Raw genomic sequence first — 71155 nt, 5'->3', positions numbered from 1 at the left:
TCTTTCTGTATCAAAACAAAAGAAAAAAAAAGCAAAAAAGATCAATAGATCGATATTCAAATCTCTTTGCATTTTTTTGTCTTCCTTCTTCTTCCCAATTCCCAAAAAAACCAAACAAAAAAACCCACAATTCTCATCTTCTCAATTTCCCTGCAAGAATAGTGAGGACTCCAAGTGGTGGTGCCCAATCCCAATTCTTAATAGAGAAATTCTACTGTCAAAAGTTTTGCAAAGTAAGATTTCTTTCACTATATAATTATGTTTTTGAATTGCATGCTTAATCTTTTTTTTTTATTCTATTCTAATGAAAAATTGTTCTGTTTTAAATTCCAATTTTAAATACGTTTGGGTTCTGTGTTTTGGCTTACGTTGTGCCTTAGGGTTTTCATCCCTTCAATTATTACTATGAAATATGACAAATGAATTTCAAGACAGCCTTTCTGAATGGCAAAATAGATTTCAAAACAGCCTTTCTGAATGGCAATCTTGAAGAAAATATCTTTATGTCTTAGCTCGAAGGGTTTATAGCCAAAGGTCGGGAGCAAAAAGTTTGTAACCTAAATCGATCCACTTATGGGTTGAAACAAGCATCCAGATCTTGGAATATTAAGTTGATACTATGATCAAATATTTTGGCTTTGACCAAAGTGTTGATGAGCCTTATGCTTACAAGAAGATCATCAACGATAAAGTAGCTTTCTTAGTACTTTATGTGGACGATATCCTACTCATTGGGAATGATGTAGAATACCTTACTGATGTTAAAAAGTGGCTAGTAGCCAAATTTCAATTGAAAGATTTGGTAGAGGTACAATATGTTCTTGGGATCCAAATAATTAGGGATTGTAAGAACAAAACGCTGGCTATGTCTCAAGCAACTTATATTGACAAGATGTTGATTCGATATTCGATGCAAAACTCTAGGAAGGGTTTATTGCCTTTCAAGCATAGAATTCATTTGTCAAAGGAATAGTGTCCTAAGACACCTCAATAAGTTGAGGACATGAGACGCATTCCTTATGCCTCAGTTGTGTGCAGCTTAATGTATGTTAAACTCTGCACTAGGCCTGACATTTGTTATGTAGTGGGAATAGTCAGAAGGTACCAATCCAATCCAGGGTTAGACTACTGGACTGCGATTAAGAATATCCTCAATTATCTTAAGAAAACGAGGAACTATATGCTAGTATATAGAGCTAAGGATTTGATCCTTGCAGGATACACGGACTCTGATTTCTAAACTGATAAGGATTCTAGGAAATCCACGTCAAGATCAGTGATAACTTGTAGAAATACAAGTTATTTGTACCACTTCTTAGAATATGCGACAATAGATAGGAAGAAAATGCGCAAAGTTTTATAAAGATATCGCAAACACATCCACTGACTGCATTTCATAGGCAAAAGAATGTCAAAGTCTATATTTTGCAGGAAACAAGAATCATCGTATGCGATAATCCTTCAAAGAAAGATGCGAACAACGCATGTCTCGGGATTTTTGAAATCGTACAGCAGATACTCTGACGTACATCCTGATCGTTGACCATGATGCAGCGCTGACATTCTTACCCACCTCGACAAATGATAGCAACCAATCAGAGTGGGATTATCAAGGCAGAAAAGTGCATGGCTCTATAAATAGAGCCTCAGCACAGCAAAGTGACATATAGCGAGCAAGATCAGAAAACCTTACTTTTGCAAGGAACCTTCTATTCCAAAACTCTAAATCCCCATATAGAAGGCCACCGGAGAATTTACCTGAGAAGGAAGTTCACCAATCCACTCCACTAGTTGATGCTTAGTTTTATGAAGTATAAATGTGAATGATATGCGATGGTGAAATTGCATTGTGCACTCAAGTTTCCTCAGCAGAATCTAAGTATAAATTCCACTAAGTTTTCTGGTAAGTCCAGGGTCAAACACAAGGACTTGTGAAAACAGATTACATTGGTAATTTTTATGAAAGCCTTGCGGTAACCAAATAAATAATTGTTGATTTGTTATTAATTGCGTTAATGAAGAAAAATAAAAAATTGCGGCGGAGTTAGAAAGAGTTGGTAAACGGGAGATGCGATGAGTATGCGGTGAATGGGTTAAGAAGGATTTCGGCTAACACTTCTTAGAATGTGTTCATACTTTGCGATCATGCAACATGCATACAATAGTAAACCACCTCTCGATGCAAATGTTACGCCTTCTAAGACTAGAACGCATGTGATAAGTCTACAGAACCTACACATAAGCCTCTATTCTTATTTATGCAATGACATGATAACACACACACACAAATAAGGCGACCACATAATATCATTCCTATCTCTAGGATGCATGCGATGTAGATGGACAAACAAAGCTTATCTCTAAGTCCCTATCTCTTGTTTATGCAGTTCTAATCTTGCTTTTTCGAGTCCAGATTCTAACCTAGCTCTCTCGAGTAATTAGGTTCTTTCTTTAGACTCTCTCTCGAGTAACTCTAAAGGGTATTTTGCACAGCATAAAATAAGACAATCGCAAGCAATGAACTTCCTAGGTCATGTTAGCTTAGTTCTTCTCAACTCATTCGACTAGTTTGGCTACTCATGCATGCCAAAAGAGTGAACAGATGTAGAAATAGAACTTCCATTGTATAAATATAAAGATGAAGTACAAAATAACAATGCAAGTATAGAATAAAAGGGCCTGGTAGCAATCTCTTGCTGCCTAGGCTTTTACACTGTTTTCTACTCGTGCTCAAAAGATAATCTCGCTCTCGCGAGAGTCGGCCCACTCTCTGTTTCTTTGCCTCAAGGTTCTCTCTCGAGCTGCCCTGAGCAATCTCCGGCGTCACCACTCTTCTCTTGCTCTGCCTAAAATGAAAAGGAATACTATGGACAGAAGCGTGAACTTGGGGAACATGAACTCGTGAACCCTTTTTCTGAAGGCTGCCCTTGGTATTTATAGAACATCCATGGTGAAAGGCGGCTTCTCTCTCATGATTGTATAGATGGGATGGCTTTAATTCCTGACTGATGCGCCGAATATTTTTCACCGAAAAGCTAAATGTACTTGTGATCGTTATCGGTTGTCAACTTAATTCGGATTCAACTGTCATCAGCTTTCTGCCCCATCGTGATTAATTAGCCTTTAACCCAGATGCACCCACCATGTTGTACTGACCAAGTTGTGGCGATCTTTCTCGGGCGAATGTTTGCGAACACAATCATCGCAAAGCCTTGCGGTGAAGTTGCGACCGCAATACTATGAAATTGATGCTTGATGGACGCAAATTAACATATTTCATCAACGCAATCCAACATTGTTTAAGAACTTAGCACTATGATAATGTGTGTTTCTGCCCGTTATCACGCCCCCAAATTTAAACAAAACTTGTCCTTAAGCATAAGCTAAAGATTTCTTTAGGAAGTCAACCGCAATGTTCTTTTCCTAGATTTCTCAAGGATACTTCATTCAAATCCTATATACTAGAATTTCCTTAAGTCTTATTCAAGTATCTTCTTAAAATATTTCTAGTACCTAGGGACTGCAAGCTTACCCTTCAAAAAAACTTTACTAAATTCTGGAACATGATTTATTTCAAAAAGAAAATTTTCCACCGGGGTGTAAAATAATTTTATCCTTGCATAAATTTTTTTTTTCATTGATATTTTTTTCTGACCTTGCGCTGATCCAAGTGCCTTGCCTTCATTTTGGCTTGCCCCCACGGGTGTCATGTGGACATCCAACTACGAACAATGCACTTTTTCTCAGACTAAACTCATACCTATTTGGCAGTGAAGTTGCAGTCATTTATTTATACGTTGATCCTGGTGACTTACTTTCGTTTTGGCTTGCCTCCACGTGTGTCATGCAGACATCCAACTAAGAGTAAGTGCCTTTCACAACTCAACTCTTATCAACATGGGTTTCCCATTGCGTTGACAGTGGAGTTGTTATTTTCAAAAACAACATTTTTTTTTAAAATAGCAAAGACGAAAATAAATACCTCACCCCCAAATTTAAAATACGGCAATGTCCTCATTGCCAAAAGATTGAGATAAGTCATGCGATGTTCTTAGAAAGCTTCGTAAAGAGAGTTTGAAAGAAAGCTAGCAAACTCCTAACTTCTAGAAATATTTTATGAGGTGACTATCTTAAAGTTAAGTTAACTCTAGTATATACGAGAGAAATGGAAGCATATTTTTCATCATTGAAATCATACTTGGCAAAGAGATATCATGCGGCGATTTACTAAATTTATCTATGAAAGATGATTGCGGTAATCAAAGAGGATGCAGTGATAAGACTTTTAAAACTAAAATGCGATGTGATAGCGCAAATTTGAAATAAAGATAAGGAAGAATACGCCCCCAAATTTGCGTTGTCGCCCGCATTTGTGGATTGACGCATCCATCTTTGCGGCGATCTATCTTCTTTAGATTGTGGTGATGGAGTGAGATACGTTGCTTCTTCGCGTAACATCTCCACAATCTAGCACCTCGATCGTTGAAGAAAAACAGAGAGAGGGTCAAATTATTTTAAACAAAATAAAACTCGTTATCGCATTTTTTTTTTTGTTGAACTAGTGAAATAAGGATAGATAAAGACTGAAAAGATATAGTGAAAATTCCGAATAGTAGAGAAGAATTGAAGAATTGATGTTTCCCAAAACTTGTGTCCCTGCTGAATTGCGATCGTTTGATAACGTAGGAACCACTTACTTCCATCTTTATTCAAAGTTCTTTAGTTCCAGGGAGTCGACTTGGCGATGCCATCCTTCTCCATGATATGCCTTTACTCGCTGCCTATTAACTTTGAATATGTTGGTTTCGTCATCATTTGATAATTCCACCGCACCATGCTGGAATACTTGTCTAACTATGAACAGTCCGGACTAACGTAATTTTAGTTTTCCTGGGAAGAGTTGCAGACGTGAGTTAACAAGTAAGACCTTTTGCCCGACTTGGAGGTTCTTACCGCATATGCGTTTGTCATGCCAGCGCTTGGTGCGCTCTTTATAAATCTTCGCATTTTTATATGCGTTAATCCTCCATTCTTCTAGCTCGACCAGTTGCATTTTCTGCACTTCTCTTGCCTTTTTCAAATCAAAGTTCAGCTTCTTTACCGCCCACAGTGCCTTATATTCCAGCTTCAAAGGCAAATGACACGCTTTACCAAATACCAATGCATATGGGGATATACCTATGAGTGTTTTAAATGTGGTCCAGTATGTCCACAATGCATCGTCAAGCTTCGTTGCCCAATCTTTCCATGAAGGCTTTGCTACTTTCTCAAGTATCAGCTTAATTTCTCTATTGTACACCTCGGCCTGACCATTCATTTGCGAATGGTATGTGGTGGCACACTTTGTGGAGAATATTGTAATTGCGCAGCAGCTCCTGGATATTACGGTTGAAAAAGTGGGACCCTTCATCACTTATGATGCCATGGGGGGTGCCAAAACGAGTGAAAATATGTTTATTCAGGAACTAAGAGACTACCGTTGCATCACTTGTGGCGTATGCTATTGCCTCTACCCACGTGGAGACATAATCAACGACTAATAAAACGTAATGTTTACCATTCGAAGGAGGGAATGGTCCCATGAAATCAATCCCCCATACGTCGAATAATTCAAGCTCCAAGATAGTGTTCATTGGCATTGCATATTTCCATGAAATGTTACCTGTGCGTCGGCACCGATCACACTTCATTGCGTAGTCAGCCACATCCTTGAACAATGTAGGCCAAAAGAATCCACTCTACAAAACTTTGGATGTGGTGCGTTGCTTTCCAAAGTGCTCACCATATGGTGAGTCATGGCATTGCGATAATATGCGTTGTTGAGTAGCATTTGATACGCATAATCGAAAAGACTGGTTCGCACCTCTTTTATACAGATTCGGCTCATCCCAATAATAGTGTCTGCATTTATTTTTGAGCTTCTTCTGTTGGTGGTAGGTGTAATCTTCAGGAAATTGCTCACAAACCAAATAATTGACTATGTCTGCATACTAGGGCAATTCTTCTATATGGAACAGCTGCTCGTCCGGGAATACGGCACTCACCTCAGACTCATTGCGGTCAACCTCAAGATTTTCCAGTCTAGACAAGTGATCCGCAACTTGATTCTCTATCCCCTCCCGGTCAATTATTTCTATATCAAATTCTTGAAGGAGGAAAACCCATCTGATCAACCTTGGCTTTGCGTCCTTCTTTGTCATTAAGTATTTGATCGCCGAGTGATCAGTGTGGATGAGTACCTTTGTTCCCAACAGTTATGCCCAAAATTTTTCCAAAGCAAAAATTAACGCCAAAAGCTCTTTCTCTGTAGTGGTATAATTTGTCTGAGCAAGGTTTAATGTTTTACTCGCATATGCGATGAGATGCAAGATTGTTTCTCTTTTGCGCCAAAGCTGCCCCCATCGCATACCCGCTTGCATCGCACATTATTTCAAATGGAAGTGTCCAGTTCGGCGCAATCAATACGGGTGCGGTAATTAACGCATTCTTCAAAACTCAAAATGCGTCGAGGCAATTGTTGTCAAACTCAAATTTTCTGTCAGCCTTTAACAACGCACTCAATGGTCGTGCTATTTTAGAAAAGTCTTTGACAAATCGTCTGTAGAATTCAACATGCCCAAAGAAGCTTCGTACAGCCCTCACGCTAGTTGGAGGTGGAAGTTTTTCAATTGCTTCAATTTTTGCTTTGTCCACCTCCAACTCATCCCAGAAGACCTTATGTCCCAACACTATGCTCTCTTTCACCATGAAATGACATTTTTCCCAATTCAGTACCAGATTCGTCTCTTTGCATCTTTTCAGTATCTTCTCCAAATTAGCTAGACAAACTTCATAAGTGTCCCCATAAACAGAGAAGTCGTCCACAAAGATTTCCACAAAGTCCTCGAGATAATCTGAAAAGATGGCCATCATGCACTTTGGAACGTGTTTGGTGCATTGCAGAGGCCAAACGGCATGCGGCGAAAAGAAAATGTCCCATATGGGCAGGTGAATGTAGTCTTGTCTTGATCTTTTGGAGCTATCTTAATTTGGATGTATCCAAAAATAATTTTTTATTTTTTTTTTTTTTTTTTTTTTTTTTTTTTTTTATTTTTTTTTTTTTATTTAAAATTTTTTGTATCCGGCATAACCATCCAGAAAGCAGTAAAAATCATTTCTAGTTAGACGGTCTAGCATTTGATCAATGAATGGCAGAGGGAAATGATCTTTCTTTGTGCCCGCATCTAGCCATTTAATGATCTCCTTCTTGACAACCTCCTTCATCATAGGGTTGAGTCTGCATTGATGTTCAATTGTTGCTTTGTGGTCATCTTCAATACGAATGCGGTGCATGCAGTACGCAGGGTTAATTCCTCTAATGTCGGTGAGCATCCAGCTAATTGCTCGCACATGCTTTCTTAGAATACTCATCGACGTATTCTTCTAGTTCTTGTTGAGCGCAGAGGAAATGATAACTGGCAACTTCTCATTCTGCCCCAAAAATGCATACTTTAAATGGGTTGGTAGGGTCTTTAATTCAAATGTTGTTGGTTCTATTAGGGAAGGTTGCGTTGTTTTTCTTTGATCTATTGGCTCTACTTCTTGCTTTGCGATTATTTCTTCTTCCTTGCTTGTTTTTGTTATGATCGCATTGCAGGCAGCAATGGATGCGTTGGCATCCTCTTCTTCATTCTCTTCATAACACTTTTCTTCTTCAATTGAATTCTGGTCATCATCTGAATCATGCAGGTCTTCTTCATCCAAAAATTTCATGTCACGAATTATGTTAAACTCGAGCTTCTGTCCGTTGATACTCAAAGAGATTTCCCCTTTATGCACATTAATTTGAGCACGACCCATTGATAGAAAAGGTCGCCCCAGAATGATGGGCACATATTTGTTGGCCTCCTAGTCTAAAATGATGAAGTCAGCTGGCAGGATAAATTTGTCAATGGTTATCGGCACATTCTTCACCTTTCCCTTTGGATGCACCAGAGATCTATCGGCCAGTTGGAGAGTCACTGTTGTAGGCACAAGTTGCCCAACATTCAATTGTCTAAAGATTGACAGAGGCATCAAATTTATGTTGGCTCCCAAGTCACACAGAGCTTGCCCGATGTATAGTCCTTCTATGGAGCATGGTATAATAAAGCTCCCAGGATCGCTCATCTTCAGTGGAAATATAGATTTTGAACTTTGCGTTAACGCTACCGTGGCAAATTTTCTAGCTCCCCTCTTCTTAGTTACCATATCCTTCAGAAACTTGGCGTAGGTAGGTATTTCCTCAATCGCTTCACTGAAAGGAATATTAACATGTAATTGCTATAACATAGATAGGAAACGTTGGTACTGTACCTCTTTGTTCTTTTTCTTCCTTAGTTTCTGTGGCAAAGAGGGTAACTGAACTTTCACGGTTCCCGTTTCAGTTGGCTTCGAGGTTGATGCAACCTCTGGTTCTACTGCTTATTTTTCTATTTCTTCTTCTTGCATCATCGCAATCTTAGGTTTAGCCGCAATGGAAGTGGTTTGACTAAGCGCTTTCTTTTCTCCCTCCACAGTCTTCCCACTGCGCAATGTCACAACTTGACATTGCTCTTTACCTGATCCACCTGAGTTGCATGTAAGTCCAGTTGAACTCGGCAAAGCCCCTTGCGGTCTATTCTCTTCAGTTCACTCACAATCTAGCCTATCTGTAATTCGAGATTGCGGATGGATGTAGCCTGACTTTGAAGCACGGTCTCGTTTTTCTCTATGTATTACTTCAATAGGCTCTCCAAAAAAGAGGATTGTGGTGGTTGTGAGCTACTTGCTTGGTTGCTTGCTTGACCATTGTTGCGTGGGAAGAATCCTAGTGGCCCTTCCTTCTACGCCACGGGTTGGTAATTTTGTTACTGATTCTTCCAAGCAAAATTGGGGTGGTTTCTCCACTCGGGGTTATAGGTATTCGAAAAGGGATTATTTTTTACAAAGTATACAGATTGTGGATTTTGCGGGCAATCTTCCATCGCATGCCCATCACCGCAAGTTGCACACCTTGCGGTGCTTTGACTGATTGCGTTGATTTGCCCGTTTTGCGGTGTGGGGTTGCTGATCGAAATTCCTTGGATTAAATTCATCATGCAGTCATCTGGTTTTGTAGTGAAACAATAGCACCATTACTTGTGTCATTGTCTTTGAGTTTCAATCTTTGGTCACTCTCTCTCCAATCTTCATGGTTCTTGGAGATGCGATCCAAGATATTCTTCACCTCGTCATACGTTTTATCAAGCAGACCATAGCTGCTGCCGCATTGACAACGATCTGCGAAGTAGGATTCAAACCATGATAGAAAATATCAATTTGAAGGCAGTCTAGCAACCCATTGTGTGAACAGTCCCGGACCAACCTCTTAAACCTCGCCCAGGCATCGCTGAGCGATTCGTCTATGTCTTGTTCAAAATTTGTGACAAGTTTCCTTCGTCTGGCATTCTCAGTAGGTGTAAAATACCTCTTCATAAACTTTTCCACGACCTGTTCCCAAGAAGTGATCTCTCCCGACTCAAGAGAATATACCAATTTTCTAGCCTGATCACAAAGAGAAAATGGGAACAACGTTAGTCGAACTTCTTCGACAGAGATGTTCGGGAATACAAAAGTATTACAGATTTCAATAAAGCTTCAGAGGTGAGCATGTGAGTCCTCGCCACGCCTTTCTTCGAATTGACCTGCAGTCTGGATCATCTGCAGCATCACCGGTTTCATTTCAAATCGGCTTCTGTCTAGGGTAGGCCTCATGATTCCTAGGGAGAAATCATAGAGGTTTAGCGATGCATAGTCCCTAATAGGTCTATTGCGATCGTTTGCCAACAGAATTGGATTCGTCATAACATTGTTATCATTTTGTGCTCATTTTCAGGTTGCTCCGCCATCTCTTCTTTATCTGACTGTGGTTGCTGTTGGCGGTCTCTCAGTCTCCGTCTAAACATTCTCTCAATCTCTGGATCATAAATTTTCAGAGATTGAGAGCCTGCAAAGAAACAAGAAAAATTACCGTTAGCACTCTATTTTGCCAAAGTCCCCGGCAACGGCGCCAAAAACTTGATTCTTAGTTTTATGAAGTGGAAATATGGATGATATGCTATGGTGAAATTGCGTTGTGCACTTAAGTTTCCTCAGCGAAATCCAAGTGTAAATTCTACTAAGTTTTCTGGTTAGTCCTGGGTCAAACACAGGGACTTGTGAAAACAGATTGCGTTAGTAATTTTTATGAAAGCCTTGCGGTAACCAAATAAATAATTGTTGGTTTGTTGTTGATTGCGTTAATGAAGAAAAATAACAATTGTGGCGGAGTTAGAAAGAGTTGGTAAACGGGAGATGCGATGAGTATGCAGTGAATGGGTTGAGAAGGGTTTCGGCTAACATTTCCTAGAATGCGTTTACGCTTTGCGATCATGCAACATGCATATAATAGTAAACCAACTCTCGATGCGAATGCTACGGCTTCTAAGGCTAGAACGCATGCGATATATGCGATAAGTCTACAAGACCTACACATAAGCCTCTATTCTTATTTATGCGATGACAGGATAACACCACACAAATAAGGCGACCACATAATATCATTCCTATCTCTAGGATGCATGCGATGCAGATTGACAAACAGAGCCTATCTCTAAGTCCCTATCTATTGTTTATACAATTCTAATCTCTCTCTTTCGAGTCCAAAATCTAACTTAGCTCTCTCGAGTCATTAGGTTCTTTCTTTAGACTCTCTCTCGAGTAACTCTAAAGGGTATTTTGCACAGCATAAAATAAGACAATCGCAAGCAATGAACTTCCTAGGTCATGTTAGCTTAGTTCTTCTCAACCCATTCGACTAGTTTAGCTACTCATGTGTGCCAAGAGAGTGAACAGATGTAGAAATAGAACTTTCATTGTATAAATATAAAGATGAAGTACAAAATAACAATGCAAGTATAGAATAAAAGGGCCTGGTAGCAATCTCTTGTTGCCCAGGCTTTTACACTGTTTTCTACTCGTGCTCAAAAGATAATCTCGCTCTCGCGAGAGTCGGCCCGCTCTCTGCTTCTTTGCCTCAAGGTTCTCTCTCGAGTTGCCCTGAGCAATCTCCGACGTCACCACTCTTCTCTTGCTCTACCTTAAAATGAAAAGGAAAACTATAGACAGAGGCGTGAACTTGGGAACAAAAAAAAGCTGAACTCGTGAACCCCTTTTCTGAAGGCTACCCTTGATATTTATAGAACATCCATGGTGAAAGACGACTTCTCTCTCATGATTGTACAGATGAGACAGCTTTAATTCCTGACTGATGCGCCGAATATTTATCACCGAAAAGCTGAATGTACTAGTGATCGTTATCGGCTGTCAACTTAATTCAGATTCGACTGTCATCAGCTTTCTGTCACATCGCGATTAATTAGCCTTTTACCCAGATACACCCACCATGTTGCGCTGACCAAGTTGCGGAGATCTTTCTCGAGCAAATGTTTGCGAACACAATCATCGAAAAGCCCTGCGGTGAAGTTGCATTCATCCAAAGATTTCCTATTATCGCAATTCTTGCATTGCGTCAACGCATATTCTGCACAAAAATACAAAATCAACTGTTCTAATGCAATGAACACATGCGACCGCAATATTATGAAATTGATGCTTAATGGACGCAAATTAACATATTTCATCAACATAATCCAACATTATTTAAGAACTTAGCACTATGATAACGTGCATTTCTGCCCGTTATCACTAGTCACATCACGCCGGCAAGATTTCACCATCACTCCTTTTTTTCAAGAGATTGACATTAATCTCGCAACCATTCCATTCTCTTTGTATTATTGTTTTGTAGAACATCGTTAACTAAGATATTAGTTAAATTTGTATCTGAACAATTTATTAATTCAATATTATCATCATGTTCATCTCCATTTTTATCCATGTTCATCCATCTTTCAATTCCTTGCTCATGAGTCACTAAACGGCCATGGTATGGGGGAAGGTTAATCGAATGTCTTGATCCATGCCGTGAGATGTTATCGAGTTTGCTTAACACAAGCTTAAAAGCATACTCACCTACGAAAGCAGAGTTGAGTATGATAATCAACTTCTCCGAATAGAAAGGTGATAGAACTTGTTAAACAAAACAAGAAGTACTTCTAGAGATAGAAATAACCTTGTGTTCAACACTTCCCTTTTTCACATCATAGAGATATGACTAGTGTGGTAACCACCGAAAGGTGTGAGCTAATGGGGAGTAAGAACCATGATCGCATCTTCTATATGGATTAATGGTTTCCAAATAGTCTTCCCCCCAACCCATTCATCTTCATAGATTCTGTTAAAAAACTTGCCGCATTACTCGTCCATTCATTTACTAAGTTTTCTAAGACATCATCTAAACTCATTTTTATTATTGCATTACCAACATCAACAATCATTATTTTCGCATGATTCATCACTTTACAATACCATCACATCAAATCCTCGTGTTCGACCTTAGGTCATCCTAAGACACTCGTTGCTAGGTTATACTTGACTTATCAACGAGAAAACTTGTGATCAGCGCATGACTCTTGAAACTATTTGCACCCAACCATTATTGCATACTCTCATTAACTACAAGAATAACACATCCATTTACGACACAACAATCAACGTTCACCCTAAACAGGGGAGTTGTAATATGGCGTAGCATCAAGCAAGGATGTATTGCAGACTCAACATCAAGGATGAGTATGTAGCTACTTGTGAAGCAACAAATAAGGCAATTTGGCTAAGGAAGTTCCTAAGTGATTTGGAAGTTGTTCCAAACATGAACTTGTCGATCACCTTATACTGTTACAACAATGGGGTTGTGACCAACTCGAAAGAACCTTGTAGTCATAAATGAGGAAAGCACATTGAGAGGAAGTATCACCTGATATGAGAGATTGTGCAACAAGGAGATGTGATCGTCACAAAGATAGCTTCGGAGCACAACATTGCTAATCCATTTATGAAAGCTCTCTCGGTTAAAGTGCTCGATAGTCATCTATAGAATCTAAGTTTATGAGATATGTACATTGTGTAATCTAGGGCAAGTGGGAGATGTGTAATGAGTATGAAATGATAGAGTATGTAAACATGCAACGGAAGAAATCAAAATCAATAAGCATTCTAATTACACTGAATTTGGGTTTAAAAGCATGCATGAAGAAAGTTTTCAAAAGAGGGTTTCAAGTATATATTACCTTTGATGAAAACTCTTCCAATTATTGCTATTCTTGACGAATTTGCCCTTCAAATTGATAGTAGACCACCACAATGATCTTCTCTACTATCCTCTAACTTAGATTGTGTGGTGGAGACACAGAATTGAGCTCAATTTTGTGAGAGGAGTTTAAAGGGTTTAAGAGAAAGTGGAGAGTTTTTTAATTTCGTGAAATTCAATTTGCATCCATGCCTCAAGCTGAGAGATTGAACATTTTATGTGTTCAATTTATGCAAGCACTCAGCCTTAATACAATTTGACACTTCAAATTGCATTAAGACAATGGGCTTATATGTTTCAATTACTGGATTAATCCAACAAAAATTGGATTAATCCACTATGCCATTTTTTTTAATTTTCTTTTTTTAATTAATTTTAATTTCAGAAAAATCCAAATTAATAAAACTCAAATATGAATTTGAATTTTAAAAAATGAAAAATATTCAACTTAAATAATTAATTAAATAAATTTAAATAGTAATATAATATCAAATATTAAATAAATCAAACACCTAATTGATACATGAATTCTATTCATGTAATTCAATATTGAAATTGATATTTAAATATTCTAATCTCTTCGAGTTCGTTCAATTTAAAAAATTAAACGTCTTAATTATATCGAATATAATTAATCAAAATATAATTGAATTTGAACATTTCAAATTCAAAACCCTAATTTCGAATTTGTACATTTCAAATTTGCTTGATTCACTAATCCAATATTTAATTTAACGAGCTAGTAAAGGGATCTTATGGACCTACAGATTATAACCTCCAACCATGTGAAATTAATTGGCTAAATTCTTTAGACCAAATTAATCAATATTCGTTAACTACCGACACATACCACTATAGCTTGATAATTGCACTCTCCTTACTGTAGATATATTTCTGTCCACTTTAACCATAATCAGTAAGTTTATCCTTCACATGTCGTTCATATTTGCAGTTAGGTCAAAATTTCTGTTTTATCCTTGTAAATGCATATTGCTTCTTAAGCTTCCACTGATCATCTATTGAACAATTGGTTTATAGTCCAACTAATAAACCATGACCCTTTCAATTATGAGAGGGTGGGGCCCCGTTACTCAATAAAAAGAATCAATACTTAAGAGAACAACCTATCTATTAACCCTAAGTTGGGTAGGAGTGAATTTCATCTTGTTGAACTATGTCCCCAACTATCTATCCGGTCTTATCCCCGAAATGAGAGCCTTATTGAGCAATGTTGTTGAACTATTCTCACTTATACAGATCAAAGAATAATCCCGAATAAACAGAAGTTCATAGTTAACTCAGGATTAAGATCGAGTTACTCTATGCCATTGAATTTGAAATAGTCATTTTAACAGTAAACGATCGTTATAAAGAAAAAATAACTATTTCCAAGTCCGGTCTTATGCAAACATCCTTTACATAGGATGTCCCCCTCGCATGTCTCCACATGAATGATTTTGGGATCACATCATTAATAGTATACAAAGTGGGCCACATCCAATACTATCACCAGGACAAGGTACCCAATCTCATCCATATACTTATAGACCATTTTGGCTATATACTAAAATTTGGTCCACTTTTATGTCTCTACATAAAGTTAAAGTATTCATATTATAGCCACGGATTCATTTATTCGATTTTTATAATAGAATGCAATATCAGTAACAATTTATTGAATGAAATCCTCAATAATACTTTTATTGATAAATAGAATATGTTAACATTTACAAACTGCGAGTTTTAGGACATTCCTAACAAATGTCCTAGTTTATTGTATTTTGCTTTGTATTTGTAACATCTATGTTGTTTCGTGTAATGTACATCCCACTAACTAGACTTTTAGTTCAAGTGGGAGTTTGTTGGGTTATATACCCTAAAACACGTAGATAGTGAATGTAATTAAATGACCGTCATTAATAATTAGTTACTAATGTTTTTATCAATAAGTGTTATTGATGTTTTATTTAATTTTGTCTTATTAATCCTAAAATCCAATAAACTAACATCCTAGGCTGTCTTATAAGTCTTGAACTGTATGTAGAGATATATAGGGATCAATGTTCAAGATACAGCCTAAAGAGTCTATAGTATAGGGGTAAGGTTGGGTACTTTATCCTAGTAACACTATGGATATGATCCACTTTGTATTTGATACAAACGCAATGATCCGACGCGTTCGTGTAGTGGGGGTATCCTAGGCAATGAGTTTGCACAAGATCGGACCGCGAAATAGTAACCACTAAATGTAATTCCTTTGACTAGTTAAATTTCTATTTCAATAAAATGACCAAGGCAACTTAGTCTTACTCCTGAGTATATTATGAACTATTATTCACGAGGGATTTCCCTTTTATTTGTATGGGTGAGAGTGACCAATTTGTCGACTCAATATGCCTACCATTTTGGAATAAGACCGAGAAGGTAGCTGGGAACATAATCATACAAGATGAATTTCACTCATTCCCAAGTTTAGGGTAAGTAGATGAGTGTTCCCTTAAGTAGTGCCTCCGGGACCTGAACAAAGGGCCCACTGTCTCACTGACCCGAGAGGGTTTTTGTTTAATGGTTGAACCATAAACAATGGTTGAACCATAAACAGGTTGTTCATTGGAGGAGAGTTGGTACTTAAGGATGTATAGGTAACCCAGGGGTAAAACGGTAATTTGACCCAGCGGTGTTATGAAAACTCGTGACTCGCTGTTATTGGTCTATATCTGTAGACACAGAAACATATTTGTAGTGAGAAGAGTGCAGTTGTAGGTCCTTAATGGAGTGTATCCACAGTTAACGAATATTGATTAATTTGGTTAATGAGTTTAGTCAACTAATCTCACATCGTTGGAGCTTCTGATTGCAGGTCCATTAGATCCCCTTCCTAGCTTGTAAAGGGTATTGAGGTAATTTGTCATTAAATTGAATTTGAAATGTTCAAATTCATAATTGAGAATTTTTTAATATATGTTAATATATTTCAATATAAAGTTTAATTTTACCTTTTATTATTAATTTTGAATATGATTCAAAATTAATAAATGAGATAACAAAATATTTGAAAGGATTTCAAATATTACTTTAATATGAATAAGATTCATATTGAAAACTATAGGTTAAAAATAATGTGCATTGGATGTGCATTAAAACTATAGGTTAAATGAGAGAAATATATTTGTATATGATTCAAATGAGAAATTTAAATTAAATATGTGATATATAATTGGATGATTAATTAATTATTTAATTAAATTGAATTTTGAATTTAATTAAATTGAGTAAATCAAAACTATAGGTTAAAATTAATGTACATTAGAAGCACATTAACGGTTATATGAGGGAGAACCATTTAAATATGATTTAAATGGTTGTTGGATTTTATTAATTTAATTTAATAAATAGTTTTATTTAATTTTAATTAAATAAAATGCAACTCCCATGGAGTTACCATCTCTTCATTTTCATCTCTCTGGATCAATATCAAAAGAAAAGAAAAAATAGTGAAGATCAATTTGATCGATGAGAAAATTTTATGTTTTTTTTTCTTCTTTCCAATTCCAAAAAGAAAAAAAAAAAAAAGAATCCCATAATTTTCATCTTCTTCAATTTCCTTGTAAGAATAGGGAGGAATCCAAGTGGTGGTGCCCATTCCCAATTCGTACGAGTTCCACCGAATTCCCCAAATGTTTGTAATGTAAGGTTTTTTTTCTTGTATAATTAGGTTTTTGGGAATTGCATGCTTAATCTACTTTTTCCTGTTTTATTCCCAACGCAAAATTATTCTGTTTTAAATGTCAATTTTAAATATGTTTAAGTTTTATGTTTTGGTTTCCGTTGTGCCTAGGGTTTTCATCCCATCATTTACAAGATTCATAACATCCAAGTGGATTTCGGCATCAAGTACCCATGACAAATAATTACTATCGTTAATTATAAAGGCAACAAATTCTAATTTTGTTAGATTTTTCATGACAACACTATCATTGAATTTATATTAGGAATTTAATAGATATTAAATATGCAAGATAATATTAAATTTACTAATTATAATGAAGAGGGAAGAGGGAAAACAACGTATTTTTAGGACCTACCTTTAATGGAAAAAATAATAGGAGTTTGTGCTGATAATGTATTGTAAATTTGAGGAGCACAACGACATACAATGAGAATACAAATATAAAGAAAATATAATCTAATGATAAAATAAATAAATATTAAAATAAATTAAACATAATATATAAATAAATAAAATAAGAAAATTTTCTAAATTCTCCACTTTCTCCAATTTCCATAGACTTGGCCCGATGTTGTCTTCCAAAACCCACCAAATGCCACTATTTATAGGCAATTTGGCAAGTAGGAACTAGATTACATGGACACTGTGTAATATTGAGATACATGGATAACACTTTGGAAAATAAGGATATGATACATGGTCAATGAATCATCATAATATTTATAATAAAAAGTATTATGGTAATATTTATAATAAAAAGTAACTATTATGGAGTTCAAAAATCCATTAAAATATTTATGAACAATGTTTTAAAAACTACAAGTAAAGCCCTGAAGACAAAAAGACTAAATCTGTAATTGAACTGGAAAAAAAAAACATGAATTTGAAAAGGTGTTGGGAGATGTAATGTAAATCAAATTTATTAATCTCAAGTAAATTATAACTACAACGGTTTGTTTGGTTGTCAATCTCAATTATTTTTTATGTTTTTATATTCACATAAATATGTGTTTGATAGATAATTTGAATTATGTTTCTAAAAACTATTTTCGATTTTTATAATTCAAACTGTGTAAATTCTAAAAAACAACATTTTTATATTTCATTGTATCCAGATTTTGAATTTTAAATTTTAATGTACGAAATTATATTAAATAAAGATAAAAACATTAAGAAATATAGTATATTAGCCTGTTAGGTTAGAAACTCAATTCATTTTTTAAAAATTAAATATGTATGATGTAATATATCATAAAATATATAATATTACAAAATAATAATTATACAAATTTTTTTTAACATAAAACATGATTGAGTTTTTTGTATGCATAACTCATTCACAAGTCCCTTTATGATTAATGATCCCTCAACAAACATATAAAATCTAACCTTTTACTCATGTTAGAGTGCATTACTGCATTTTATAATATATTATATTACTGATGACCTCTATCGTAGTCCTAACACGATGGCCATTTTTATCACGATTTTTATTTTTCTGTTGTATTTTCTCCATTTTTCTCATAATTTGTTGTTTTTTTTGAGAAAAATGAAGACCGCAATAGAGATAATCATCGTGTTAGGGCTATGATAAACATGATCATCCCTAATGTAATAGTGTGTTTTGACGTAATTAGAAAGTGAATAAATCAATAACAGTTTGTTGTCAACTATTAGTAACTATAAGTAGTTGTATTAAACAGATTTTATACATTTTATTTAAATTAAAATACACTTTGTATATGAATCTATTATGAAACAGATGTCTGAATTTTTTATTGATAGACAGATTTGTTTGTAAACTAAAAAGTAGTATGAAGAAGATGAGTTTCCACAGCCAACTAAGCATCCCATCAGAAATGATAAAACAGAGAGAGCATGGGGATGGGCGATGCCCTCCAAATTATTGCCTTCAACCCTAAACTAAACACACCATAAGCTTTTAGTTTTTTTACTGTCTTTTAGCCTCCCTATCCCTATATGCCTATTCTATTTCTTTCAACTCTAGTTAGGGTTAATTTTTATATCATACGGTATTAATTAGTAACTCAATATTGTAAAAAACACATTTAAGTTTTTACTTTATAACATTTTTTTTTAAATTCGTAAAAATAATTTTTCTCGATTCATCTCTGATGAGATTGATCACGAGATTTTAGTTAAAAAAATCAACTTTTTCCAACTTATCGATTGTTTGGAGTTTTCTCGGTATATCTCGTCAAATAATACATAGAGATTATGTAATCTGGGGCAAAATAATACCAAGATTCTATATATTTAAGTTTTTTTGGCGAAATCTTGGATATAATTAACACCGAAATTTATATATTTGAGCTTCCTCGGTGGAATCTCAAACTGCGAGATTCAGTATATATTCCAGGTATAATCTTATCCAATTTTTTGAAAATTTTGATCTTTCACAAAATTTAAAAATGTTGAATCAATTTAGAAAATCTATTTTGATAATTGAAAACCCCATTTGGAATTTGGAAATTCATATAATTGTAAGAACATAAATTATGCTAAAAATTTTAAAAACTACATAATAATTTGATACAATATTTAGTAAACATAACCAAATTTGGAGAAACTTTGAAAATAGTATAAGATTTTTTTATAAGATTGGGAAGATTACATAAAATTTAAAATTAAAAAAAAAAAAAAATCTTGGTGTGTAATTAGGCAAGATGTACCGAGAAAGTCCAAAATAATCGATAAGTTAGAAAAAAATTATTTTTAACTAATTCTTAGTGGCTGATCTCGCCCGAGATAGATCGAGAAAAACTATTTTTATAAATTTCCAAAAAAAAAAATGGTAGTTTTGTAAGGTAAAAACCTAAATGTGCTATTTTTGACAATTTCCCTGGTTATTATGTGTGTTTAGTTAATTTGAAATTATAATATTAAATTTTTATCAACATATCGATATTTCCACGTTTCTATGGGTTTGACGTTAGCATAAGGGGTAAATTAATATTTCAATTATATCGTATAAAAAATCCATGAAACAAAAAATAAGTATCAAAATGTCACTAATATAAATATAATATTAACAATAAACATGTTAACTTGTTTAAAAATTCATTTTAAAAAAAAAAAGTTTGAAAATCATAAAATGTCTATTTATTTAAATTTATTTATTGAATTTTTTTATTTTTATAATGTTTATAGAAATATCCATCGAAATCAACATTTTATCGATATTTCCATCGAAATTTACTTAAAATTAAAACTTTAATATTTTCATCGATATTGATATTTTAAATCTTTGTCGAGGCTATATTTTTTGGAGATAGACACAGGCGGTAGAGAGGTCCCCCACTTCGATTCCCGCCCCGTTAGCATCTCCGATCCGAGATAAGGGATTACTCCGTTAGGTCTTTTCGGTCCTCCGCCGGCCGGTAATGGACCTACTTACCTTGCTTGTGGACCAGCAGCTGGACATTTTATCCTGTTTAGGGGGAGGACTTTCTTGATCGCCGTAGAGAACCATCGGCCACATAAACTTCTATATTCCACCCGATTCGCCCCATACTGTCACTCGAAACCAAGCTGCTCAAACTAATGCTAGCTAGGATGTGAACTTTTAAGGGGTAGATAGCAATCCAAGCCAACTACCCTCACCTCAACCAATAGAAATGTTGCAAATAACTTGAGAAGTGCCCTAACATGTTTTACCACTCGAATTATACAAATTCGAGAGTATATTAACACTCCAACTAAAGTTGATCAACAAAATGAAGGTTATATAAAATTCAAAGTTTCTATACGCTACACATTTGATATAATGTTATAGTTGTAGAGGGGTATAATTGTAAACACCTTAAAAAGTCTAGGATTAAAGTTGCAATTTGTTTGGTGTTTGAAGGCACCGATCTTCCTAACCTTAAGGATTAAACAATCCCAACAAAAAGATTTTGTAGATTCATTTGGAAACATGTTTTGTTTTCAAAAGCTTCAAAAGAAGAAAAATTAGAAAAACGTACTATATGAATTAGAAATCAAATATTGATTGAAAAAGAAAAAAATACACATACATTAGAATGACGGTCCAAAGTTTAGGAGGAACAATGTCACAACGAGTCATTCGATCACAATTTTAAGAGGAATCGATTGGATCACAATTTTTCAAACAAGTCCCTTGTAATCTAACTAAATCCATTGTGTTGTGTTTGTGTAGACAAGGCAATGAAAAAGTGAAAAGTCCTTTTTTTTTTCTTTATCCTCTTTTCCCTTTTTTGGGGTTTTGGGATAATGCAATAAAGTTTTTGGAGGCTCAAAGAAATCTGCTGGATTTGACCTTTGCCTGCCCTTAGGGAAACTGACCCACCATTAATTAATACTTAAAAGAAATATATTACTCTCTCACCTCTCTTTCTCTCTCTAAAATAACATTTTTTTCAAACTCATCAATGCTCCAACTAATCATTGCCACGTGTCCTGATTAGTCTTATATGGGTTGTTGGGTCCTTAATTAATCCACTAATCACTCCCCCACAAACCCCATTTTCAAATCATTCTTCAAACTCAAATTTTCAAAACTTGTTTTTCAATTTACTTTTGAAATAGGGATCTTGTTTCCAAAATCTCTACCCATATTTTCAATTCAAGCTTTTGAGCATTCCATCAAGTTTTTAAAAATTGGTAATTTGATCAAATAGAATGATACATTGTGTTAAAAAAATAAAAAATAGATAATATGTTACACGAGTAATTTATTTTGTGACTTACTTATTTATTGGTTCATCAAATAATCTTGTGTTTCAAAATTAACTAATATTTAGTTAATAGACATGTTAAAACTTGGATTGAGTTAAACAAACAATATAGAGTTGTAATTATTTGAAAATCTTTAAATGTTAAAAAATTAAACACATAATGTATTATGAAAGATGAATGTATGAACTTTTCATTTTAGATCTCAATCACATTTTGAGGGAGAAGATTCAAACTTATGACATTTTGGTTGAAGATATATGTTTTAACGAGTTGAGATATGTTTAAATTGACATTTAATAACAAAAGTTTCATTTGATTAGGAAATTACATGAGGCTTCATTGTTTGTAATCAAGTTAAACATTAGTCAAAACTCAATAGATGTTTACTCACAATCCAACCCAAATATTGCTCACCACATTTGTTCATCACAACGGCAAAAGCTACCATCCACTTTCAATTTAAGGGAAAATTACTTTTTTGAGGTAGTTCTTAGGTTTTAAATGTTACATATTTAGTGCTTAAGTTTTGTTTTTAGCTTTTTAGTCCATAAATTTCAAAATTCTACAATTTTACATTTGACATTTGAATTTTATTTCAATTTGGTCCCTATGTTTCAAGATTTATACTTTTAACCTCAATTTTTTCACTAAATATTCATTTTTCATCTTTAGAGTTAATTTATGTTAATAAATTAAAATTCGTTAAAAGAATTATAATTAATTTAGTTTCACTATTTTTATCACTTTTAAAATTTCATTTCATAATTATTTTCAATTAGTTAATAGAAATTGATTAAAAATGAATATTTAATGAAAATTTGAGGTTAAAAATGTAAAATCTTGAAACCTATAGACTAAATTGAAAGTAAACTCAAATCTCATGAGTAAAATTGTAACATTTTGAAGCTTGGAGACTAAATTGAAACAAAAAAACTTAAAAACTAAATATGTAATATTTTAAAATCTAAAAACTAAATAAAAACTATAGCTAAAACTACGAGATCAAAAATATATTATTCTCTAAATTTTACATATGTCCGATTGAAACTATGAACACAATATGTGTTTGACATATACACGTGCATTATTATTATTCTCTGTGAGAATGGACAAAGAACCACCATTTTGTGTGGCATTGGATACCTTAGCTTGTTTGGTATTTTTATTAAATGAATTCTCCAATATTTGAAATTTTATTTTTATTATTTTAAAAAAAAAAGAGAAAAAAAAAACAACTCAATTAAATGGAGGTATAAATTTCCCAACCAATGACCCTTCTAAATTCAGTTTGATTGAATTAAAATAGATGAGAGATGGTTCATTTCCCAAATACAAGGTAAAGGTTAAAATTTCAATCTAATTTTTAAATATAAAGTAATAAAAATTAAATTATAGATTTAATTCCTATAATTTAGAAAAAGTTAGAATATAAATTTCAAAATAAAAATTAGAATTCTTCCCTATAATCAAACCTCGATAAAGACTATTTATGAGCATTAAATCATATATACTATTAAGGAAGTTTTATCTAATCATAAGAATAAAATTTCAATTTTTATAATTGTATGATTTAAATTTGAAATTTTTTTAAATTATAAGGATCAAAACTATAACGACGTGAAATAATAATAATAATAATAATTAATAGTTTTTTTTTAATTGAACTTGATTTTTTTGGAGAAAATTTTTAGTGTCTCGTGTTGATGATTGCGATGAGCGATATGATCGAAAATTATCTAATTAACTATTAACAATCAAAGATTGTGATAACTTCTCATCAACACTTATTATTATTATTATGAAATAAATATAGAAAGTTACCAAAATGATTTGAATTGGTAAAAAGAAAAAGTAAGAAGACTAAATTATTTGTAATGATGCTTTGTTACACGATGTAATGATCATGCACGACCATGTATTAGTTATTATTGAAATTCAAGCTTTTGAGGAAAAAACAAATTATTTAAATTTTAGCTCATCTCCATCGAATTAATCAGTTCATAATAGTCCGATTGCACTTTTGCCAAAAAGAAAAATATGGATTTATTTGTGTTCTTTGAGGGTCTAAGTACTTAGGAGGTTGGGGAAAAGTGCCATCAATAAAACTCTTTGGACCATAGCCCATGATCAAATTAAGGAGTTGGTTTTTCCATAGCAGATAGTTCGAGTGTGTAAGTTTAACAGTAAGGAAAGTTAGCAACCAGTGATTGAGGAGAAGATAATGCTGAAAGAGGATTTGGTAGTTGACCATGGGGAAGGTTGGGGGCAAACTGTGGTATTTGGGGTGGATAGAGAAAGTTTAAGGGAGAGCCAGTGTACATTGGAGGATAAGGGTGTGGTGAAGGGCCATAGTTAAATGGAAAAGAGGAAGGTATTTGAGAAAAATCGGATTCTGAATAGATGACGATAGAATCTGTTGGGTTGCGGTGGGGTAAAGGACAGTGAAGATACAGAGAGAGTGATCGGTGGCAGAGTAGAAGATGTGGTACCTAGGAGAGTCGTTACTGGCTGGACATATTCTTCCTCTGATGTTCCTGAACTCGACACCATAAAAAAATTGACCTAAATCTTTGATACCATGTTAGAGCAAAAAACACAAAATGCTAATAGACAAATTCACAGAAGGTTCAACACTCAAACCAGAGACCCAAGCAGTAGTATTTAATTAATCATGGAGCACCACCTGGCATACAATGATAGAAAAATAAAATAAAGAAAAACAAAAGAAGAACAACAGAGAAAAGGGAATAATTGAGCGAAAGAAGGTGCAGAAAATGGAATGCAAAGATCAATTTATCAAAACCTATGTTCGGAAGTGATTTTGAAATGTTTAAACATTTTTTTAATCAAAAATTATTTTAAAACTTGTTTTTCGTTCTTTTTTCTGAAAATCATTTTTCATAGAAAGTTTAAAACTATAATAAATCAAATTTTATTTATTTACTCAGAGACATGGATAAAAAGTTTTTTTAATGTATAAAAGAAAATACATATAATAATTTTATTTTCTAACATGGGTACCTTGAACCTAATTTTAGTCATTGGTACATACTTTATTTCATTTTAGTTTCAATGAAATAATATTTTATTTTCAAACTTATTAAACCATATAATTTTTATTGATGAACTTTATATTAAGAAAAATAAAAGTTGTTAGCTTTATTTGAAGGAAAAAAAAACTCTCACATGATCCATTATTACACATGTGGCTTCAAATAATTTAATCATGTAGTTTGAGATGACTCTCAAAGGACAAATTTTTTTTCTTGAATAAAGTATTTTTTTCTTTTTCTATAAGTATTGTAAAAAAAAAAACTAATGAATCCAAATGGTCTAAAGTTAGAGTTACTATAAAGTGTTTTTAAATGGAACAAATAAGGGAAATCCATGCAGAACTCTAAAAAAAAAAAAAAAAAAGTTTCTATTACGAACCCTAAATTAGTTATTAGTCTTATAAGAAAATATGAAAATAATTAATTAAACACTAATTAATTTAAATTATCAACTAAACTACATATTAACTAAAATATATTAATTATTTTCTGCATTTATCATATTAGTCATTACTAGTAAACTTAAATTATGATTTTTTTTTATAAAAAGAATTGACTTGGAAAAATATTTCAAATTTCCCCCTATTATAAGTTTTTGTTAAAAAATGGATCAAAAAGAGATTAGGATTTTAAAACATATGTCATAGGTGCAATACAAATTCATATACTTTGAGAAAAAAAGGCATTGTTGTTAAATTTTAATTTTTGATAAAATTAGTGAGTATTGATAAAGTTTTTTTTTTTTTTTTTTTTTTTAATAGAGTGAGTTTTGACAAAGTTATTGCATCAATCAAATTAAAATAAATTAATGAATTAGGAAAATTGTTACATTATTGTATTTTCGTCAAAATTAATATGTGAATTAGGAAAAAAAAATAGAATGGTAGATAAAAGTTACAAAGTTGATCGAATTCTAAGGTTGAATACAATGAAATTGATTAAAAATTTAGTTTAAAATTAATGTAACCTTACAAATTTAAGGGTAAGAATTAAAATAGCTGGAAAATAGTTTAAAGATCCATTATCAAGATTTAGGTAGTTAATATAAAATTAGATAAGGTATGAGTTTAGAAAGAGAGATAAGAATGGAGTGAAAAATAAGATGGAAGATTATTAGGACAATGAAGAAGCATAATGATGGGAGGAATGTAATTATGTACACTTCAACTGAGACAAAATAATGCATATAAGAGCCACAATCATCACATTACATGAAAATTTCCATATTCTTACAAAATTTACTTTCAAAAAAGACATTTGAATTATGAAACTTCCCATAATATATATATATATATATATATATATATTATTCCACTTGATTTATGGGCATGGGTGATGGATAGCTTCAATCATTGTTCATTATACATCAATGTAGCACTCTTCATTTAAACCCCTTTTTAATATAATAATAATATTAATGCATCACATAAAATTCCTATCCTTTAATTTTTATAAAACAATAAAAACTTGGATGGTTTTTCTTTAAATGGCAAAATTGCATGTAGTCTCCATCATATCCAAGGTTTACATAAACCTGCCTTCAAAACACTGATCTCAAGTTTTCTAAAACCCTTTCACTTAAGTTTAAGATGCCAAATGTAGTATCCAACTTAATACTCCATAAAGATTAGTACAATTTAATTAAGTTCTTCTCTAGTCCTTTAACAATACAAATATATCTAATTAGTTTATATTTTATACCATCACATTTAAGTAGAATTCAAATGAGATTAAATCATATATATCATTGATTAAAAGATCAGAAGTTCAAATCTTCATTTTTATACAATGAATGGAAATGGAAACAAAAATCCTATGAATTTCAGGATAAAATTTAAGTTTCGTTTCTTGGCTTCATCCTCTCATGATTGTTTTCTTAAATGCAATGAATAAGGTTCTCAATAATTCTTTTGCTAATGAATACGGATCATAATTCTCCCACCTTTTTTTTTTCGTTTTCTAAAAATAATGCAATATTTCATGTTTTGACTTCATCCACCTCCATGTATCTCTTTCAATGAAAAAAGTATTTTATAAAAGATTCTGTTTCAGAAAGAAAATTTTGTTAGTGGTAATTTGTGATTAAACACGTGACTAAATTATACAAATATATGTGTAGAAAAGAATATATGTAAGTGTGGTCTAGAATGCATTTAAATATAAAATAAAATTATAAGAAAAAAAAAAAAAAAGCTAAATATACTTTTTCTCTTCTTTCTAATCAAAAGTTTTGCAGTCTTTCTCTCTTATAAATTTGATTGATCCATTTAGAATCTTTTCCTTGTATATGTGTGTTTGAATGGAGTTGGGTTTGAGATTAGGAAATGATCAAAACCCTCCTCCTCCTCCTTCTTCTTCTTCACACCCAACACCTCTTCATTTTTCCCTTTCTTTTTCCTCCATTCTTCAACCATGTAATGAACATCAACCCCACAATCACAAACACCAAAACCACCTCCTTCCCCTTTCTCTTAATTCTTCTCCGCCGCCCGCCGCCACCTCCCGTCGATCTTCTCAAACCGGTATTACTTCCTACCTCCAATGGAAAACCAATTTTCCTTTTTAATTTTGGTTTTTTAGGCTCTGATACCATATTAATGATGTGATTGGGTGTATTGGTTAATGACAAGTAAATAGAAGGATCAGAAGGAGCAGGTGTCTTTACAGAGGTGATAAGCGGAGCAGCGGCGGACGACGAGGGTGGAGGAGAATTGGGAAGATCAAATGGAATAGTTTGGTCAATAAGAAATAATAGGGAAGAAAGAGAGGAGGAAGAAGATGAAGAAGAAGAAGAAACGAATTTGGGTAGCAGAAAAAAATTGAGGCTTACAAGACAACAATCGGCGTTTCTTGAAGAAAGCTTCAAACAACACCATACGCTTTACCCTGTAACTTTCTCTCACATCTTCTCCTTCTTTCATTAACTACTACTTCAATCAATATCAATCTCACTTTTTTTTTTTTTCTAATTTTTCTATAAATTTATTAATATGTTATGCAAAATTTAAACTAAAATAGTACGGTTGTGATTTAGAACAAAAATACTATTATATCCATTTTAAGTCTCATTTTTTAACCTTTTTTTTTGAAATTTTTAGAAACAGAAAATAAGAAAGTAAAGTAATTAAAAACAAAATTTTATTGTTTTGTGTTTAATTAACTATGAGTAAATGATCATGGGATTGAAATTGCAGAAGCAAAAGCTAGAAGTTGCAAGAAGACTGAATCTTCGTCCTCGTCAAGTAGAAGTTTGGTTTCAAAACAGACGAGCAAGGTAAAAAATAAATAAAAATAAATAACCCACCAACCTGCTCACACTCTTAATTTCATGATTTTCTTTGAGGCAATCGTTAGAATATAACTCTTCTAATTATTTATTATTACATTATTATTATTTCATGTTTGGACTATCAATTTTGTATTTTCTTAGTGAAAATCCTAGCCACGATTAACATTAATAAATAAATAAATAAAAAACAAATGATCTTATTTCAAATCTTTTGACTTTTATGTTGGACGCGGTAAAAGTGAGAGTGTTTGGTCACTAACTTCAAGTGAGTGTATAGTTCATCCATGTTTATAATTATTAGAGTTTTTAATTAAAATATTACTATTTTAAATTCTTTTTTGTTACAATATTTACTATATTCTATTCATCCTCTATTTTCTTTTTCTTTTTATCTAAATAATATTTGATAATTTCTATTCACACTCAAATAGTCTGCATTTTAAATACAAACTATTATAATCTATAGACTATAATAACCAATTCAGCATCCTAAACACTCACTAAATTTTGATATTATAATTTAGGTTCATTGTTTCTTTGTTGGTATTTATTCTGGTCATGATTTTCATCGAGAAAACACAAAATTGGTAGTCCGAACATGCGATAAAAAATAAATTAAGGCTGAGATGGTATCAATACTATCTATTAAAAAAATAGCAAAAAATTATGGTGTTATTTGTGAAAGGTGATTGAACTTTTTGTGCTATTTCTTAGCTTCTTTTTTTTTTTTTTTTTTTTTTTTCTTTTGGGGGCAGAACGAAGCTGAAGCAAACAGAAGTAGAGTGTGAATACTTGAAGAAATATTGCGCAACATTGACCCAACAAAACACAAAGCTTCAAAAGGAACTTCAAGATTTGAGAGCTTTAAAAACTACCCATTCTCTCTTCATGCACTCTCCCGCCACCACTCTCACCTTGTGCGCGTCTTGTGAACGCGCCGCCGCAACCCCAAACTCCCGCTGAATAACACTTCCACCCCCTTCCATTTTCACCAACTCACTAATTAATTAGTATCCCATTATTAATATTTTTTCCCTATTATTTTTCTCGATGAATTCTGAAGACTTGAACTTTTTTTTCTTTAATTATTATGTTGATGACATTTTGTTTATTTGATTTTAATTGCTGTAGTTTTTCACGGATAGGAATTAGAGGGAACCGAGAAAAAAAATGATTTTCATTACAGGGTCAATTACTCAGCATATTACGTATATTATTTAATAATTATTTATATGTTTTTTTTTTTCTTTTTTAGTTATTAAAAGTATATGTTTTAATTAATCGGATGATTCTTTTTTTTCCCCCCCTTAAATTATGAATGTCAAGGTTTGAAACTCACAAGCCAATCTTGGATATAACTCATCCATGTAGAGGCATTTTCTTTACAACTGGGTCAATAGTTTTACAAACTTGTGTATCTGGGAAGAGTCACATTTGGGTTGAATTTGAAATTTGATTGTGAAGAAAGAGCTTTTAGTCTCTTAAGGAACTTGTCTATGAAATGACTTGAATCAGCAGGATCGAACATGGCGCCATTGATGTTCACGACTCCTGGATTCTGACTATTATACACAGAGAAACTTATGGCAGGCTCGTAACCTGAATTCAAACAGAAGTGCAACAATCCTTTTGGAAATACAATCACATCGCCTGCTTTTAGAATAGTCTGAAACAGTTGGTTCCTGGTGTCAATGAATCCAGCTAAAACAATACCTGTGAATCATAGATCCCAAAAGATATGAGAGCAAACACGGGACGTCCGACTCTGAAATCGTGTTAGATCACCACTGGACCTAAAAGTTTGAGTTGATGGGTTTCAGCGTATTGAATCTTATTTAAGTATTTTGAGCATACCTACCTTGGTTCAGAAAGAACATCTCGGTGGCTCTCGGGTGTGAGTGAGGAGAAATGATCGCGTCTGTACCCAAATCAGTTCTAGAAATAGAAAGCCCCAATGTATTCAGACCAGGGAAATCAGCAGCAGTGACGATCTTCACCAACAAGTTGAACTGATCATCGGAGTTGATCGGTCCGGTTAACTTTGCTGAGTTGAAGTCGGAAGTTGTAACAAGGGTGGGGCTTTTGCAATGGTAGCCATTGATGAACTCAATTCTGTCTGTGGCTGTTGGACAAGTGTCAAAGACATTATTAGAATCTGCTACTGAGATTCCAAGACAAGCAAACAACACAAACAGGAGAAGGAAAATTAAGGAAGAAGCTGATGATGGGTTCTTCATTGTGTTATGTGTGTGTTGAATTGAGAATTTTGGATGAGACATATAAATATCCTTGAGTTGCAAGGCTTTTGAGGTTGCCGACAATGGAAGAAATTAGTTTCCCAATTCTTGGAGTTTACTACTGGATTTTCTATTGATTATGCACTAAGAGAACTTCATTGCTTAAAGCAAAATTTGACAAGAAATTTAGTTGTGTTATATTCATTTAGTAGAGAGAAATTGTTAATACGAAATTATTGTCTGACCTTTGAACCATTTTATGATTAGTTTAACCACTCTATTATCCCATGCTATAATTATAGTTAATTGGTATTTGTTATTAATTCTACGACTTGATGTGTATTATAAACCATTTTATACCATTTTTGTCCTTTTTTTTTTTTGCTCTATTTTCGAAAACTATACCTATTTCCTAATATTTTTCTTTGGGTTCTAGTTCACTATGAAAAGATACGTTGAATCTAAAATGAGGATAGTTTGATTGACATAAAACTTGTACTATCGACTTCGAGATTAGATATTTGATTTTCTTACCTCCCATATTGTTTATATATATTTCCATGTTGAAATAATATCTAGATTTCAAAAATTGAAAGAGTAGCTTCTGAAAAAGAATTCTTTTTCTATTTTTAAATTTTAAACTTTTTGTCAAAAAGTAAAAAATTACACTTTAAAGTTGAGTACTCTCTTAAGAGAGAGAAAACTCTCAAACCGAGCTTGTATTTCTTGTAGGCCAATTAGTGTAAGTACTCAATTGATAAACTAATGAATATCTTTTTTAGTACAACAATTATAAGGATAGATTGAATATCTTATTTCAAGGGAAGGAGTAAATGTCAATTATAAGTTTACTTTGACAACATAACTTAATTGACACATAGATGTACTACGAATTAAGAAATTTGTTATACTTAAAAAATTATAATAATAGTTGGGTGGGGAGAAAAATGCATGAATGTATAGCCATTAGTTTTAAAAGTTAAGGCCCCATTTGGTAATCATTTGATTTTTTGTTTTTGTTTTTGAAAATTAAGTTTATTTCATCCACATTTCTTATAATGATTTGTATCTTTCTTAAGTACAAAAATTGAAGCCTTAACCAAATTCCAAAAACAAAAACAATTTTTTTTAGTTCTCAAAAATTGACTTGGTTTTTTAAATCATCAGTAAAAAATAGATAAGAAAAAAAGAAATTTGGAGGTAGAAGTATTTTAATAGGCTTAAATTTTAAAAATAAAAAATAAAATAAATAAAATTGTTATCAAATGAGGTCTAAACTTTTTAATCGGATGAACTAAAAGAAATAAAGAAGAATACTATCTATTAAAAAACATCATAAGTTTGTATCTTCTTAAATAAATAAATAAATAAATAAACTGTTGTTTAAAACCATCATTTTGTAATGCAAATTTCTCAATCATTTTACTTGCAAAAGTACTCTACTTCATGGCTACTTCTAAAGCACAACTAAAAAAAATTGTCTTAATATGCTCACAGAATGGATCACAAAAATATTTATTTATTATTATTATTATTATTTTATTTTGTTAATTTTCAATTTTGGAAAAGAGGACTGGAAAATTTGAAAGAGACAACCTTACTCTTTGCTAAATATATGGTTGGAAAATTAGAAGGAATGACTATATATATATATACATACATACATACACCCTCGTTCTAATGAAATTTGGTCAAATCGAAATTTAGGTTTAAATTCGACTGATCTTTTTTCTTTTTTCTTTTACCCTTGTTTTGATCTTTCAACCTTTTCATTTCTTACCTTTTAAATTTTTTTTTCTTATTCTAGTTTCACGATAATTTTGCTTCAATTTGGTCTCTATGTCTCGAGGTTTACACTTTTAACCTCAATTTGTCATTAAATACTCACTTTTTCGTATTTTGGAGTTTATTTATGTTAATAAATTAAAAAATGTTAAAAGAATTATAATTAATTATTTATTTTTAATTTAAAAATGTAAAATTGATGTTAAAAATGTAAAATCTTAAAATCTATGGACTAAATTGAAACAAAATTCAAATCTCAAGAGTAAAATTGTAACATTTTGAAATTTATGGACTAAATTGAAACAAAATTCAAAATTTAAAGACTAAATGTTTAATATTTTAAAATCTAGAGACGAAATAAAGACTAGAGTCAATCGTTAAAAAAAAAAAATAATAATAATAATAGTGATATCCCCTTAAAATTACATGAAAACATGTTGAGAAAATATTAGAAGGTGATAATATCTGCTACATTTTCCAAGAAAGGTCTTGGAATTTCATCATCAAGCCCCTTTGGGACTTGGGAGCAAGCAATTTGCAATGTGTACCATATCATTCATGGTTATTAATGTATTGTCAAAGGACACAAGAGAGCAAACAATTATATTCACTTTACACAAAGGGCCTACTCATTGTGTAGTTTTCTTTCTAAACCTTGGAAAAATGGAACAGTTTTGTTATGTTATTTCAAACAAAATAAAAGAATATCTAATATCTTCAAATTTAGTTGTCATTTATTTTATTGTCATCATTAATTATTATTTACACGAATAATACAACTAACTACAAAATTACATCACGAGATTTAAGAAGCACAAACCAATTGAGATAAGGTGTATGACGCAGAGAAAGAATCTTTTCTCTCAATACCTTGGAGAAAAGAGACATCACCCAACTGTTGCATCGTAGCCAACTCTTTTTTTATTGAAAAAGAGACTTTAGTAATGTCCAGCAGGTTAATGACCTCCAGATAGTCGAATTCAACCCAAACATGATGAATAATGAGGAAAATAATACTATGATGACCATCACAAATAGCTATTTCTTCAAGAATCTTGAATTTGTTGCATCTTGATATATATTTAAATGTAGCATGTCGAACTTTGCCTAGATGGTCTAGAAGTACCCACCCTAACCCTGTTGCCTTTCTCTAAGGTCCCAAGTTACATTATATTTAGCTTCCCAATGTTTATCGAAAGTGGGTGCCATCCACTAAGGGTAGAGTGTAGACAGACGAGGTACTAAGCAATTCTCCACAGGTATTTTTTCATTAATATCCATGCAAAAATGACTTTTGTCATCTAGGATATACATTTTTATTAAAACACTAATGGAATCCATAAGAGTTGGCACTTTTTGGAACGACAAATTATTTCTAGCTTCCTAAATCTGTTACGCAATGACCATAATCATATCAAAATTCTTGACAGAGACACGATCAGAGATCCAAGACCAATGAACCTGATTACTCTATCGCTTCCTGTCATCGTACACGATTTCCACGTTAGAAGATAGAAATTAAAGTCATATTTCTTTTGTTTTACCTGACATTTCCACATAAGATAAGTAGATGTCAAATTAACTTCTCTTGAAGAACTAAATTTACTCTCTTTTTCTTTTTAAAGAGAATTAACTTCTCTTAAACGTGTTCATAATTAGGAAAAACACCTTATCCTAATCTTATGAAAAAAAAAAAAAAAAAGTTAATTCTGAGTCATTCTAAGTCTATAGGAGATAACCTCAATTTTCATATGAACTTCAATTTAAAAAACATAAAACAAAATTCATGCTGTTCTGCCTTAAAGAATTTTGTGTCAACCATTTGTTGTTTAGATAGTTGCTTTATAAACAGATCCATTTTTTTTTTTTAAAAAAAAAAAATAGAACTTTAAAAAGAAAAAAGGTAATTTCTTTTTAAAATATAGTTAAATTACAAAGAAGTAATCATTTTTTAAAAACAGTTCCAATTTAAAAAAAAATAGTCAAAAAGAAAAATATCAATTTACACCCTTGAAGATGATTGTTTCAATTTAAATCATATACTAATAATTGTATCAATTTAAACCTTAAATTTCATAAGTGTATCAATTTAAACCTCAGACTAATAATTATATCAATTTAAAACCGAAACTTTCATAAGTATATCAATTTAAACCCTACACTATGTTTTATTTAGATAAATTTATGAAAGTTTAAAGTTTAAATTGATGAATTTATGAAAGTTCAAAGTTTAAATTGATACAATCACTAATTTAAGATTTAAATTAATACTACTCCAAAATTCAGAATTTAAATTGATACAACATTAGATTAGATTTAAATTGGGATATAAATTAATATTTGACCTTTATAATTTAACCTTAACAATAACAAATTAGAAATATGGTAATTGCAAGTGCACAATAATTAACATCTCTGCACTTCAAAAGTGACTTTAAGCACTTTTCTTGTTCATCTTCTTTGTTAAATTATGACACTAGTTACTTGAATTTGGTATATTTCCAAACAGTTTCCTAAATGTTAAATTTTTTAATAATGCTAATAATTTCCAAAGAACACATAACAAAACAAACTTTGCTTACTACCTTGTGAAGATTGAGATTCAGACATCTAAAAATAAAACTCAGTGATTCCTTTCAACAACAGAAGTTGAACTTCAAGAAGCCCAAGAAAAAGTAATGGAGATAGGTACAAAAAAAAAGGGAAAAATATGTGATTTACTTCTCAATGTCCTCCATTTCTAACCTCAGTAAATGACTTGATTTTCTTAACCTGATTCAGACCATATTATACAATTACAAATTGTCAAAAAGGAACTGATAGGAAGACAAGAATTACTAATATCTAATCAAATATCTATCTGGTGCACCTACATATAATCCTCGGTGCTTCCGTTGAATGTTTCTTGAGTTCATCTGTAGTTGGGGAAGAATGATTTGGACAAAAGTCCACAGTGAATTTTGAGGGCGAGGATTCCAGGATGCATATTCAGCTTCCAGTAACATTATCCGTCCGCAACTGCTCAACTGGAGGAGGAAGGAGAAGAGCGAGCCTGGTTTTGTATCTTTCAATACGTTGCAACCGTTCTTCTCTCAATCTGTAGGAATTATACGAACAGAAAGCAACAAAACTATCTTGAATGTGAGAATGTACAGATATCCAACGTCATAACTTTGTAAGAGAGCAATAGGATACAATTTGAATCAAACTGACCAAATATCATCCGGATTTGCTGAACTACAGAGATGAAAGAATAATAGAAATTAAACTGGGAAAATAACACGCACCGTGATCGGACTTTCTTTGCACGTCTAACATGTCTTTTCAATAACTCCTGCGTTGACAAGTGCTCAATGGATCCCTCATCCTACAAAGCAGAAACACAGGTAAAGATATGTCCAATAGTTCTTGCAGAACTTGGATAAAAATGCTTCTGAGAAGAATTTAGTTTGTTGATAACCTAGAGGATTTGGTTAAGAGTGCAGACAAGAAACAACCCAGAGAACCATAACAAATGGTAATATTTAAGTACGATTTTAAGTCAAGGGCTTGAGGTCCTATATTTATGCTAGCAAGCAAGCAGTCCCACCCCCTCTGGCCTCTTGACAATGGTACAAAGTGGATGTATATACCTTTCATCGTTACGGTTTATGTGATTTCTCCCCTCAAAATGTATGGGTTCGTCAAGTAAATGTCTTGCATTGCATCAAATTCATTATCCGAGAAAAAATAATTGAAATTCATCAAAAAACTTATTGCATATAACTACATACCCTTCATTATATCTGGATCTATTGTCAAGACCCAGAGATCAATAATACAACTAAATGATTGCGAACAATAGAAAAACCTTTAAATTATGAAGAAAACATAAAATCAAAAGAACATGCTTCTCACCAATGATTTGCATTGATATTTTATAGACGTCTGAGCTTAATCTATGAGTGCAAACTGGACTGTACTATTTCCCCACTGTAATTTTTATTCATCAATTTATTTTGATTTCAATACCAAATCTTAAATTCACTGCACAAAAACCAACCTTATCTTCCTCATCAACTTCTTCTTCGACAACTTCCTTCTTCTGTGATGGAACAGCACCAGCCGCAGCAATGGGCAGTGGTCTCGGAAGTGACCTCAAAAAATTTCCATACTGTGGCTGCCAATAGAAAAAGTTATCAGCAAGCATTTTTGAAATAAAAAAAAATAATAATAATAGCAAGCATATGTTCCTTTGTGTGAATATATTACAAAGAGCAACAGCAGAAAAAGGAGAGGAGATCTTATCAGCTAATATTGCCTTTTAAGAACAGAAAATAGGAGGGTGTATACAGCAAAGAGTAAGAGCAATGGTTTTTAATATACTTAAAGTTTCTATTGGAATGGGAACTCTCCACAGAAAGGGAATGCACCAAACGATAAAGAAAAGAACTTTGTCTAGCAGAAAGAATGTATCGAAACATACCATTACTAGTTAAGCAGGAGAAGATTAAGTAACCATTGAAAATAAGGGCATAAAAAAGACATAGGACTTGATGAATAAATTTGCATGCAACTAATGAAAGAACAGGGGAAAAGATCGAAGCAGGATAATATACACTCTTCATCAAGATTGTTTAACATTTTAAAACCAAAGATAAAGTTTCCCCGTCTACTTCTACTCAAGTTATTGACTCATCTATACCAGAGATTATATGAAAGAATACGGAGGCACGCAAAAATATTTGCCCACAAAAAGGAGCACCCAAAAGAAAGGGACTTCAATCGAGCAATATAAGACTAAATGAATAATTACAAAAGGAACTCATAACGGACCTCCAAAGAGAGACATTAAATCTCACAAGGGACTAACATCGAAAGAACCCCACCCCCCCGCCCACCAAAACACACCCTAGCTTTCCATTAAAAAAAAACTTTCCCTCCAACACAAGATAAAATAGAAAGGCCCAACAAAAGACGGTAACTTCCTCAGTAGTCTATCCGAAGCATTGATTCTTCCGGACAAAAAACTTCACCTTATTTGGGATTTTCATCTTCCAGAGACTAAAAATAAAATAAAATAAAGGGACTCCCTAGCAAGGGAGGGGCCACCAAATGAAGAAAAAAGGATCTACAAGAAAAGCCCTTGGAGGGACCAAGACTGCAAAGTCGAAGGACTCTTCTCCCCTGCCTAAACTCGAAATCACCCAATAGAGAAAGGAGATCCATAATCCAACAGACAACAGAGCTTGAACGAATGAGAAAGTGAGCTCCCTGACTGTATCATAATATCAGGAACATTACAATTTTTCATAGCATATAAATGGTAAAGGTTAGAAAACATATTGCATATCTATCCCGCAACCACCTATCCACCCAAAAGAGAGTACACTTTCTATCACCTACCATACATTGAATCAGATCAAAAAGAAAGAAAGCTCATTAGAAATTTCTTTCTACATGTTTATGAATATGCCTTTAACACCATTCGAAATCCAGTCAAAAGTATGAGACTGTACTTGGTCACGGTAATCCTATATCACAGGGAAGAGGACTCGAGGGAAACACACCATAACCATTTGGTTGATAATGCTTTGTCATGAGGCCTTAAATTCCGTAACTCCAAACCTCCCAAGTACATAGGCTTCTTGAAAATTGCCCAATCCACCAAATGTCCACCTTTACCTTCCTCCACTCCTTCCCACACAAAAGTCCCTCATGAGTTTCTCCACTCTTTTACACACCAGGCTTAAAGAATTTAAATAAACCAAATTTTGCATCAATGATGATGAAGAATCCAATATTGATATGTGCAAAATATGAATGAGAAAGATACACATAAAGGCCAATCCACTGTAGCGTTGACACTTAATCATAAATCTAATCCTATAAGGATCTGACAAATAGTATGTTGTCATATTAAAAGGACCAAAGTGCAGTTAAAATCCACCCAAAGGAAAGATCAATCAGAACTGACACAGACCTGGCTTTCTTCTTGAGAACCATTCCTCAGCCATGATCGACAAAGTGCATAAAGGGAAGCCCCATCAGTTATTCGAACCTAACAATAGTTACTATATTAGTATGCCATGAAATGGTATTTGCTACATTTATAAAAACAAAGTGGTAATCCTAAGCAAGTATTTATCAAACGGAATTGAGTATCTGATCATACAGAATGCAAATCCATCTTCAGCAATCAAGCACATAAATATTGAATAAAAATGAAGAAGACGCCCTTTATTTCATACAAAAAAACATATAAAACATCTACCATCACAGTCAAATTGATCCCTCCCTCCGTTCACTAAGTCACATTTTCCCCAACTTATGAATCAAATGAATCACTAGGTCCTTGGTAGAAGAATAAATATGTCAAAATTTTCAATTTTATAAAAAGAATTAAACAAAACTTATCCACAAAATGACTGAAGCTCCAAAAAGGCAAACTATTTTACACATCATACTCGAAATGTAAGTTCAACCTGAAACTAGCAGTAAAACAAGGTAAGGAAGATTTGCAAACATCAAAATCACATATATAAGTGATCATCATTCAAACAGAAATGAACCTAGGAACTTTTCCGCGCCACAAATCTTTGGAAAAAAGAAAAAGGAACAAACTTCAGAATTTTAGAGCTTACTTTTCGATCTCTAACCACGCAAAGAGCATCGTCTCTAACTCTGTCCCCAGACAAAAAGCACAATGTCACAAGTTTAGAAAATCATGAATGAAAGATATGTAACATAAGGAGCAACCCGTTACCTCATTTCTTTACACCCATTTGACTCGCAGATTGTTGATGGAGAAAAAACCTAGAAAGAATGATAAAATGAATTTAAGCTATGAAAAAGATCTAGGGAAGAGCGTGGGGGACACAAAAAACTCATGGGGTTCGATAAAAGGGCAACAGGATCGATTAAAAGAGATTTGGGAATTCAAAAAATGATATGAAAGAACCGACCAATTGAAAAAAACAATAACTCCACAAAACATAATTGAAAAACCACATGTTGGTTAAACTGATAACATGTAATTACTATCCCAATAGTTAGAACAGAAACAAGTCTACAACTACAAGCATCCAACGGTCACACAATCTCAAGTTCAAATGTCAACTCAGCTGTTCAAGACTTCAAGTCACTATTCAACAGAAGAAATAGAAATTGATGGGCAAAAAGCCAGAGAACCAACTGAAAAGCAGATTTCAATCTCGCAATTCTTGTAGCTAACGAGCCAAAACCTGAACTCTTTTAACCCATCAAACTAACGCCTCAAAAGCTAAATCAAATTACTACCCAACTAACCTTTGGATCAGAGGAATTGGGGACACCTTTAATCGAACCCGAAATGGAGGACCCAGAAAAGGGAATAAGCTGCTGCTGCTGCTGCAAGTTGGGAGGTCGAGCCATGTGCATTGGATGGCTCATGGAGTCTAAATGAAGCGACCCAATCGGCCGATGGGGGAAAGTGACGACGGGGCGATATGCGTAGCCGCCAGGGTTAGCCAGCGTGACGGTCTGATCGGCGGGAAGGGGCCGAATGGGGCGAGGAACGAAGCCGCGGCCAGAGGAAGCGACAGGGTAAAGAATTGCCTGAGATGCATCCTGATGAAGCTTCGGCAATTGGTTGTTGGGAGTTCGAACGGGGATGGACTGCGCCGCGTAGAGGGCTTGAGGAGGGTAGTGGAGATGGTGGGTTTGAGGAATTGAAGAAATGGGTCTGGATGGCGCTTGATTCGCAAGCGGACGAGCAATGGCGGCAACGGCAGCGGCGGCGGTAGTGGTGGCTGCAGCTGTAGTTAGAGTGAAGGAAATCGGAGTGACGGTGGTGGTGGAGGGGGCGGCGGCCGTCGTATTGGTGGGGATGAGAGGGGAGTCGACGGGCATGGTGGCGGGGAATTTGGGAGTTTGTGGTTTGATTGTTTGAATATCAAATTCGCCAAATAAAACTTGAATTTCTGTGAATTGACAGGATTGGGGGTTTGGACTCGTGGGGGCCGTTGAAAGGAATCAATTCAATTTTAAATTATTGTTTTGATTTTTTTTTTACTTCACTTAAATTATTTTTATTACTTCAAATATATACTTTGTTGAGTTTTGTACTTTATTGCTTTCATTCTGATCTTGAATTCTTTTGAAATTTGTGTTTTAGTTTATGTGCTTTTGTGATTGTGTTTAAGAAAGACAAAGACTTTGAAGATATTTTAATACTTGTCTTTCTGAATTAAGTCGATAGGTTCATCATGGAAGACGGTTAATAGATCAATATAGAATTTATTCTAGATATTTGGAAAGTGAAATTTCTTGAAATTATGACGATATGCTCTTGTCTTGAGAACATGTTTTCCATCCATGTATTCGAATATAGTGGTTGAATCGGATTGCTTTGAGGTCATAAATTTGTTCAATGATGGAGTTGTTGATTTGATTGAAGTCTCCTTCGTTAGTGAGGAGACTAAGGATAAGGGAGTTGATTTGAGAGTTGTCTTATTCTCTCATATTCGTCGGGGTCAGAATGTGCTATCACGTTATGTTGTGCATAAAGCTTTGGAGTATTGTGTCTTCAACTCTTTAGTCTTCTTATCCTTAGTAGTTTACATTGTCTTTATCGCATGATTTTCTTGTATAGTTGTTTGGTTGTATTGTATCATTTCTTTTTTTTTTTTTTAAAAAAAAAAAAAACTTACTTTATATAATATACATCCTTAAAAACCTACATACGTAGATATTTTATATTTATGAAAGCGAAACATGGTTGAAGAGTGTTTGAAAAATATTCGAATTAGATAATTAAAAATGGAGAATGTGTTACGATTTGGATATATCTATAATCATATATAATGAAAAAAATTTAACTCATTTTTCTATATGAATAATGGTAAGGTGGGATGAGTATGAGTAGAAGAATGATAATCTACTTTGTTGTATTGGATTTGAAGTTTATTAGACTTATTCCTATCAAACAATAATGAGAGATCCAAAAGGCAAAGATAATGATGAAAGTAGTGAGATAGGTGAAATTAGAGAAGGGTAGAGGGAAACTTAGGTCGATGGAGTATTGATGTTGAGAAAATTGTAGGAATGACCCATTTGACACAAGGCCAGAGCGAAATTTGACTCACTTTTTAAACTTTAATTTTATAACTTTTTACTTGTATCATCACGAAGTGAATTGTGTACATGTGTGACTCTCACTTTTGTTTCTTAATTCTTGGTATCATTACTAGTTGACTTTTCTTTTATTCATTTTTCTTTTTTTGACATTTTTCAAGTTGTTATTCCTTTAAACATATTGACTAGTGGAGTATTGAGTAACAATCATTTAAAAAAAATGAAAGAGGAAAATAAAATTATAATAATGAATCACAAAAGGAAGAAAATAAAATTATGAAAATAGTGAGCAGTGAGTGGTGAGAATTGAGAGCAAGAGTCAACTTTTTGTACGAGGTTGATTCTGGAAATGTTATTTACAAAAGGTAGGTTAGATTTCATTTGGGTTTTAATGAAAAAAGCCATGACTATACAATATTTTTTTTAGAATGAAAAACAACGTATAAAGAATTACATCTTCACATAATAAAAAAGAAAACCACTCCTAGATAAGCGGAGGACAACCAACTTAGAGGAAATTTCATCGTTCAAGGCCTTGGTTGCCAGCTTATGAGCTAAAACATTATGTGACCTTTGAACATATGATTACACTTATGGCAATTGACTATAGTGATGACGTTTTTTTGATAATGAGTTTTTTTTTTTTTTTTTTTTTGATAATATGTAGAGTGAATTAAAATTCAAATGTCAAGATTGATAATATAAATTCATGTTAATTAACATTCACTCATGTTTGGCATTTTTCAAGTGATGTTAATGGTGTTTTTTAGTCATAATTTTATTAATTATTTAAGTTTGGGGCTAAGGATGAAACTAAAATTTTAATACAGAATTTGGACTGATTACCTTGGTATGGTATGAACATGATTTTAAAGCAAAGAAAACCCCCTGAAAACCCATTTTTCCTCTCAAACAAACCATATCATATTCCATAATTTCCATTGATTGGTTCCTTCTCCTTGCAAATTTCCCCTTCTACTATTCTTCTCTCCCCCCCTGTGTTCCTTCATCTCTCATCTTCTTCTAGCTTCCATACAAGAACCATGATTTTCGTCGATGGAGCACCCTTCACCGTCGAATCATCTTCATCAAATAAGGTACCTTCCCACCTGAATCTTCACTGTATTGCATTTTCTTCTCTCCCCAATTTTCACTTGAAACTCCTATTTCAAACATTCTGATGAACCCTTCTAGCTTATCTTTACAGTCTCCCGTTTTCCCATCTCTATATTTGGTTTTTTTGTGAAAAACGATTCGGAATTCCCGCACTTTCTTGTTTAACGATGTGGGTGTTTTCAATCTCTTCATGGGAACATGGATTTTGAGCTATTCAATAATATAAGTTTGCTATTGTCTGCTCTCTGATTGTATTTTCCACGATCAAGTCTCTGTACACACTGTTTGACTGTCAGTGTTTTAACTTCTGTTAAGGGTGTTAAAGTTTGTAATGATTCATCTGCTCATATTTGAATTTATCTGGAGGAAAATTCCTGAAACGTAAGTCTGTTTGCCCTTGATCATTATCATGTTCTTGATCTTTTGATCTTGTGAACGACATTTTTTACTGATTAATTTTCTGGATATGACTATATGAATGGCTTGTGATAAGGAAATAAGTGGCAATGAATTGAGCTAGAGCTAAAAGATTTTAAGAAGGATTAAATGCTTGCTTCCAAGCTAAGTTTTCAAGTCAAAGTGAAAGAGTTGCAACTTTTCATCCATCAAAAGCCACTCTTTCATCCAAGAGTCACTATGAATCTAAAAATCCAGATTCATCCACGTGTTTAATGAATATTTGATGTATTCAAGTGATCTGTCTTGTTTGTGGAGTGCTTTGAAGATCAAGGATTGATGAGAGTTTCAAAGCTTTGTCCAATCCTTGGTTTATTAGATCATCTAAGTAATTTGTTATCTAGCTTATCTTAGAAGTTGAGATCAAATTGGTTTTGAGGTCTGTTGGGGTTGAGTTCTTTGGGTCTCATTTTTCAACATGTTCTTAGATCCGACAATCAAGGTTCCTTAACACTTGGAGAAGATATTCTATATGTATGATTGACATATTAGCATCTTATGTTTTTCCTTTTAAATTAGATCACAAGTTTTTAGGTGTCCAAAACCATGCTTGGAAAAAGTTGTACGTTGTTTAATCATTAAGAGAGAAATGCTTTTTCTGAACAGGGAGCTGATGTCCTGTATGCTTTAATGGAGTGCCATTACCTTGTCAATGCCACAAATTCATTCAAGGGTACTCCAGAGATGAGGTTCACAGTTTCTGAACAGTCTGGCGTGGAGAGATCAACTATGAGTAAATGGATTTATGTGTTTCAGAAAGAATATGCCATTGTAGATCCTGCATTAGTGGATGTGATTTTTTTTTCCCTCTCCCTTTCTTTGGTTAAGCTGCTCACTCATGAATTTCAATTATGTCCTTTCCTAATTCTCTTACTGGATAATTGATATGAATAGCTGCAGAGTAACTGAAATATCTTTTAACAGCTATACTGAAGTCAGCTATTGGATTAAATGGCTCAAAGATTGAATGATCTGTTTTCCTGCATTTTTATGCTTCAAAACCTAGTTGTGTTTCCAAGACTTTATTGTGGCCAAACATCTAATTGCTCTTGTGTCACAACCACGACCTTGCTTAAACAGGATCAACTTTATAGGTTGTACAACTATATCATTGGGTTCTAAAATATATGATTCTTATGTGTCCCATGAGATGTCAATAATACTCTGAAGATTAGGTTTTTGAGATCGTGAAAATCCTCTGAAAAATGCCAAAAGATTATGATATTTATCCTTAGGACTTCAACAAAGAACCAAAAGCAAATTTGTTCCCTTATTCAACCATAAGTATTTTCAATTGCATTCCGAATAGAAGTTGATGCTTACAGAGTAAGAAGGTATTGGACCCTCATGTAGAAGTGTGCACTTTTAATAAATCTATTAAAGTAAATAGTCTACTTCTCTAGAATGCAGATTGCTGTTCTTGTCTAACTGTGTCTTTATACCCCATAATGCATAACTAAAGTTTGTTGGCACTGATGAAGCAACAACTTGTGTGGGCATAGCTATTCGGAATCGAAAAAATGGAATGTAAGAATTAATTCTGAAAAATTATATATATTCTTCTGCTAATCTTGCTATTAGGTCACACTTATTGTCAACTTATGCATCCTAACCCCATTTCCTGGATTTCAGGACATCTGTTGCACATATGGATTTCCCAGACATCATCAAAATTGCTCTCTCGCAGATGTTATCCCTAGTTGTTGATCCCGCTTCTGATGTTGAGTTAGATGTAATTTCAGGATGTCAATCCCCCTTATCTAACAAACTAATTGCTCTTAGAAAATGCTTGAGGACTGATTTTGAATCTATTACCAATGCAGGTTCATTTAGTTGGAGGTTTTGAAGATGTTCTACTCGAAGTCTGTCCCAGGACCCATAACTTTGTGATTGATTTCCAAGGATGCTATCCACAAAATCAGTTGAATTGAATCGAATGAATTGGGCTTTGATGCAGGAAAATAATAATATCACCCGGACAGGAGATCATAAAAAGATGGAGGGTTATTCATTTCCACTGTGTAACAAAATTATCGAGAGTTTGTGGACAAGACCAGAGAAATTTCATCTTCAGACTCTTTGTATTCTTAGGCATAACACTCGCCGAGACTCTGAAGGGAATGCTTACCCTATCTTCAACGGATTCGTGGTCAGCCTTCGCTCCATCCAGTTTCATGTTCTGTTTATTTGTTCTCTTTTTGGGTTCAGTTATTATTATCATCACAATTTATGAGCAGATTTACAAACTATACAATTTAACAATAAACATGCCAAGAAGATCAGCAGTGTTTGAGTGTGTTTGGGAAAACCTTTTTCTACCTTTAGAACAAATATTTAATTAAATATGCTCGATTAACTACTTTTAACTTTCATTTCCTTTTATACTGTTTCACTGGTTACTTTTCTTCGTTCCAAAATCATGTGTTTGTGAATAGTCATTTTAAGCATATTTGGAGATGAAAATTGTACTTTTCTGGATTTAATGCAGAAGTGGATGTTTTTCTTATCCTAGTGCTAATTTCATTTTGCATAATGTGATTTTCTTTTTGCTAGTTCAGGTGAAAACTTCTGATGGATCTGTGTTCCCTGCTAGCTTTGATAGTACTTCAAGATGTCCAGATGAAGTTGTTCGGAGAATTCGACTATCATCTTCGTACGAGGATCCAAGTTGGGAGGGCAGACTGTTGGAGACCTATGAAACTCAAACTGATCAGTTCAAAATCGAACCATGCCGCTGGTAAACTGTCAACCTTTAACTGGAAATTCTCCCCCTGATCTCTTTTTCCCTTTTCAAATTGTGAATGTTTTGTTACAATTTACTCAGCTCGACAGCGAATGATGTTCTTGTGATATAATAGGTCGCCATGGAAACAACGCATTGCTTTGTCTCTACAATGCCTTTCCGATTCCGAAATCCTTCAGTCATGTTCTACCTCCCCTTCTGCAGAAGGACCGGACTTCGTGGAGAGTGCTAGAAGGTATCACATGTCAAGTACACTCCAAATAAGATACATTTACATGCTATATCATCTGCAATCACCTAAATTTCGAAACATTCTTCCATCGAATTATATACTTCCTTCCTCCAAGAATGTTTCAAGAGATTTTTTTCTCGTATAATTCGATTTATAATAACCAAATACCGCTCGTAACGTATATGTGGAAATGAATATTCTCTCCCTCTCTAACAGGCAGTGGGCTTATTTAGTCGAACACCCAGATTGGAGAGAGACCTTCCCAAAGAAAAAGCCAAGAATTTTTAGAAGGGCTGCTGATGGAAAATGGGAAAGGAACTTTAACTGACTTCTTCTGTGCTGATTTCTTTGTATTAATCCCCTATAGTTATCCTTTTAATGATCTGTGACATTGTTGAATATATTTCCATTTCTTTTTCCATTTTAAATAATGAGAGAGTATATTGTTATCTTCACCCAAATAAATTTGAGTTTATGAGTTTTTAGTCCATTCACTGTTTTTTTTTTTAACTAACCAATCCACAAAACATAAAATTGAATTGTCTTCAGTTTTTGTCCAATAACTTTGGAAATTTTGAGAAGTGCCCATTGATCCACCTATGAGATTCAAAAATGAATTTATTGGACACAATTTAAAATTTAAAGACTTCTCATTTTTAAAGGTTACAAACCTCTTAAACAAGAAAAAAAAATCTATTTAAACATTTTTAATGTTTTGAGACTATTTGACTGAAACTTAAAAGTTTAAGGATTGAACGAAAACTTTTAAAAATAGTAGCAACTGGCATTACATATTGTTGAAGAAATGACGATTATTTTATTGTTATATGAATGCTTGCATTGCTAATCACTATGATAAATGCATAAATTTTTTTTAAAGTATTTTTTCCTGTATTTTTATATAGATTGCCCTTTAAAAAAGTGTTGTTTTTAAAAAAAAAAAAAAATGAACCAACTTATTTACAAATATAGCAAAATATTATCGAAAAAGTATTGACAAAAATAGGGTAGCAAAATTGTGTACCCGATACACGATTTTTATGTCAGCTAACGGGGGTCCACGAGTTCCATATTTTTATTATTTTTTTTATTGCTTTTTGATTTAAGTGGATATAAGGCGGAACAAATCTATTTGAATAATCTATGTGAAAAAATAGATTTGATTTATTCGTGGCTAGAAATTTGATTCAATTTTTATTTTACAGGCCTTTAAAAATTTGAACTTCACAATAAAAAATTCTACAAAAATACAAAAAAAAAAGACAGAAGTTGGGAAAAATGAAAAAAAAAATAGATTTAGTCTTAATTCATGGGTAGAAATTTGATTCAATTTAATTTTTATTTTAGCCTATAAGAATTTGAATTTCACAATAAAAGATTCTCCAAAAATGCAAAAAAAAAAAAAAATACTAAAAAAATAAAATAAGAAGATGGAAAAATAAAAGAAGAAGACAAAATTTGGAAGAAATGTGAAAAAAAAAATTAGTCGTGACTTGAAATTTGATTCAATTTTTATTTTACCGTAGGCTTTTAAGAATTTAAATTTCACATTAAAAGATTCTCCGAAAATGCAAAACAAAAAACACTAACAAATAAAAGAAAAGATAGAAGTTGGGAAAAATGTGAAAAAAACCGATTTAGAATTAATTCGTGACTAGAAATTTGATTTAATTTTTATTTTACTGTACCTTTGAAAATTTGAATTTCACAGTAAAAGATTATCCGAATATGTAAAAACGCAAAAAATATCGTGGACGGGTACACGATTTATGTGCTGAGTCAAAACTCATGGACCTCGTTCACGATTTCACAACTCTATTTTTGTCAAAAATTTCAAACCAACCCTATTTTTGTTAATAAATATTAAAATAACGTTATTTTCTAAAAAAAAATCAATATTTTACTATATTTTAAAATATTTATAACAATTTTATCCTTAATAACAATTATCTTTAAAAAATCTATTTTTATGTCGATATTATGAGGTTTGTCGTTGTCGTTTTCAGGCAATTGCGCGTCAACTATGAATCGAAACAAAATGGCCATCTTCTGTGCCATGTAAGTATTTCAAGCTCAGAATTACGAATATACCCTTATATAAACGTACGAATTCAACTCTAATTGAGTCGACCAAAAGGGTAATATTCTAACTTCCTCATTTCAAATGTTTTGATCATCATCTAAACTCTTGCTTGAATTATTCATTTACAAAATAGTTAAAAGTTGACCTTGAATGACAAAAGGAGAAAATAAGGTTGTGTTGCAACTTTATGCATATATTTCATATTGAAAGGTGTCACACCATTCTTCTCATAACGTAATATTATTTTTTGTTGAATTTTAGGAGTTGATCATATCTTCGTAGGAGTCGAGGATAGCACCTTAAAGCATCACTAATAAATGCTAAAAGTTGCTGGATGTTGCAAAACTAAAGGTCCTAGAATTCTTACAAACATTCACAATTTATGATCAATTTAACTTCGTTTGAAGATGAGTAACTATTAACTCCAACATAAAATCTATAATGGTCACTTTAACATTCTAAGACGGCTCTCCTAGAATTAGATTGATCAAGACTAATTTAATGAATCGATTTAACTTCAAATCTAAACAAAGATTTGAAAAAGGCTACACCAAGTGTTGAAGACACTTATGTTTTAAGATAACAATAAGTTGCCATTAGCAAAGTATTATAAGCCATTTTAAAGGTTAAATGGACCAAGAATACAAAAGTATTTTGAAAGCAAACAAATGAAAATTTGAGAAAATAAGATCTAGGAAATGAAAATTCAATTGCACATCAATTGAGACGTTTAAATGCAGAAGGAAAAAAACATGGCAACACTCCAAATCGCCTTAAATATCTATTCTAGAAGACGCTAGGTTTGATGAGCACTTCTGACAACATCATGAATTTCCATGAGATACAATCTGACTGACACCCCTATATAAAATTTCTGCATGGTTTTCTTATCCATCATGTCACCTTTCAAACTATAAACATTTTCCATGTCATCTTCATTTTATTCTCTTCTTGATTTGTTGCATTAACATTATAAATAAATATGGACTAAAAGATTTATATCTTCTTTTGCATTAGCTAGCCTTTAAAGATGTAGCGTGAAAGCTTTATGAATTTTCTTTGTCTTGCATCTTGTAATAGCTTCTTCTGATACATAGAATGAATCAATGGTTGAATTCACATCAATCACAAATGAATATAATATTCTCATAGTTATGTGAACTTTGCTCAATTAGCCAACTTAATTGGATTAATAATATTTAAGTTTATATTGATAAATTAAAACGCTATATTCTTACTTACAAAAGACAACTTTCCAACCAAGAACCTATGGAAATCGGGGCTACCCCTCCTGAAATGCAGTTTCTAACTCGGAGCAGAATCTTTCAGTGCCATAACCTTCACGTTAACTGACGCTGCAATGGAAAGCTTCTGGGGAAGCTTTTCTTATGGCCTTCACCTCTTTGGGATGCTCACTACAACCTAGCTTCGAAGCCCTCTCCTACTTGCATCGTCAAGTTGGATTTTGTATCATAGGTAAGGTTCTCCTCTCGTGTCGATCCGTGTCTTGTCCCTTTGTAAGTATCCTATAAGCCATGAGATTTTCCTCTGGAAGTCTCTAGTGGCTACATTTATGTTAAGTCTGATCACTCGGGCCTGATTCTACTGTGTTTTTTGCACTTGGTTGGGTGGACATTCGAGTAGCTAAATTGAGCCTCGTGTCTCCATCGACTTTAAGGTAGAATCGTATGACGGCTGGAAAGAAAGATGACTTGTTAAATTAAAAAGGTTGTCATGGGTCAGTATATAAGAATTACACAACAAAGAAAATGAAAGTACATATACTACAATATTGGAAAAATGAGGTTAAAATATCATTTTAGTCCTTGTACTTTGGATTCTATTTTATTTTAATCTTTGTACTTTCGATGATCTAAAATTAGTCCTTATACTTCCAATAAATTTCAAATTTAGTTCTTTAAAATTAGTTTTTATCGAAACTGGTTAAATAATAATTATAATTTATGAAAAAAAAAAATATGTGAATATATTTTCAAAATTTATAAATGGATGTTGAATGTTAATACATACTTAAAAGAAAAACCAACAACAAACTTATAACATAGACTAAATTTGAGATTTATAAAAATTACATAGATTAAATTTGGATAAATGAAAGTACTAGAATTAAAGTACAAAAAAGATCCAAATGGTATTTACTCAGAAACAAAATACAAAAACTAAAAATTCTAATATGACTTTTTAAATGAATTTTTTGTATGAATGACATATTACAGTGAAATTTGACGAGTAGTTGTTGATCAGATTGACCACCTCCCTAAAATCATATTCAACCTTAATAGAAGAGGAAGGGGAGATCAATTACAAAAAAAAACTTTAATCCCTAGATAATTTAGCTTTTAGGTAAACTTTCCTAAAACCAACACCCGATTAGAGATTTACTCACATTCATAGGGCTTCTCTTTGTTTCACCGACCATTGTCTAAACTCAAAAGAGAAATATAAACAAATATTTGACTTGCATACATAAGAGGGCAAGCTCGGCGAACTGATTTGTTCATTGAATCAAACGAAGGCGAATCCATTCCAATTGTTTGATTTTCATCCCCAATTTCGAACAATTTCATCTTCATCACATTACTATGAAAGCTTCCATCATCTTCCGCGATGATCAAAACCCTATTTTCAGAGCCAAAATTCCTCTTAATTTCTTCGGCTTCCCCTTCCGTTCCGCCATTCATCTTGCAGAAGCCGACAATCTCTCCTTCACCTTCGCCACTTTCTTCAGATCCGGCCCTTCCTTCAACCTCTCTTACCATCCCAATCATTCTCTCAACCCCTTCTCTCTCGCCGTCAAGGCCGGAATCGGACTCTTCGGCTCGCCTATTGACTCTCCCATGACTGTCACTGCCGAATTCAACCTTCCAGGTAACCAACCCCCTCGATTCTTCCTTCACTTCAAGCCTCAACTCGGCGATTTCACTCTCCGCAGATCTCTCCAATCGCACATCGCGAATTTCAATTTGCCCTATCGAAACTCGATTTCGCAAGTCGATTATCATGTTGCTGCTCTGAGTAGAGGTAAATCAGTCGATGGCGGCGAAACTAGTGACCTACGGCTAGGGCTTGGAAATGCGGTTCTCTCCAGCCAGAGAATCGATTGCTCCGAGGTATGGAATCGTGTCGATGATGTGCTCTCCACCGTGGAGATTAATGCGAGATCGACGTTTAAGTTAAGAGACTCGGCGGCGGTGAAGTTCCGATGGAGCATGAGGTTTCCGACGAGCATGAAGAAGGAAGACTTCTTGGCCAAGATTCCGCCCTCCAAAATGCCATATCTAGCATTAGGAAAGATCAAAATCGAACGCGCGATGGCAAGCGACAGCGAACGAGAAAGCAATGAGGCTGGCGGAGCCGGAGAGTTTTTAGCTTTGAAGAAGCATTTGGACGATTTATGGACAGAAAGCCGGTGGTTGAAGAAGAACATAGAGGAACTTCAGTCGGAGATCGGTGACCAGAAGGCTGCACCGGCGACTCCGCCGGTTGAAACAAGGAAGAAAAAGTGAGCTTGAAAAAAGTGTAAACAGAGTCCACTTTTTTGTGGGCTGAAAACGGAAGTCGCGTGATCTGGCCCAGGCCCGTGATTGTTGGCCCATTGGGCTTTCCGATGGCGATAAATGAGGCCTGTGACTATGAGGGACCGTTAAGCAATAATTGAAGTGCCAAGGGTGGAGTTGTAAATTCCTTTTTCTAAAAAATAAAAAAGAAAGTTACTTTGGACAAATTGCAATATTATGCCTTTTTTTTTCTTTTTTGGGAAAAGTTTTAATTAATTTAAAATTCAAATATTTGTACTGTATTTGTAACTCTTTTTCCAGGTAAAGAATCTTTTGAGGAGCTAATTATATAACTATATAAACAAAATGTTATTTAAAAAATGATGGTTAAATTGTCGTTTTAGTTGGGATGATTTGAACTTCCATCTCTATAGTTTTAAATGTTTGATTGGGTCCCAACGTTTTGTTAAATTTCTCCTAACATCCTAATATCTTTTGTTTAAATATAACAATTAAGGTAAATTAGAAAGAACCGTGAGAATTAAATTGCAGTAGTGCTTTCATTAAATTTGACCCATTTTTTATCTCCTCCTCTTCCTTTGGAATGAATTACTTAGATAGATTTTATAGCTATAAATCACTAACAATGTGTCAAAATTGATTTATATTGATTCCATCGTTAATTTGAAGTTTTAATTGATAACTCCCGAAATAATATATTGACCTTAAATTGATTGATTGTACTACGTTTTTTTTTTCTTTTTTTCTGTACACAATAATGAAGATGAAGATCAAATCTTAGAGAGGGAATTATATCATGCATATCAATTATCGTTGAGCTACCTTGACTTGGGTGGTTGGTTATATTTAGTTTAGTTTTGGAATAAAGAGAAATGATTGGTTGTATAGGGTCATGTAGAATTTAATATTTAATAATTTTTTATATACTCAAATGTTGTGGAGTTAGATAAATTGGCTCGAAAAATTAGTTGAGGTGCACATTGTCTAGATACTCACCAACATTTTTAAAATAATCATAAATTGTGAAAAACAATTAAAACATGAGTCTTGGAGACTAGAGTTTATCGATGTTAGCAAAGCCAAACTACTAGAATTATAACTCAAAATTACTTGTGAAAGTTGATACAATTTTATAATTTTGTGCTACTCTCTTTTTCTATATATATATATATAAAAGAACTTTGTACAAATTGTACTAATTCTTCCCATCAAAAGACAAAAACTTTGTACTGTGGGGAAAAGAAACCATAAGAAAGAAGAATAAAATTTTAGAAATAGTACTCCATGACAACACTATGTCCTTACCATTACAAGAAAGTGGATCAAACAGCCTCACATATAAACATTTAGTTGCTTTGCATTTGCTTGTATTCCTTCATATGATTATGCTATGAACTTGATGATGAATGACAACAATGGGTTTTATCCACTCTCTTATTTGGATTCCCCATTTCATGATTTCTATGTCTTTGAAGGATATCAAACTTTTCCAGAAACAGAGTCTTCATTTGCATCCTCCAACACTAATGATCATCACTTTCATATTTCATCTTCTTCTTTTCATTCACTAAACCCTCAAGAAGATCAACATCAATCAAGCTATTCCCAAGAGTCCAATGGTGACCACTGTTCTTTGTCATGTGAGGAGTTGATGCAATGTGATAACAAAAAGGTCAGTCTTAACAGTACTTTGCTTGCTTTTCATTCAAAAAATTTTGTATATTGATAAAAGCTCATCTTTTTTTCCTTTTGTTTAAATACTACTTACTTTGGACGAAAGTACTTTTAGTTCAGGTACATTTTAGTTTCAAAATGTCCATTTTGGTTTATGTTTGCGACCATTTTGATCCATGTTTTGCAAAAAATTAGAGAAAAACAAGACAAAAGTAAAGATAAAATGACTAAAATGGTCATTTTTCAAAAATACAGAAACGGAAATGTACATTTTGAAATTACTGAAACCAAATTGAACCGAAAGTACCAAGACCAAAATAGTATTTAAACCTTTCTTGATTCTTGTTCTCGTATAGTCAAAATCAAGAATCGTTTTTAAGACATGAATAAAATGAAATTTTAAAAGTACAGGTATTAAATTGAACCTAAGGTAAAAATTCAAGGATCAAAGTAGTATTTAAATTTTTTTTTGTTTCAAAAGCATAGAAACAATAATGTAAATTTTAAAAGTAGAGACACCAAATCGAATTAAAAGTAAAATTACTGGAATCAAAGTAGTATTTAAACCTATTTCGGTCCTTGTTGTCATGCAGTCAAAATCAAGAATCGTTTCTAAGACACGAATTAAATGGAGTAAAGAACTTCACCAAAAGTTCATCGATTGCGTCGACCAGCTCGGAGGCGCTCAAAGTAAGTAACGTATATGGTAAATAATCAGGATATGGCCATCTGAGAATTAGTAATTCTGTGTTTGTTGCAAAAGTGCAGAAGCCACACCAAAGCAACTCTTTCACTTGATGAAAACTAAAGGATTGACTCTTATCCATATAAAAAGCCACTTGCAGGTTTGTTATGCAGAAAAAGCTAACAAATTTTCACTCTCAGATTGTGAATCTTTTGATTTAGTTTTTGACCAAATGTTTTTCCATTTCAGAAATATCGCATTTTTCAACATATTCAAGAATTTTCAAAAGGTGTAAGTTCTTATCTTTATCCTAAACTCTATCAACCTAGAAATGTAAGTTAACATAAACTCTCAACTAAACCAAAATTTGTTTGTGAAGCAGGGAAAGCTGAGAGAAAAACTAACAAGAAAGAACTGATGCAGAGTAACCAAAACATGTAAGTTTGTGTACTTGGTTTGCATTAACATTAATCACAACAAAGAAAATGTTACAAACTTTGATCATATCCAAGCAGAGGGAAGCAGCTGATGGAAGCAGTGAGACAACAACTTGATACTCAGAGTAGTTTGAATGAACAATTGGAGGTCTGATAATCCCATTCCAGAATTTATTGATTTTAATGTTTTTTTTTTTTTTTTTTTGTTCAACTGTGTTATCTTCCCATCTATTTATATAATGAAATTCTTTAAAAAAAAAAAAAAAAGAAAAAGAAAATGGAGAGGATGGTTCTTATCTCTCTAAGGAGGTATTTGAGGTAAGAAGTGGAATTGTGAACTTAAAGAGTTATGAACTCCTAAAACCTGTCGTGTAAAGAGTTAATAAGACATAAATTTGATATTAATTAGTTGTGGGGCTCATAAACTCTTTGACCCAAACAAGGAGTAAAGTTTCACTTTCCGCAACTCATTCGGTCAAACACCTCCACCTCCTAAGTAGTTAAGTAAATCAATTTCAACTTCAGCAGTGTGTTTAGGCCACAAGTTTAGAAAGCTTGTAATTGTCATTTGGAGATGCAAAGTCTTGATTTGTAAGGGGTTTAGATTGTGTGAAGAAATGAGTTTTAGAAGTCAAGATTTAAGTTTAGCTTATATCTCGTTTGTAGGTTTAAAATTCATAAAGAGGTGGTGCATAATTTAAGAGGTAGGGTTCACATGTTAAAGTTTACAAAACTTAGGTTTCATATTTTGTTTTTATATTTAGGAGTGTTTGAAATTACTTATATGTATCCTGAACATTTAAGTATTTTTACCAGACAATCATGAGTCTACTATATGTAGTTGTCAAAAAAACTGTTTAGATATTAAATCCTATGTATATGATCCATTATAGTTTGAGAACTAATTTCATTGCTAGGTTTTATATAGCAATTGAAACTAACAAACCCGTGACCTACGATAATTGAACTAACATGCTAAATGTTTCATTAATGCCAAAGATGCATTTGAAGTTTTAATTTCCTCCAAACATACTGCCATTGATGCTTGCTTTCTGGGTACAGGTTCAGAAGAACTTGATCTCAGCCATTGAAGAACAAATGAAGCAACTAAGAGGAGTTTTAGAACAAAGAAGGAAGCCTATTGTGTTTAGAAATGACTAATAGAGAAAATAAAATGGACTTGGATTGGATCAAAAAAGTGTGTTCTTGTTTCTACAGCCATCTTTTCCTGGGAATATCTCTTCAACCTGATTTTGCATCTCAGTTTTGTGTAAACAAATCTTAAGCAGACTTTATTTATATATCTATTCTTCCATTTTGAATCTTAAACAAAAATAACTCACATTTAAACACATAAATAAAGGGTATAGCAGAGATTCAAACAGAAATTCATGAGAGATAATCACACAGAGATGGTATACAAAAATGGTTTCAAGTCCGATGTTTGGTAAAAATGGTAACTTATTATATCATATTAGACCAAAAACAAGCAACAGATGCAGAAGTACCACCATATAACTTGATCTTATAAACCACAACCACAAATACACATATATAATGGATTTTAATGAAAACATCTCTATCAGTATTACTCTTTCAAGCCGACCGCAAATTTGTATCCTTTTTGGAAAGTATTGCCACGAAACAAAAAACTCCACGCAAAGATCACGTTCAGCTTCCTACCATGGCTGGAACTAGAAACCAGCCCAACCAGCAGGTTGTGAAGATATGTCATTGTTTTTTGGTTCACCACCAGTGCGTTGTTGTGAACTATTCCTTTCACCAGCTAATCCAGATGTGTTAGAACTTCCAGCAGACACAGCTGTGAAACTCTCTGCTCCAAAGCCCCAGCTTTCGAATCCAGCGTCTTCTGGAGAAGCCTGCTTTCTCTGGAGGCTTCTAGTTCTCACAGATTTGACACCCTTCTCGGGTGAGACAGACTGCTGATTTGGGGATTCTTCTGCAAAGGCCTGCCATGGCTTTGCATCAGGGCTAGGAGTACTCAAATCGGCCTTTTGTAGCTGAAAGATGAAATTAACAGAAATCATTTTACATTACATAATGATGGTGGTTTTCCTTGTAAATATAATGCAGAAAACCAAGTCCACAGGATGAAAAAGAAAGTGAAGGAATACCCGAGGAACGGCTGAAGATTGGACGTCCTGTGAATTATGATTTTTTATTTCAGGTTTGTTTGGTGATGGACTCCTAGCAGCAAGTGCTTGCTTGAGCTCCTGTATCTCTTGCCTCTGAGAACGGCAGATAGCAGACAGCTTTTCAAATTTGGATGTGATTTCGGCTCTCTCCAAATTTGCTTGCTTGAGTTGCTCCTTCAACTTCTCCACCTCGGCCTCCAATGCTATTTTCTTTCCCGGTCTGTTGTTAGTGGCCTCAGAACTGAATTTGGCGGTATCAAACTCAGCAACAAAATTGTTAAAAGCTTTGTCCTGGAAAGTCGCACTCTCAGTTTTTGATGCTTTTGATCCACCAGAGCCATGTTCTGCTTCATTCTGGAAAAATGATAATTCGAAGTCTCTGAATGAACCACTATCTGTCACAGTCTTGTTTGGCTTTTGGTTTACATCCCCAGGACTAGCATTCTTGTGCGCAGAATGATTATTTGGATTAATCCGATCTTGTTTTGATGTACTACGAGAAGTTGATTCTTCATCAAACCTAATTCTATTTGTATCCTCGTTGACTGTGTCACTGGCATGTTGAGTAGACCAGAAAGCACCCAGCGGTCCTCCACCTCCACCTCCACCTCCCCCTGCTGCCTTAGGCATATGTGACGTTGCTTGTGACGAACTTTTAACTGATGGAGGTGGGGGCGGACTTCTACGAGGCATAGGAGACGACTTGTTCATAGGGTTTGAAGTGCCTGGTAAGATATCATTCATATCAACAAAATTCAACAGCAAATCATAATTTAAAACCTTTGCACATTCATCCAACTAGAGATATAAACTAAATCTATTTTTTCTCAATGAACTAGATAACATATAACATGTAAATGCTCCTAAAGAGTAAGATTTTATTTGATGCCATCATGTATCCTATCTGAGACATCCATTAAAGTTCCTTTAGAGAAAGAGATCTAATCGTACAAGTGAACGCTAAAGCCCCTCACCCTCACCTTCCTGTTTGTCTGCAGAGGGCATGTCAGGTGGCTGATCAGGTAATGACTTCTGTGATCCAACAGGTAGCAAGTTATTAGCACGAAACCAAACCTGTAACAGCACAAACAAACCCCAAGATTAGGAAGAAATTATGAGAATCCCGACACCTACTATTGTCATGGACATGAGCAATCTAAACTAACCTAAATTCATGGAGATGAATGGCCAATCAAGCAAAGCGCTTGCCTGCGTGATGTCTGGTCTGTCATTTGGGGAAGCTTGGAGCATATCTCTGATTAGGTCTGTAATCGATGAGCTATATTTTGGTAACTCCGGAATCCTATAGTTCCCATTTAAAATTTGAAGTTTTGACTCTCCATCAAAAGCACTTTTGAAGTAACATATGCGGAAGAGAAGACAGCCAAGAGCCTGTCATGTAATAAAATTTAATTCTCAATTACGAAGAAACATCAAACATCTAAATGTGTATAGAATTTTTGGGATAGATAAATTGTCTCAAAATTTAGCTTAGATATTAATCTTGAGTGATTTGTTAAAATTTTTAAGAGTAGATGTCTTGTGCAAAAATGGTATGCATTGTCTATCTTCCTCACTTCAAGATCAATAGTTAACATGGTAAGCCACTTTGTATTATGAAAAATCAAAGTTGAGTTCATGAGTGAAGGAGAGTGCTAAGAATTAATATAACCGCAGACATAAATTCTATATCACAATTTAAAAATATCAGTGCATCTTGATGTTTTGAATAAAGAGGAAGACTTCACATACCCATATGTCAACTTTCTCATTTATAAGCTCTCTCCGGAATAGATCCCACATCTGTTCCATAACGGTAAATAGATAAAAATAAGTAACATATTGACAACCAGATATCACAACTGCAAGTTGCTTTATAGGATATAGATCTTTTGATACCTCAGGGGCTCTATAAGCAGGTGTAGTGTACTTCCTGATGTTATCTTCTTCAATTCCCATTTCCTCAGGCTTCTCAAAACGCTTGTGATTTGTAGAAGTGCTTCCAAAATCACATAACTTCCAGATGCCATCTGAGCCTAACAAAAGATTTTCAGCTTTCAAATCTCTGAAAATTGCACAAAGGAAAATCATTAATTAACAATGCTACAAAAGAACAGCAATAGAAAAAACATTCAAGATTTAGTTACGCAATTAGACTCATTAACAAGAAACATGGATCATACCATCATTAGACAAAAACCATACACCAGTGACAACTGTTTCTAAACATGGTTGGATTAGATCAGCTGAAACTATATACCACAAAAAGTAGTGTAGACATGACTCCAAAGCTATTGAATAGATATCTTTTTTCTCCCTGAATGAGAAAAACTACTAGTTCTAGCTACAAAAATTATGCTGGTTCATTAACTCTAGTCATGGAAAATGACAATCAAGAATTTGAAAACCAGTATAGCTTAAAAGATCATCATATTGCTGGATATAGATAACTAGCTACCATGTTTACCTGTGAGCAATTGGCGGGGAATGGCAATGCATTGCAAATACAGCATTACAAATGTCTCTGAAAATTAAGAGAACTTGATTTTCATCGAAGTATCCAGCTCCTCTACTCTCCAGGACATTGACCAAAGACTTGTCACAAAATTCCATCACAAGTAGAGCTTCCTTTGTGCGCCCCATATCTATGATAGTATGAGCATAAAGTGTAACAACATTGGGGTGGCCTCGGAGTGATTTCATGACAGAAACCTCCTTCAACACCAATTCAAGAGATTCCTCATCATTGCATATAATGTGCTTCAAAGCATATTGCTTTGAAATGTGTACGGCATCCTTGGCTAAGTACACACAAGAGAATCCTCCTTCAGCAATGACGTTTCTTACATGAATCTTAAGATTGCCAACATCGATCGAGCGACCCTCGAGACCGGATGGTTCTTTGTGCATGAAAGGCTTGAACCTCCACATGGTTTATAAATATACAAAGAAACTGATAGGGAAACGTACAAATGAAACCATTAAAAATATTACAATACAAAAAGTCCCTTTTTTGCGGATTTAAAAGGGAAAATAGGAGCTGAATCACCCTTCTTAAATGAACAACAAAAAACCATTCACAATCGATTCCTCCATCACACTGTAAACTAAACCCTAAAACCTCAATCTAAAGCAGTTCAAGAAAAAAAAAAATAGCATTCACATTCACTCATAAAGCAGATCCAACGCTAGTTAACGAATAGCAATGCCACTACTTTATGGATCTTAAGGTACAAAACAAAAATATACATAAAAACTCACGATCCAATCCAAACACCCTAAAGATCACACTAGGCAAGTCCAATCCAAACAACCCAACAAAGCCCTGGGATCTGGGAGTGCAGGGCACCCAATAACCAGAGGGGCGACAAAGAAAAACTAAACCGTAAATCCAGCCTCAAACATCACTAAAATGGGGAAATAACAACCCAATTCGATTCCATATGCAAAACAGAATTACAAGGAAAGATAATAATCTGTAATCAGCGGGACTTTGAAACAACAAGTGGGGATGGGGAAGCTTACCTTACCTTGAAGGGGGGAGTTGTGGGAGAGCAAGGAAGGGATCAGAATCCGATGGAATTTAAGAAGGAGGAGATGAGTGGCGATTAAGATCTGGGAGTTTGCTTGTGGATCCAGAAAAATGAAGAGATGAAATCTGAAGCTATATCTCACCACCTGACGCAGACGGGAAATAGAAAAGGGTGAAAAAAAAGATGGAAAGCCCTCTCTCAAGATTGTTTAAATGTTTATATACATACAATTAAAACAAACTTTTTAGGTCCTATGATTATAGAGGTTAAAAAAATATTTTTTTTTTCTCAATTAAAATAAGGGTGAGAAGATTCAAAATACATATGTATTAGTCAATAATAAAAACGGTATATCTTATCAATTGAACTCAATTTGATAACCGTGTATTATATTGACCAATAAGTAGACACAATCGTATAACATGACATATTTTGGATAAAATATACTTTTAGTTGTTGATGAATTTTGGAAGTTGTATTTTTTGAACCCTAAAGATTGAAAAATGGTTTTAAATAGTCGCTCAATTAATTTGATCATTACTTGACTAACGAAAAATGTGTGGCATTTTGAGGTGACGTATTTAAAATTAGGTGGATTTTTTAGTACAACATTTATAAGGATGAAGACTCAAATCTCCGACCCATAACGAGAATGCATACTAAGTATCTAAGCTCACCTTAAAAAGTATTTAGTTTTTTTTAAAAAAAAAATTGTCGATACCATGTACTCAAAAGTTTAGAGAGAATGATAATTCTTATTCACTTAATCAAGCTAAAGAGATTCGATTCGGAACTATTATATGTCTAAGGTCCAATAGGTAATTAAGAAACCCTAATCTAGGAGATATGAAATTACAATAAAGGACACCTAATCATATTTACAATATAAATACAAATCATAACAGACACATCAATAAATGATATATTATTTTATTTCATAAGTCTCACACACTTCATAAATACTTATTTTATGTTAAACAAGGATTGAAGGTACTATATCCCTCTCTAATCACATATACAAGATAATAATAATATTGATAATATTTTAAGAAAAATATAGTAAAAATTTGTCACATAACAAATAATGATTAAACAATTTAATAATTTAGTAAGATGCACGCGGATAAATGTAACCTATAATGAACCTCTAAGTATTTTTCATTTCACATTACCTTTTTTAACATTATATGGCTTGCTTTATGTTCTTTTTACTTTCTTCATCCTTTTCACTTTCTTCCTACCTCTTCCTCTCTCCCATACCTCTATTTTCTTCATTTTGGAAAATTTCTAATTTTAACACAAATGGTTTTTGGTATTTCAAAATTGACCAATTTTAAAGCACTAGGTTAGCTTATTGGGAAATTGGAATAATGGGTCCTTAACCCTTTTCCTTTTTTTATTTACTAAATCTCTATGTAAATCTTCTAGATTTTCTATCTGACATTTTTAAATTTATAATTTATTTTTCTTATTTTATCTAAATGTATATTTTCTTCAATTTGGTCATCATTTCACAATAAGCATGTCCCTATTTGAAATGCACAATAATAAAATGGTGAAGGAAACAAAGAAGTGGTGTGGTAGGAGATCTCTATCAAGGTTAAGTATGGAGAAAATTGTCTTTAATCAGGTGTTGAATCAAAATAAAAGATCCAGTGTTCGTAGTGTCATAGTATATATGTAATTAGGGAAATTTATTACTCTTTTGTCCTTTATTGCATAATTTACTATTCTTAATATAGAGTTTCTATATATGTCTATATATTGAACTCATATAGAATGATAATGAGTTCAATCATATTAAGTCTGACATTATTATGGTATCGAAGCAGGAAATCCTGTGTTCAAGCCACTACAATCCTCAATTAATATTAATTTCTATTTATTGAGTCTTTTTTCATATATCAAACTCATTGAAATGTTAAATTTGTCTTCACCTATCAGCTTAACCTTTTAGGTCCATCGATGATTTAAGACGTAGAAACTTTGTAACATACATAGAAACTTGTAACATATAAAAAAGTTTAAGAGGTGTTTGGAATGAGGGTATGAATCGCTATGACTTGAGATATGAACTCAACTTAGTATTTGAGAGGTCAATTTTGTATGTCACCGATATTTTATACCTATGACCAAGTACAATCAACTCTCATAACCATCGATCCCCTCGAGTCTCTCTAAAAATGATATATTTAACATTAAATTTGCATAATCAATCCACACAATGATGGTCTCAAAATCTTCCTAGATCTCCCAAATTATAATTTATCTTTGATTAACTATTCGAATTCTACGCTATTGTTTCTATGCCATAGCTGAGTATTCATAATCTTCTCAGTAGCTACCTAAACAAGAGGCTAACATGATCTATTAATAATCTACTTTTCTTTATTTTTTCCAAAACTCAAAAAAAGGTGTCCAAGTGCTTCGGCCAGACACAAACAAAAACGTTAAAAGCACTCTAAAATCATATCAATTAGAAGCTAAGCTCCAAATTTTATATAAATTCATCCCTAATCCTCATAAAAAAATGTATAATTCATGTTATGAAATCTGAAGCTCAATAGAAGATCAACATACATCAATGAATTCACGAGACAGTGTAAACAGACGCTAATCAGTCATCAAGAAAGAACACAAAAATCTTGCTCAATGAAGATCTTTGAGCATGGTGACTGCAACCAGCCGTCAAACTCTGCAACTTTTCTTCTTCTCTACGTCTCGATTAGGTCTCCTCTTTTCCTAACTTTTCTTTTATGAACTTGAGACTGAGTAGACGAAGTAGAACACGTGGAGACCTCACATTGTAATCATGCTGCAACAACTTGAAAACATAGAAGGCAAGAACTGCAACTAGCCATTATTGCTACATCAGCTTAGTAAAAATCCCTATACAACAGCTTAGTAAACATACAGTTCTATTTTCAGCGAACTTGGGAAAGAAAGAAGCTATGGAAAATAAGAAAAATTACATAAGGGCTTATTTACTATTAATGTATAAGATCATAGTCAAGACTAAGCGAGGGTGTTTTTACAAAAGATTTCTTGGACTTGATTAGTTGTCTTACAAGTAGTTATATCCATCACATCATTGCAAAGAAAATACTTCATCTGTTGTAAGAAACTTCATTGTTGTTACCTTGGTTTAGTGTTGGCAATACATTTGGCTCTAAAATCTTGCATGATTATGAGAAAACCAAATCAAATGGTTAGATCCATCACATCATAGCAAAGAAAACTATGCTCTCAGTTTCATTTGTTTCAGACTTTTCAAGATATTCAGAATACATAAAAGTAAATCAATAGGCACATAGAAAGACTGAAAAAATAATCAAGAATACCGCCATATGTGATTTGTCCATATCTTCATCTGTTGTAGGAAAACTCAAGCTCAATCTCAAGATTGATTATATAATTAATGTTATGGGTGGATTCTGAAATCAATGGTAAAATGATCAAAAGAGAGCAAGAGAAGACTAAAGGGATAGGCCCAAGGTTAAATTAGGCCTGATTGGCCTCGACCTCAACCGAGCATAATCCAATGGCCAAAGACCCAGCATAGCCATAAGGGATGAAGCCCTAGCGCACCTAGCAAGGATGTTGGGTTGGTCGACCTCGACCAAGAATAAGGCCGAGACTGAGGCTCAGAGTGTGATGAACAGGACATGCAAATGCACGCCCCGTGCATGCCCTGACCCATTTGGCTTGATAGATAACCTAGTTCATCTAGGATTAGGAAACTCATAACTCAATCCTAATAGGAATAAGATAAATCCTAAACTAAATCCCCTATAAATACATCATTATAACTTCATATGAGGTAACTTAAGCTTCTGACTTCTTCTCCATTCTATTCTCTTTTTATTTGTTTGGCATCAATAGTTGGCATTGTCTATGTGAAAGAGAGTGATCTACCTTTGCAAAGATTGAGATCTTGGCAAAATTAGGAAAATCAAGGTCATGATGACTTAATTCTCGCAATCATGTTGAAAAAGAAATTCTAAATGTGGAAGCCATGGGTGGTTAGATCTCCATGATCAAAATCAAAGGAAGCCAATGTATCAAAGAGTCAAAGTCGAGTTCAAGAAAACTTGAGCCGAGGCTACCAATGCCGAGGAGACCAAGTTGAAGCAGAGATCTAGGACAAAGGCAGAGCCAAGGTTGAGACTACCAATGTCGAGATCGAAGCTGCCAAAGTCGAGGACGAGGCCATGACTACCAATGTTGAGGTCGAGGCTACCAATGTCAAGGTTCAAGCCATGACTACCAATACCAAGTTGAAGCGAAGATCCAAGGTAGAGGAAAAGGTTGAGGCCGAGGAGACCAAGTTGAAGCGAAGATCCAAAGTCTGCAGAGGTCAAGTATGATGTCGAGACTACCCATGCCAAGGCCAAGGATATCAAACTGAGGCCAAGAAAACCAAGTTGAAACGAAGGCCGAAACCGAGGAGACCAAAGAGCAAAGGCTGAGGCAACAAATAAGGGTGTACATAGGTTGGATTAGGTTGGGTTGAGGGTATTTTTTGGACCAACCTGAAAATTCGGGTTGGTTTGATTGATAACCCAAATGACCCAAATAAAGTTTCCAACCCAACCCTTAAAATTTGGGCTGGGTTGGGTTGGGTTGTCGGGTTATAACTTATTGTTTTTTTTTTTAATTTTTAATGAAAAATATGTAAATTTATATACAACACATAACTAATAACTAAAATCTCATAAAATTAAGATGCTAAATACCAAATATCTATGATATTTATTGTAAACTTTAAACAAAGACAAATATCATAACATTTTTAAAAGAAAATATTAAAAATTCAAAAATTAATCCATACAAAGAAATCAAACTTTAAACAAAGAGGAATATATATATATATATATATATACAAAATTCGGGTTGGGTTGGGTCAACCCAATTTTTTTTAGCCAACCTACAATCTAACCCAACCCAATAAAAATAGAAAAATTCAACCCAACCCAAACCAAGAACAAAAATAACCCAACCCAACCCTTACATTTTGGGTTGGGTAGTCTGGGTTGTTTGGGTTGTCGGATTATTTGAACACCCCTAGCAATCAATGCTGCAAAGGAGACCAAGATAGGGTGGAGAATAGAGGTTGAGACCGAGGAACCAAGTTAAAGCAAAGAGCCAAGGTCGAGGCTTATGCTTAAAATTTTTAATGGAACGTGAGTTTGCAATCAAAGCTTCATAGGGAGCTGGCTGAGGCCGACCCTAAGTGCATCAAGTTAAAATATTTTGTAACAACTCGACTTTCTACTATATTTCTAGGACATTACAACATGCATGCATAAGCTTGACAATATATATTTCTTGCAAAAAACTTGAATAAAAGAAACAAAACTTTTATTTCATTGAATAAAGCTCTAACATAATAATATCATAAAAACACTGTCCGATGTACCTGACTCTAATTTAGAAAAAAATGAGCAAACCAATAAATTAACAAATGAATAAACGAAATAACCAAAAGTTTTAAATGTTCCTCCTAAACCAAATCATGCCAAATAAAAAAAAAATAAGTGCAGAAGCGTTGCCATGTCTCAATGACCGGGTCACGGATCCCCCTTGTCATTCGTCAGTCTATCTTTATCTTTACTTAAAAAACATGAAGAGAAAAGAATAAGTATATAAATATATTCAGTAAGCGACCCACTACTGGGCCCACTAGGTGAACTGTTAGCCTTCCTATCGGGACTCAAGTGCACATTATGCATTGTAGGCATAGGCATAAGGGACGAAACCGAAGGCACACTTTCATAAGTAATGACTTGGAGGGACACAATCATAGGCATAAATGGTGATTCCAAGGGAGCACTGTAACATAGGCATAAGGTGTGAACCCGAAGGCTAATAGTTAATCCCATAAGAGCTCTAAGTATTGTTCTCATCTCGTCCTCCCACTCCCAAGTTGCTTCCTCAAACTGATGGTTCTGCCATAAAAATTTTATCAGTGCCACCTCACGATTACACAGAGTCTTCATTCTCTAGCTAGGATTTGGATAGGTTTCTCCTCATAACTCAAGCTGTAAAGGCTCGAAGTCGACGTGGGATGGATCTGTCACATACTTCCTCAGCATGGAGACATGAAAAACATTATGGACTGCAGATAGAGACGGTGGCAAAGCCAACCGATAGGCCACAGAGCCAATTCACTTCAAGACCTCGAATTCCTCGATAAAATGTGGACTTAGCTTTCCTTTCCTTCCAAACCTCAGAACACCTTTCATAGGTGCTACTTCAGGAACACTTTATCACCCATCTCGAACTCAAGGTCTTTACGCCTAATATCAGTATAACTTTTCTGTCTACTCTATGCCATAGTATCCGAGCACTAATCCTCTGCATGGTATCATTTTTCATCTGCACTAGCTCAGTTCCCACCAACTTTCGTTCACTAACCTCACCCTAGCAAACAAGAGAGCTGCAACCCTTACCGTATAGAGCTTCATATAGCGACATGCCAATGGTAGCCTGATAACTATTATTATACGCAAACTCTACCAAATGCAAGTGAGTGTCCTAACTCTCTGAAAACTCCAACACACAAGCATGCAACATATCTTCCAAAAAGTTTGGTTCAAGTGCTTCGTTTGCCCTTCAGTCTGAGGGTGGAAGGCTGTACTGAAATTCAACCGAGTCCCTAACACTGCCTAGAGGCTCTTCCAAAAAGTGGAGGTAAAATGAGGGTCTCTATCAGACACAATCGTGCAATCTCACCACCTCTTTCATATACAATTGCGCCCACCTATTCACTGAATACATGGGCTCCCTGGAATGAAATACGTTACCTTAGTGAACCTATTTACTAACACTCATATTACTAAATACCCTTCACTGTTCTCAGTAAACCCACAATGAAATCCATGGAAACACTCTCCCACTTCCATTCTGGTACGCTCAAAGGCTGTAATAAACCTACTGGCTTTTGTCTTGGGGCTTTCACCTACTGACAGACTAAACATTTACCGACATAATTAGCTATCTCCCTTTCATATTGAACCACCAATAATACTGCTTCAAATCTTGACACATCTTGGTGTTGCCAGGATGTATCGAGAATGGAAGCTATGAGCTTTTGCCAACAATTCGCTCTCAAGACCACTATCCGTACATACGCATAATTGTCCCTGATATAGAAGACCATGATCCAAAGACACTGAAAAGTCACCATCTCAATTTAACTCCACCTAACGAATTTTTGGAACAAGGTACGAATCACCCTATTGTGCATTAATAATTCTTTGCCTTAAAGTCAGTCGTATTGTCAACTGTGCTAGCTGCAAGGTGACTTCCTCTACTGTTACCGCAATTCCAGCTCGTTCCAAATCATTACACAACTAGACATGTTTGGTGATCAAGGCAACCGAATGAGCTACCTTCTTACTGAGAGTATCGACCACTGTATTTGTCTTCCTTAGGTGTAAAATCTCACAATCGTACTCCTTCACTAACTTGAGCCACCTACACTATCATGTTCAACTCTTCTGGGTGAAGAAGTATTTCAAACTCTTATGGTCGGTGATAATCTGTATCTTTTCCCCATACAAATAGTGTCTCCAGATTTTCAAGGCAAAAACCACCACCACTAGCTCTAAGTTCTGAGTAGTATAATTCGCTCATGGTTTTTCAACTGGCAGGAGGCATAGACAACTACTTTACCATGTTGCATAAGCAAACAACCCAGCCCCTTCTTAGAAGTATCACTGTAAATCACAAAACTTCCAAAACCATATTGTACTGTAAGAACCGATACAGAAACCAGCTTCTGATTGAGGCTCTCGAAACTGTCCTCGCAAGCTTTACTCCAAATAAATGAAGCTTCATTTCTAGTCAACTAAGTCAAAAGGGTGGCTATGTGAGAGAAATTCTCTACAAACCGACAATAATAACCATCCAACCCTAGGAAACTGCACACCTCAATGACTTTCTAGGCAGGGCTAACTCGTAACCGTCTCTTTTTTTGCAGGGTCCACAGAAACTCCATCCTTCGATACTACATGATGCAAATGTTTACAAGAGAGAAGAGAGTTTCTTAGAAGATTCTTGAAGAAGGAATTTTATTGATGTGAATAATGAATGAAATGATAACAAGTTCCCTTTAAATAGACCCAAAGGGAAAGCATGGTTTCAGACCTAAACTATCTAACGACTAATTAATCCTACCCTCCTTTAAATAGACCCAAAGGAAGGATTTTGTCACACCTAAGCTAAAATGTTAAAATGAAAAACGATTAAAAGAAACAAATAAAATACAACCATATAAATTCCAAAAGTAGCCCTACATCAGTTCTTCCTCCTTTAAAAAGAAACTCGTCCTTGAGTTAAGTTGAGAGTTTGAAGTCTTCTAGAGCCTGATATAATGATAAATTTTCCACATTGAATGTTGAGCTGATATTCACGTTTGGGTGAAGGTCTACTTTGTAAGCATTTTCTCCAAGGCGTGCAAGGATGGTGAAAAGTCCAAATTTCTTTTGTGAAAGTTTGTTTGCAGCCCCTCTAGAAAGTCTTCCTTTATTGAGGTAGATCATGACCAAATCTCCCAGTTTGAAGCTTGTTGTTTGACGATGGGAATCAGCTTCTGTTTTGTACTTCTTGTTGGGATCGATCATACAGAAGCTTCATCACTGATATCAATAAAAGAAGGAAGAGTTGTAAGATCAAACAACATCTAGGAAGGCTAGTAACAACATCGAATGGACACTTCCCTATTGATCAGTTTTGCATATTGTTGTATGCAAATTTAGCTTGAGCTAATGAAGTATCCCATTGTCTAGGTTTTATCTCCACTTAGACATCGTAGCATGTTACCAATTGTTCTGTTAATCACCTGGTTTGACCATCTGTTTGAGGATGGTTTGTGGAACTATATTTTAAGTTTGTCCCAAACCTCTTCCAAAGATTTTTCCAAAAAAAAGACGTGAACTTTACATCTCTATCAGAAACAATGGTTGTAGGAATGTCATGAAGTCTAACAATTTCTTTAAAGAAAAGGTTAACAATGTTTAGAGCATCGGTTGTTTTCTTGCATGGAATGAAATGAGTCATCTTGCTAAATCTATCAACTACAACAAAGATCGAATCATAACCTCTTTGGGTTTGAGGTAGTCCTAAGATGAAATCCATGGAAAAATCTTGCTAAATATTAGTAGGAATTGGAAGAATAGTGTAAAGTCCAAAATTTTGAGTGTATCCTTTGGATATTTGACATGTATAACAGTGTTTAACAAAATTTTAGACATCTTTTCTTAGTTTGGGCCAATAGAAATGTTCGAATAAAGATTAGTAAGTTTTATCTCTTCCTACATGACCCGAGAGTATTGGGTTTTATGTCCTAAAACTCACAGTTTGTAAAATGATAAACATTTTCTATAATCAATAAACTTATTATTAATTTCATAAATTGTATGAAAGTTTAAATCCAATAAAATAAGACCCATGAATATTATATGAGTACTTGAACTTTATGTGGAGACATAAGAGTGGATCAGGTTCGAGTAAATAGTCAAAATGATCTATGGTACATGAATGAGGTTGGGTATCTTATTCTGGTAACACCATTGGATGCGGCCTACTCTGTAGTTGTTACAAAGAGTTGTTAAGTGCTACATAATAAGTGATCCTAATTCATACATGTTATGATATGAAGAGTGAGAGCGTCCTATGCAATGAGTTTGCATAAGATCAGGACTAAGAAATAAGCCACTCTTACTTTATAACGTTGTTTACTGTTTAAGACTGACTATTTCACCTAGATGACCTAGGTAACTCGATCTTAATCCTGAACTAATCATGAATTCATGTTTATTTGGGATTGCCCTTAGATTTGCATAGGTAAGGGTGGCTCAACAGCGCTGGCTCAATAAGACTCCCATTTCAGGGGTAAGACTGGATAGATAGCTGAAGATATAGGGTGCAAGACGGAGTTCATGCCTACCCGATTTAAAGATAGGAGAAAGTTTGTTGTTCTCTCAAGTACTGAATCTAGGTCTTGAATAAGGGGCCCCACCCTCTCACTGGGTTGAGAGAGTTTGGTTTAGTGATTGGATCACAAATCATTTGTTCATTAGAGTATTAGTAGGGACTTGAGGTATAAGATGTAATCTCGGGGGTAAAACAAATATTTGACCCAGTCGTTATTATGGACAACCTGTGAAGGGTCGACTTGCTGATCATGGTTAAATCATGTGAACATAATATATCTACAGTGAGGAGAGTGCAACTATGGGCTTTAGTGGAGTGATCCATTAGTTAACGAATAGGGATTAATCTGGTCTAATGAGTTTAGCCAATTAATCTTGGATCGTTGGAGCCCATGATCTGTAGGTCCACGAGGTTCCCCTACTAGCTCGTAATGGACTAGCTCTAGAATAAAGTGATAAGTTAATTTGAAACATTCAAATTAGAATTAAGGGAATTAGTAATTATATGAGATATAATTACGTGTTTAATTTCAGAATTAAACGGAATAGGAGAATTTATATATTTAAATATGATTTAAATATATAAAGATGGATATGTGTAAAAATTACTTTAATATTTTATATTAAATTAATTAAGTTTTATTTATAAAAAAAAATTATGAAATTAATTTCATTTTTCAATTTTTAAAATCAAAATGTATTTTGGAAAAATCATTTTTGATTTTATGACAAAATTGGAAAACTAGAAAACAAAACACAAAAATGGAAAAATCTTGTTTTCCATTATCCATCACCTAAGTAGCTCACACAAATAGCATTCTCTTTGCCATGTCTTCTCCAAGTATGAGCTGCAACTCATGCAACTCTCTCCTTTGCATATTAATCTACAATATAGTGAAGAGATTGGAGTGAAATTCGGGCATGCAATCTATAGAAAATTTTAGAGAAAATTCGGTTTGAAGAAAGGGTTCTTCACCTAGATTGCTGTTGTGAGCTTTTCTTCTTCATCCCTTGATTCAAGCTTGTTTTGAGTCCCATAACTCAATTTAGAGTACCAAGAGAATAGTGGGAAAGATCTTGAGGTGGTCTGCAACAAGATTCGGAGAAGATAGCAGCTGGAGAATGAGCTTTGAAGAAGCTCTACAAGAGGTATGTCTTGAAACTCACTTGTTTACTGCAAGAGCATGCTTTATATTTTGCCAAAATTAGTGAATTAGAATGCTTAGATAATCCTTGTGCTTCTGTTGTTGCTGATACAATCCTACAATTGGTATCAGAGTATCATATAAACATTCAATTCGGTTTAATTTTGGTTTGGTGGGTGTTTTATATGAGAAATATGAAATTGATGCACTAATATGGTTTTCTGAGTTTTGGCATTTTAATTCTCTTTAATTTCTCATTTAAATTTTTAATTGGCTCTTGTTTG

The 71155-nt window shown here is 33.8% G+C and overlaps 7 protein-coding genes across 8 annotated transcripts; 4 read left to right on the top strand and 3 right to left on the bottom strand.

Moving 5' to 3' along the window:
* The first annotated feature begins 26955 nt into the window (after window positions 1–26955).
* LOC120091640 (uncharacterized) lies at window positions 26956–29141 on the top strand. Its single transcript, XM_039049743.2, has 4 exons — window positions 26956–27252; window positions 27368–27618; window positions 27925–28004; window positions 28775–29141. Exons 1-4 carry the CDS (start codon window positions 27030–27032, stop codon window positions 28980–28982), a joined length of 762 nt encoding a protein of 253 aa, XP_038905671.1. The 5' UTR covers window positions 26956–27029; the 3' UTR covers window positions 28983–29141.
* Window positions 29142–29367: 226 nt separating this feature from the next.
* On the bottom strand, window positions 29368–30267 carry LOC120091639 (germin-like protein subfamily 3 member 4). Its single transcript, XM_039049742.2, has 2 exons — window positions 29878–30267; window positions 29368–29732 (listed from the first exon to the last, which is right to left on the bottom strand). The coding sequence occupies exons 1-2, from the start codon at window positions 30254–30256 to the stop codon at window positions 29422–29424; spliced, it is 690 nt and encodes a 229-aa protein (XP_038905670.2). The 5' UTR covers window positions 30257–30267; the 3' UTR covers window positions 29368–29421.
* Window positions 30268–34652: 4385 nt separating this feature from the next.
* Window positions 34653–40183, bottom strand: LOC120089997 (proline-rich family protein). Its single transcript, XM_039047459.2, has 7 exons — window positions 39329–40183; window positions 38787–38836; window positions 38665–38704; window positions 38004–38081; window positions 36084–36200; window positions 35329–35408; window positions 34653–35138 (listed from the first exon to the last, which is right to left on the bottom strand). Exons 1-7 carry the CDS (start codon window positions 39908–39910, stop codon window positions 35030–35032), a joined length of 1056 nt encoding a protein of 351 aa, XP_038903387.1. The 5' UTR covers window positions 39911–40183; the 3' UTR covers window positions 34653–35029.
* A 1774-nt stretch (window positions 40184–41957) lies between these two features.
* Window positions 41958–46171, top strand: LOC120091993 (protein N-terminal asparagine amidohydrolase family protein). Its single transcript, XM_039050178.2, has 9 exons — window positions 41958–42231; window positions 43313–43498; window positions 44169–44233; window positions 44339–44438; window positions 44530–44568; window positions 44664–44855; window positions 45265–45443; window positions 45565–45684; window positions 45898–46171. Exons 1-9 carry the CDS (start codon window positions 42178–42180, stop codon window positions 46007–46009), a joined length of 1047 nt encoding a protein of 348 aa, XP_038906106.1. The 5' UTR covers window positions 41958–42177; the 3' UTR covers window positions 46010–46171.
* A 3769-nt stretch (window positions 46172–49940) lies between these two features.
* LOC120090696 (uncharacterized) lies at window positions 49941–51509 on the top strand. Its single transcript, XM_039048415.2, has one exon. The coding sequence runs from the start codon at window positions 50368–50370 to the stop codon at window positions 51289–51291; it is 924 nt and encodes a 307-aa protein (XP_038904343.1). The 5' UTR covers window positions 49941–50367; the 3' UTR covers window positions 51292–51509.
* A 1082-nt stretch (window positions 51510–52591) lies between these two features.
* LOC120091041 (myb family transcription factor PHL5-like) lies at window positions 52592–55414 on the top strand. Its single transcript, XM_039048842.2, has 7 exons — window positions 52592–52975; window positions 53571–53667; window positions 53746–53822; window positions 53912–53951; window positions 54045–54099; window positions 54178–54247; window positions 55162–55414. Exons 1-7 carry the CDS (start codon window positions 52694–52696, stop codon window positions 55258–55260), a joined length of 720 nt encoding a protein of 239 aa, XP_038904770.1. The 5' UTR covers window positions 52592–52693; the 3' UTR covers window positions 55261–55414.
* A 128-nt stretch (window positions 55415–55542) lies between these two features.
* LOC120091040 (Protein kinase superfamily protein) lies at window positions 55543–60001 on the bottom strand. 2 transcript variants are annotated; one of them, XM_039048840.2, is made up of 8 exons: window positions 59786–60001; window positions 58723–59208; window positions 58155–58320; window positions 58008–58058; window positions 57465–57647; window positions 57236–57329; window positions 56235–56980; window positions 55543–56120 (listed from the first exon to the last, which is right to left on the bottom strand). In XM_039048840.2, the coding sequence occupies exons 2-8, from the start codon at window positions 59184–59186 to the stop codon at window positions 55794–55796; spliced, it is 2031 nt and encodes a 676-aa protein (XP_038904768.1). In that variant the 5' UTR covers window positions 59187–59208; window positions 59786–60001; the 3' UTR covers window positions 55543–55793. The 2 variants fall into 2 exon arrangements, with proteins under 2 accessions (XP_038904768.1, XP_038904766.1); XM_039048838.2 differs by having other exon boundaries at window positions 59781–59988.
* Between the last annotated feature and the right edge of the window lie 11154 nt (window positions 60002–71155).

This window comes from Benincasa hispida, chromosome 11 (assembly GCF_027475165.1).
Source record: "Benincasa hispida cultivar pf3 chromosome 11, pf3_genome.v1.1, whole genome shotgun sequence".
Lineage (NCBI taxonomy): Eukaryota > Viridiplantae > Streptophyta > Magnoliopsida > Cucurbitales > Cucurbitaceae > Benincasa > Benincasa hispida.
The sequence above is the reverse complement of the archived record's forward strand: the minus strand, read 5'-3'. Positions and strand labels throughout refer to the sequence as shown.

Bases quoted from the DNA above. Each gene is read 5' to 3' on its own strand.
- LOC120091640 (XM_039049743.2), top strand. From the start codon at position 27,030: ATGGAGTTGGGTTTGAGATTAGGAAATGATCAAAACCCTCCTCCTCCT. The intron at 27,619-27,924 runs GTAACTTTCTCT...TTGAAATTGCAG, and splicing joins AACACCATACGCTTTACCCT to AAGCAAAAGCTAGAAGTTGC. The intron at 28,005-28,774 runs GTAAAAAATAAA...TTTTGGGGGCAG, and splicing joins TTTCAAAACAGACGAGCAAG to AACGAAGCTGAAGCAAACAG.
- LOC120091639 (XM_039049742.2), bottom strand. From the start codon at position 30,256: ATGAAGAACCCATCATCAGCTTCTTCCTTAATTTTCCTTCTCCTGTTT. The intron at 29,733-29,877 runs GTAGGTATGCTC...TATGATTCACAG, and splicing joins GATGTTCTTTCTGAACCAAG to GTATTGTTTTAGCTGGATTC.
- LOC120089997 (XM_039047459.2), bottom strand. From the start codon at position 39,910: ATGCCCGTCGACTCCCCTCTCATCCCCACCAATACGACGGCCGCCGCC. The intron at 38,705-38,786 runs GTAACGGGTTGC...GTCTGGGGACAG, and splicing joins AATGGGTGTAAAGAAATGAG to AGTTAGAGACGATGCTCTTT. The intron at 35,409-36,083 runs GTTGGTTTTTGT...TCTGCTTTGTAG, and splicing joins AAGTTGATGAGGAAGATAAG to GATGAGGGATCCATTGAGCA.
- LOC120091993 (XM_039050178.2), top strand. From the start codon at position 42,178: ATGATTTTCGTCGATGGAGCACCCTTCACCGTCGAATCATCTTCATCA. The intron at 44,234-44,338 runs GTAAGAATTAAT...CCTGGATTTCAG, and splicing joins CGGAATCGAAAAAATGGAAT to GACATCTGTTGCACATATGG. The intron at 45,685-45,897 runs GTATCACATGTC...CCTCTCTAACAG, and splicing joins TTCGTGGAGAGTGCTAGAAG to GCAGTGGGCTTATTTAGTCG.
- LOC120090696 (XM_039048415.2), top strand. From the start codon at position 50,368: ATGAAAGCTTCCATCATCTTCCGCGATGATCAAAACCCTATTTTCAGA.
- LOC120091041 (XM_039048842.2), top strand. From the start codon at position 52,694: ATGAACTTGATGATGAATGACAACAATGGGTTTTATCCACTCTCTTAT. The intron at 52,976-53,570 runs GTCAGTCTTAAC...GTTGTCATGCAG, and splicing joins TGCAATGTGATAACAAAAAG to TCAAAATCAAGAATCGTTTC. The intron at 54,100-54,177 runs GTAAGTTTGTGT...ATATCCAAGCAG, and splicing joins ATGCAGAGTAACCAAAACAT to AGGGAAGCAGCTGATGGAAG.
- LOC120091040 (XM_039048840.2), bottom strand. From the start codon at position 59,186: ATGTGGAGGTTCAAGCCTTTCATGCACAAAGAACCATCCGGTCTCGAG. The intron at 57,648-58,007 runs GTATGTGAAGTC...ATTACATGACAG, and splicing joins ATGAGAAAGTTGACATATGG to GCTCTTGGCTGTCTTCTCTT. The intron at 57,330-57,464 runs GCAAGCGCTTTG...GTGCTGTTACAG, and splicing joins ACAGACCAGACATCACGCAG to GTTTGGTTTCGTGCTAATAA.